Source organism: Rhinoraja longicauda, unplaced genomic scaffold (genome assembly GCF_053455715.1).
Source record: "Rhinoraja longicauda isolate Sanriku21f unplaced genomic scaffold, sRhiLon1.1 Scf000113, whole genome shotgun sequence".
Lineage (NCBI taxonomy): Eukaryota > Metazoa > Chordata > Chondrichthyes > Rajiformes > Arhynchobatidae > Rhinoraja > Rhinoraja longicauda.
In genome coordinates, this window is record NW_027601331.1 from 179,640 (window position 1) to 251,728 (window position 72,089).

The 72,089-nt window shown below is 46.0% G+C and overlaps 2 protein-coding genes across 2 annotated transcripts in view; both read right to left on the reverse strand.

The window, feature by feature from the left end:
* Nucleotides 1-3,770: 3,770 nt before the first annotated feature.
* Nucleotides 3,771-20,895, reverse strand: LOC144590062 (uncharacterized). The gene is made up of 4 exons (XM_078394926.1): nucleotides 20,808-20,895; nucleotides 9,322-12,554; nucleotides 7,299-7,343; nucleotides 3,771-3,902 (listed from the first exon to the last, which is right to left on the reverse strand). The coding sequence occupies exons 1-4, from the start codon at nucleotides 20,893-20,895 to the stop codon at nucleotides 3,771-3,773; spliced, it is 3,498 nt and encodes a 1,165-aa protein (XP_078251052.1).
* A 42,248-nt stretch (nucleotides 20,896-63,143) lies between these two features.
* The window catches only part of LOC144590064 (uncharacterized), a 17,694-nt gene continuing 8,748 nt past the window's right edge, over nucleotides 63,144-72,089 (reverse strand). The window contains exons 3-5 of the mRNA XM_078394927.1: nucleotides 69,470-72,089; nucleotides 68,609-68,703; nucleotides 63,144-63,222 (exon numbers count right to left, since the gene is read on the reverse strand). The exon at nucleotides 69,470-72,089 is cut by the window's right edge and continues 997 nt beyond it. Of these exons, the coding sequence (XP_078251053.1) occupies nucleotides 63,144-63,222; nucleotides 68,609-68,703; nucleotides 69,470-72,089 (2,794 nt within the window). The remainder of the gene's footprint in view (nucleotides 63,223-68,608; nucleotides 68,704-69,469) is intronic.

The window sequence follows — 72,089 nt, forward strand, 5'->3', positions numbered from 1 at the left end:
CACTTATAATGGCAGCTTACAACCCATGGATATGATTATTGATTTCTCTAACGTCAAGTAACCCTTGCATTCCATCTCTCTCTATCGTTCACCCACTCTCGTTGGCCTACTAGTGTTACTGTCATCCTTCTGAGTTTCACTGTTTGGATTCACTCGTTATCATCTTTTCCACAGACACCAATGTACCATTCTTAGCTTTGATTTGTCATTTTCCACAACTTTCATTCATTTGTTCATTTGTTCCTTTTCACATCGCTTGTTTCCCTCCCCCCTGACTCTCAGTCTGAAGGGTCTCGACCCGAAACATCACCTATTCGTTTTCTCCAGAGATTATTCCTGACCCGCTGAGTTCATAAGGTCATAAAGTCATACGTGAAAGGAACAGAATTAGGCCAGTTGGCCCATCAAGTCTACTCCACCATTCAATGATGGCTGCTCTATCTCTCCCTCCTAACCCCATTCATCTGCCTTCTCCCCAGAACCCCTCTTACCCGTACTAATCAAGAATCTATCTATCTCTGCTTTAGAAATATCAACTGACTTGGCCTCAACAGCTTTCTGTAGCAAAGAGTTCCACAGGTTCACCACCCTCTGACCAAAGAAATTCCTCCTTCCTAAGGGAACGTCCTTTAACTCTGACGTTATAACCTCTGGTCCTAGACTCTCCCACTAATGGAAACATCCTCTCCACATCCACTCTATCCAAACCTTTCAGTATTCGTTTCAATGAGACCCCCCGTCATTCTTCTAAACTCCACCGAGTTCAGGCCTAGTGTCTACAAATGCTTATCATATGTTAACCTACTCATTCCTGGGATCATTTTTTAACCTCCTCTGGACCCTCTCCAGAGCCAACACATTATTCCTCAGATATGGTGCCCAAAATTGCTCACAATATCCCAAATGTGGCCTGACCAGCGTCTTATAGAGCCTCAGCATTCCATCCCTGTTTTTGTATAATAGCCCTTGTGAAATAAACGCTAGCAATGCATTTGCCTTCTTTACAACCGATTCGACTTGCAGGTTAACTTTTTGAGAATCCCGCACCAGCCCTTTGCACCTCCCATTTCTGGATTCTCTCCGCATTGAGAAAACAGATTGCGCCTTTGTTCCCACTATCAAAATGCATGACTCCACACTTTGCTACACAATATTCCATCTGCCGCTTCCCTGCCCACTCTCCAAACCTGTCCAAGTCCTTCTGCAGAGTCCCTGCTTTCTCTGCACTACCTGCCCCTTCACCTATTTTGGTACCATCCGCATTTGTTCCTCCTTCATTTTGTGTCTATCTTATTCAGGCTGCAACGAATCGTTCGATCAGCTGAGAAGGTTGTTGGCTGCAACCTCCCCCCCCCCCCCCCCCCCCCCATTGACGAACTGTACACTGCAAGGTCCAGGAAGCGAGTGGGCAAGATCATCTCTGACGCCTCTCACCCTGGCAACAAACTCTTTGAAGCACTTCCCTCTGGAAGGCCGGACTGTCAAAGCAACAACAGCCAGACATAAAAACAGCTTCTTTCCGCAAGTAGTAGCTCCACTCAACAACCAAAGTCTGTCGTCTCTTTTTGCTCTGATTTATTTCACTCACATGTAATGTTTTAATGTTTTATGCTTTATTCTTAATTGTTTATTGTATGCTCGTGTTGTTACTTGCGAGCGGGACACCAAGGCACATTCCTTGTATATGCACATACGTGGCCAATAAACTTATTCATTAATTCATTCGTTCATTAATTCATTCATTCATTCATTCGTTCATTCATTCATTCATTCATTCATTCGTTCGTTCATTCATTCATTCATTCATTCATTGTGAAAGACATTTTTCAAAAACACACTGAATTAAAGAGCACAATAAAAATTTAAACCAAAGACGAACAGAGTTTATGACTGCACTGAAGGTCTGCAACAGGTCTGTTCTGTGTTCGTGGAACATCTGGTGGAGATATGTTTGTTAACACAACGGGAGAGGTTTACATTGATTTATTGATTCAAAGGGATAGGCATAGACTTGAAAATCTCAGATCCCCTTAGATACAGAAGAAAGCCTCCGACATAAAGAACAGACTTTAGGTGAATCTCAGTTCCTCCTGTTAATCCACAGCCCTGATGAGCTCCACAAATTCCCATAGTGAGACTATCTATCTGCCCTCATCAGAAAGCAGAAGAAACTTGAAAATCTGAAATGAGAACAAAATATGAGTGAGTTTGCTGGCGACAGGGAGTACGTTTGCTGACAACACCAAAATTGGAGGAGTTGTTTAGCTTTTTAATTTTAGAGATACAGAGCAGAAACAGGTCCTTTGGCCCACCGAGTCCGCACCAAACAACGATTCCCGCACATTCACACTACCACACACTTAACACTACCCAACACACACTAGGGACCATTTACACATACACCAAGCGAATTAACCTGCATACCTCTACGTCTTTGGAGTGTGTGAGGAAACCGAAGATCTTGGAGAAACTCCACATGGTCAATGGGAGAACATACAAACTCCGTACAGACAGCACCCGTAGTCGGGATCGAACCCGGGACTCCAGCGATGCAAGTGCTGTAAGGCAGCAACTCTACCACTGCCCGAGTTGCAGACAGTGTGGAAGGCTATCAGAAGATACAGCGGGATATAGACCAAATGCAGAAATGGGTGGAGAAATGGCAGATGGAGCCTAACTTGAGGACAGGGATGTAATGCTTAGGCTCTATAAGGCGCTGGTCAGGCCGCATTTGGAGTATTGTGAGCAATTTTGTGCACCATACCTGCGGAAAGATGTGCTGGCTCTGGGGAGAGCCCAGAGGAGGTTTACAAGAATCATCCCAGGAATGAGTGGGTTAACATATGATGAGCATTTTTCGGCACTGGGCCTGTACTCACTGGAGTTTAGAAGGATGAGGGGGGACCTCATTGAAACTGGAAGAATGAGAGGCGATCTTATTGAAACGTATAAGATCGTGAGGGGCCTTGATCGGGAGGATGCGCTAAAGATGTTTCCGATGATCGGGGAGACCAGAAATAGGTGGGCACAGTCTTAGAATAAGAGGGGGCTCTTTTAAAACTGAGATGAGGTGAAACTTCTTCACTCAGAGGGTGGTTAGTCTGTGGAATTCGCTGCCTCAGGGAGCTGTGGATGCAGGAACGTTAAATAAATTAAAAACAGAAATAGATTGTTTTTTAATAGACAAGGGAATTAGGGGTTACGGGGAGCGGGCAGGGAAGTGGACATGAGCTATGGTTAGTATAGTAAGACCCGAGTAATCTCCTGGACAAGTTTCGATCGCCTAGCTTGGGGTCGGAGAGGAATTTCCCGGATTTTTTCCCCAAATTGGCCTGGGTTTTTATCCGGTTTATCGCCTCTCCCAGAAGATCGCACGGTTCTTTTGGGTGGGAAGAAGGGCGATAGTGGGAAGGGAGTTGGGGTAGGATCAGCCATGATCGTATTGAAGGGCGGAGCGGGCTCGAGGGGCCGGTTGGCCTACTCCTGCTCCTATTTTCTTGTGTTCTTGTGTTCTTGTGTTATTGAACAGTGAAACGCTTGGATAGAGTGGATGTGGAGAGGATGTTTCCACAATGGGAGAGTCTAGGACCAGAGGTCACAGCCTCAGAATTAAAGGACAGTTCTTTAAGAAGGAGATGAGGAGGAATTTATGATCACATTGAATGGTGGTGTTGGCTTGAAGGGCCGAATGGCCTACTCCTGCACCTATTGTCTATTGTCCGTTGTCTATAAAACTTCTCCTGTGATCAGCATTTGACTCCACAAACTGTTCATGGGGGCGGCAGGTACCAGAAGGCCTTTCTGCGTTGGGGGCTCTCAATGACTGAGCGAGTGCCTCCGGTGAGATGGTGATTCTGTGTGATCACAAGACTGTCCCTCTCCTGACTCTGAGCTGCACACATCTGTCAACATTTTGAGATATTATGATCATGATTTTTTTTCATAGAGCATGTGAGAATTTAACACGCCAATGACTCCATTCCAGTCTCGTTCGGTTTAGTTTAGAGATACTGCGTGGAAACAGGCCCTTCTGCTCACCGAGTCCGGGACGACCAGCGATCCCCGCACACTAACACAATCCTACACACACTAGGGCCAATTTACATTTATACCAAGCCAATTAACGTACAACCCTGCACGTCTTTGGAGTCTGAGAGGAAACTGAAGATCTCGGAGAAAACCCACGCGGTTACGGGGAGAAAGTAACGATGATAACGGAAACAGGCCATTATTAGCTGTTTTTTGGGTGAAAATGAGAAGCTGGTGCGACTTGGGAGAGAGAGAGAGAGAGAGGGAGAGGGAGAGGGAGAGAGAGAGGGGGAGGGGGAGAGAGAGAGAGAGAGAGAGAGAGAGAGAGGGGGAGGGGGAGGGGGGGGAGGGGAGAGAGAGAGAGAGAGAGAGAGAGAGAGAGAGAGAGAGAGAGAGAGGGGGAGGGGGAGAGGGAGAGGGAGAGAGAGAGAGAGAGATGAGTAGTTTTTAATCCGTTTAACCCAACAGAATGCACAGTGGCGAATCAAGATAGGAAAAACTGTCCCACAAGGCGGTGTGGCAGCGCAGCGGTAGAGTTGCAGCCTTCCAGCCCTTACAGCGCCAGAGACCCAGGTTTTCTGCGAGACTCGGGTTGTCCACGTTTGGTTTAGTTTAGTTTAGTTAATTTAGTTTAGAGATACAGCGTGGAAACAGGCCCTTCGGCCCACCGAGTCCACACCGACCAACAATCCCCGCACACTAACACTATCCTACACACTAGGGTCAATTTACAATTATACCGAGGCCAATTAACCGACAGGCCTGCACGTCTATGGAGTGTGGGAGAAACCCCATGCAGGCCACAGGGCAAACTCCGTGCAGACAAGCACCCGTAGTCAGGACCGAACCCGGGGTCTCTGGCACTGTAAGGCACCAATTCTACCACTGCGCCATCATGCAGCCCAAGTTGCAAAGGTCTATTGCACAGATGCTGGCCATTTGACCCATGTTGATGTTTATGCTTCACAAGCCCCTCTCCACACTTGTTAAATTACCTTATCAGCGTATGATAGCATTCCGTTCGCTCCAGTGTACTTAATGTTTCTTATATGTTGGGTTAGTCCCTGCCTTAACTACCTCCTCTGGCAGCTTGTTCCATACACCCACCACCCTGTGTGTGAAAAAGTTACCCCTCAAATTCCTCTTAAATCTTTTCCCCTTCACTTTAAACCTATGTCCTCTGGTCCCCGATTCACTTTCTCTGGGCAAAAGAGACTCTATTCCTCTCATGATTTCAAACACCTGTACAAGATCACACTACATCCTGCTGCTCTACAAAGGATAGAGTCCCAACCTGCTCACCCTTTCCCTACAGCTCACACCCACTAACCCTGTCAATATCCTTGTAAATCTTCTCTGTGTCCTTTCCAGCTTGACATCTTTCCCACTGTTCACACGATCTCTCATTCTGGTTTCCTTGTGTGTATAAATATCTCTCCAGATGTGATGTAGGACATTTGAAAATTATAAGGAAGATGAGTAGTTTTTGATCCGTTTAACCAAAATAAAAATGCATAGTGGGGAAGCAAGATAGAAAAAACTGGTCAATAAAGCGTAATGGCAGCGCAGCGGCAGAGTTGCAGCCTTCCAGCGCTTACAGCGCCAGAGACCCAGGTTTTCTGTGAGACTCGGGTTGTCCACGTTTCGTTGTTGAGAGATACAGCGTGGAAGCAGGCCCTTCGGCCCACCAAGTCAGCGATCCCCGCACTTTAACACTACCCTACACACACTATGAACAATTTACACTTATACCAAGCCAATTAACCTACATACCTGTACGCCTTTGGAGTGTGGGGGGAAGCTGAAGATCTCGGAGAAAACCCACGTAGGTCAAGGGGGGAATGTACAAACTCCGAAACAGACAGCACCCGTGGTCAGGATCGAACCCGGGTCTCTGGCGCTGCAAGTGCTGTAAGGCAATGTTTTGTAATCAATCCAATACAAAGTATTCAGTGAACCATAAAGCATTTATTAAACCCATGCAGAGTGAGCAATACATACTGTTGAGTTCCTGGCTTAAGCTTACAGACTAACCAGCAAGGGAACAAGCAACAAGCTGAATATATCAGTGACTCCAGTCCTACCTAAACCCTGGACTGGATTACATAGTGGAATGTGTATCATGCATACGATATGTGGTGAAGGTTATATAGACAGGGATAAATATGGTTGATCTGCAGGCAGCGACTCTACCGCTGCGCCACTGTGCATTGTGATCCATGCACGTGCAACAACAGCCCTGGTTCGCCGCTGTGAGAAGTTCAGACAGCACGAAGAACTTCTGAAAGTTTGTCGAAGCCAGAAACATGCAGACTCTTTGTGTTTTGCCCAGCATTTCAAGATCAATTTATTGGTACATGTACCAATTAAGGTACAGTGAAATTACCATACAGCCATACTAAGTGAAAAGCAACAAGACACACAGCCACATAAAATAAAATTTTACATAAACATCCACCACAGCGGATTCCACATTCCTCACTGTGATGGAAGGTAATAAAGTTCAATCAGCTTCCTCTTTGTGTTCACCGGCGGTCGGGGGTGTTTAACCATCCGCAGTCGCCGCTGCCAACTGTCTGAAGCTTCGCGTCGGTATGATCGAAACTCCCTGCGTCGGGACGGTTGAAACATTCTCCGCAGCATGGAGCTCCCGAGTCGGCCTCTTCTTACCAGAGACTGCGGGCTTCACGGTGTTAAAGTCCACAGGCCCCGAGGTTGGAGCTCTCCACAGTCGATCCTCGGCAAAGGATCGCAGCTCCGTGATGTTAAAGTGCGCGCCGCACCCGCGGCATGAAGCGCCGGGCCGGTCTCCAGGATAGGCCGCCAACTCCTCGATGTTAGGCCGTAGTGGGGACTGAGATAGATTGAAAAACAGTCTCCCCCAACTCTCCGCCCCTCACCCCCACATTAAAAAACCCCCAAGAAACTTACTTTTAACACAGACTTAAAATAATAAAAACATTAGAAAGGACAAACGGACTGTTGGCGAGGCAGCCAGTGCCAGTACTGGTGGCGCCACCTGGTGGAATACAAAATATAAATGAGAAATCTGCTGTGTGATGACGGATTGTACACCAAAATCAAAGAACTTCATTGTACCAGATGCGTGACAATAAAATATCACTGAATCATTGAATTGAATCAAAAACATGATAGATGCAAAGGGAAGTCTTTTCTGCATCCTAGACATTTAAATTAAAATCTACAAGGGGTAAGCAAAGGTGATTTATTTTGTTGAACCCCATCCCAGAGCTCGGGTTAGATTGTACCTGGCCATATTCTTGGTGATCACACTGGTTCTCGTGTTTAACGCTCTGTTGGTACAAGGTGAGTATTCATTTTCTGGTAAAACTATGTCCTTGTATGTGGTGGTGTGGAGTCAGTCAGAGGGTGGTGAATCTGTTGGATTCATTGGCACAGAAGGCTGTGGAGGCCAAGTCAATGGATAATGCATGGGTCGGTGCCACGGAGATGTCCAGAGGGGACCCAGCGGCAAAAGAGCAGAGGTCCGCGCAGCCGTCGATGATGGCGCTGACCAACGGACGAGGATGGACCATGTGGAAGTGAGGACTTGCCGAGGAAAGGAACAAAGGAGGACCTGGCGTGGGGGGACCACCATGAGGGGGGGGGGAGAACAATGGAAGACCCGGCGTGGGGGGACTGCCATGAGGGGGAGGGGGGAGAACAATGGAAGACCCGGCGTGGGGACCGCCGTGAGGGGGAGATGGGGGAGAACAATGGAGGACCCGGCGTGCATGGGCTGCCATGAGGGGGAGAACAATGGAGGACCCGGCATGGGGACACCGCCGTGAGGGGGGTGGGGACAAGGGGGGACTTGCCGCAGGGGTAATTTGTAAGCGCCCTTTATAGGCAACTATTTGCATACCTTGGGTATGCAAGCAAAGAATTTGACTGTGACTTGTCACATGTGACAATCAAGTATTCATTCATAAAAGCTCATTCACAGGGAACCATCTGCAGATCAGGGAGATGTCAATTCTCAACCATCTGTCTCCCCATTGCTCAAATGTGCACCTTGCTCAATGTGCGAGTGCAGAAATCGGAGCCTCTCTTTTTGGAAGGCAGATGGAAAACAGTGTAGCAAACTGTGCAGTCATGCATTTTAAAGGTAAACAAAAAGACGTAGACTTTTTTTCTTAATGGGGATTGGATTCAGAAATCGGAGGTGCAAAGGGGCTTAGGAGTGCTGGTGCAGAATTCCCAAAATGTTAATTTGCAAGTTCAATCGCTAGCGCAATGTTAGCATTTATTTTGAGATGACTAAAATATAAAAACAAGGATGTAATGCTCACGCTTTGAAAGGTGCTTGTCAGATCGCACTTGGCGCATTGTGAGCAGTTTTGGGCCCTGGACAGTACAATGTTTCCCCCTCTACCCTCAAGCACTGTGCTGAACAACAAGCACCAGTCTAAACAAACATTTTCAATCGGTCCCTGCAAACCTGCACTCTGCCTGCCTGCTTCAAAGTCTCCACCATCATTCCTGTACCCAAAAAGCCACGGATTACTGGTCTTAATGACTACAGGCCTGTCGCACTGACCTCTGTAATCATGAAGACCTAAGAAAGAGTTGTGTTGGGCCACCTGAAAAATATCATAAACACCCCTGCAGTTTGCTTACCGGTCAAATAGTTCAGTGCCATTGTCCTGAGGCTAGAGGGGTTGAACAGTTTAATCGACGCTGTCTGTGACTACTTTACCCCCCACCAGCCCGTGACTCTGACTCTGGCGGTGACCAGGGAGAGACATAGAGCTGGCAGAAAGCTTCCCCTCCTCCGGCACTGGGTGGGAAATGTGCCGTCTGACCTCACGGACAGAGTGGGGGGTTGGGGAAGATGGTTAGGAACTGGTGCTGGGGATAGCCTGTCTCGTGAAGAAATGGGCGCTGTACTTGGATGAAAAGCCACTCCAGGTAGCGCCTGGTAGTGACAAGCCACGGACCAGGGGGGTGGCAGCTAGCGGGTGAGGGTGGGGCAGCATTGAGGAAGCAAGTTGTGGTGTGAGAGGCTGTGGGAAGGTGAAGCAGGAGAAGGAGGGGGAATTAGAACAATGGATTGTTTATGGGCTGAGTGAAACATTTGTACCCTCTATTGGGAACAGTTGGAATGGTTATCATCTACTTATTGGAAAAGAACTAATCTTTCACATTAGAAAATATTCCTTCTGGCATTTTTCCAGCACGTTTCCGACCCCTGCGACCTCCCTTCAACTCCCCTGGTATCAGTTCCTCATTATTTGCTACCATTTGTATTAACTCTGCCCGTTCCTTTACCTCCTTCAGTGTCTGAATTCGCTCCATGAACCCAGGCTTCCCCTCTTCTTTCTCAGACTGAATCATGAGGTCAATGTAAGCTGGGGTTGATAATGGGTTTGGTCTCAGAGCTATTTCTTCAAGACGTCTAATAATACCCGATAATTGTTCACTCAGCGATATAACAACTGTGTTCTCAGACTGACCAAAGTGCAGGTCAACTATTTCCAAAAAACCCAGACCACCTCGGATCTGCTTCTGCAATCCCACCACTGCAACTTCTAACTGCTTACGTTCCTTCAGAACCTCTCTCGTTAAACTCAAACTTCTGGTTTCCATTGTGTTCAGAGCTGTGAAGAATTTCTTCATACTGTTTGCCCCCATCTTCCAAAACATTGCATCAAAGTTATCATCGTTCTCTCCCCCTACTCCGCTGTCATTGGATCTGCACTCGGTGCCATAGTTTCCAGAGGTTGGACGCTGGGCAAAAATGGCTGAATTGTTAAACTTGAAGTGTACTGGGAGACCCGTGTTGTCTTTGGGACACGGTACCTCAGCTAATTTCAGGGCATCCAGAACGGGGGGAAGCCGTCCGTCTGCGAACGTCACCAGGATCTGAATGTTCTCTGCAATATCTTTGCCAAAAATAGAAAGAATTGAATCAAAGGCATATTTCTGTGTGTGAGTCAGGCGAGGCAGGGAGGCTTGAGCAACAATGCACACGGCGTCGATCTGATCAACACCCTGTGGGGAAGTGAAGAACTCACGGATTTGCTCAGTGATCTGTTGATCCCGGCTGATGCCCCTAGTGTCTCCGAATCCTGGCGTGTCAATGATGGTCAGAGAGTAATCAATGTTAAATCCTACCTGATGATGGAGCTGGTAGGCAGTGATGGAGATTGTCTGACTCTCAGCCTGGGACTTTCCTGTCTGTTCCTGTATTAACTTGTATCTGAAGTTGTCTCCCCATTCCACGCCCAAGATGTAATTGATCATCCCATTGATGAGGGATGTCTTTCCTGTGCCAGTTGCTCCCAGAACCATAATTGTCTTCATTGTGTGTTTTGTGGTGGGGTTTCCAAAGGAGTATTTCATAAGCTGTTTGGATTTATCAGCTACCTCCTTCTGTAGTTTGAGCTTGTAAATGGAAGGGTTTCCTTTGGATATTAATTGAGTGTCGTTGAGAAGTTTCTGGGCTATTCTGACTGATGTGGTTTCTATTTCTACTAAAACCTCCTCACTTGCTGCACTAGATCCTGTCTTTCCACACTCAGCAGACACTCGGACTCGGTAGACGGTCGTGGGTTTCAGTCCCTCTAAACGATAGTAGCATTGTGTGCCTGTTGTCTTAACTTCCTCCCATGATCCACCTTTCATGTTGAAATTAACTAACGGTTCTTCTCTATATTCAATGCTGTACCGAATGATGTTAACATCAGCTCCAATCTGACTTGGTCTGTCCCAGTGCAGTGTTGGATTGGGTGAACAATCCTGGAAGACCGGATTACCAGGTGGGTTTGCCGGCCGGGTGAAGCTCTTGTAGCTCTCACTAGCCCTGCTGACCCCCACCTTGGTCACTGCTCTGTATCGGATGTGATACTCCTGGTGTGGCTGTAACCCAGGTATTGTGAAGGAGTGGCATTGATCAGGTGTGTCCAGAATTGTCCATTCCTCCTGCTGGCTAACTTGGTACTCTACCTTGTAGCCCACAACCTCACCGGCACCACATCTTGGTGGCTGTAACTGCAGCGTCACACTGTCATGAGTTGTACCACTAACCGTTGGTATCTCTGGTCGTGACGGGGGTTCAAAGCACTGGTTCTCCAGAAACCCTCCCTCGTACAGGTAAATAGACGCTCCCACTTTGCTGTCATTCTGCACAGAACTAACAAGGAATATTACTTTCTCATCTGCTCTATTGGCTGTGGCAAAATCCAGGAATGATCGGAATAGCTCCTTCATTTTCTGCGAGACAGACCGTGAGTTAAACCAGTGCTCGCTGTGTCCTGTTGCACAGGATCCATCAGCAGGATTGGGTACCTGCATGTTCTGAGCTGTGAGAGATCGGAGGTGGTTGTTTGCCTCTGACAGGTAGAAGTCCTCCCGATGTAATGTTGTAAATGTGAAGCAGACAACATAATCTGTTGCTAGATCCATCAACTTGTCATCCAACTCGCCCATTGATTTCACAATTGGTACATCTTTAAATACGCTGAGGTAACGTCCCACTACCTTCATCTCTCGTTCCTTGTCATCCAGCCACGTGGTCAGTGCCTGGTGTTTGAATGGTGACTGTTCCCTGTTCTTCAGTATATTCACCAGTAATCCTTCCTCCTCCCCGCCGCCCCGAATGGATGGCAGAACCCTCGCCAAATTCCCCTGGAAAACTAGTGTGTACTCCAGACACATTGCTCGAAAGTGCAGTATCCTATTCCCGATCTCAGGAAACTGATCGGCGACACTTTCTTTCATCAAGTCATTGCACCTCATCACGGCCTCACTGAGCTGTTCCAGGACACTCTGACAGCGATTGACCAGTCCCACGCTGATTCCCCTCACCAGCTGGGCAGCTTTTGAGTCGAGTTTATTGAGAGGATAGAGCCAGACTGTGATGGGCACTGAATGCTCTCCACCTGGGCCGAGGAGGGTTGGGAGTGTTGCGTAGATATTGATGGCATCTTTGAAGGTGGTGGGATTGTTCTTCAGTGAGAAATCCCCATAAAAGGTGCAGCTAAATTTCTCAGAATGAGACTTTTGTTCTTTTGTCATTTTTACGGAGGCTTTGCCCTGAATCGCAATCAGAGGGAGAAATTTAACCATTGCCTCCATGTTACCCTGAATATCCTGTGTGTTCTCTGCTGATGAAGCCATTTGGTCAAACACAAAGAAGGCCTGGGCCCCATAGACCACTGCTGTAATGACATGGGTTGCTGAGCCCTCATCAAACACACCCGGGTAGGTAATATTCTGTCTCCCTAAGTGATTCATCGTCAGTTGATCAAACCTGGTTGTTGTTTTGTACTGAAGGGTAACTCGTGCTTGTTGCTTAGATTCCTTTGTGTCACTGAGATATTTTGCCGACCCTTTCACCTCCACTAACCCACCCAGGAGACTCGCCTTCAGTGACCCTGACACATTGAGGGCAGCGGCTTTCTTCTCCATGGAGTCTGATGCAATGATGTGAAACTCGGTGCTGGGCTTATCACGACCATCAAGGTTGCTCTGCAGTGTCTGTAAGTCCCACAAGGTGACACCTATAGAATAAAACAGCGATCAAAACTGTAAAATTGGATCAACCAGTAGAAATTAATCAAAGAAAACAATGTTTATTCAGTAGATTCATTCTCTGTGTTTTGTGGTTATAAACAGAAACATAGAAAATAGGTGCAGGAGGAGGGCATTCATTGTGATCATGGCTGATCATCCACAATCAGTGACCTGTGCCCAACTTCTCCCCATATCCATTGATTCCACTAGCCCCCAAAGCTCTATCTAACTCTCTCTTAAATTCATCCAGTGATTTGGCCTCCACCGCCCTCTGTGGCAGAGAATTCCGCAAATTCACAAATGTCTGGGTGAAAAAGTTCCTTCTCACCTCAGTTTTAAATGGCCTCCCCTTTATTCTAAGACTATGGCCCCTGGTTCTGGACTCCCCCAACATTGGGAACATTTTTCCTGCATCTAGCTTGTCCAGTCCTTTTATAATTTTATATGTCTCGATAAGATCCCCTCTCATCGTTATAAACTCCAGTGAATACAAGCCTAGTCTTTTCAATCTTTCCTCATATGACAGTCCCGCCAACCCAGGGATCAATCTCGTGAACCTACGCTGCACTGCCTCAATAACAACGATGTCCTACCTCAAATTAGGAGACCAAAACTGTACACAATACTCCAGATGGGTCTTACCAGGACCCTATACAACTGCAGAAGAACCTCTTTACTCCTATACTGAAATCCTCTTGTTATGAAGGCCAACATGCCATTAGCTTTCTTCACTGCCTGCTGTACCTGCACGCCAACATTCAGTGACTGGTGTACAAGGATACCCAGGTCTCGCTGCACTTCCCCCTGACCTAACCTGACTCCATTGAGATAATAATGAGCCTCCTTGTTTTTGCTGCCAAAGTGGATAACCTCACATTTATCTACATTACACTGCATCTGCCATGCATCTGCCCACTCACTCAACCTGTCCAGGTCACTCTGCTACCTCCTAACATCCTCTTCGAAGTTCACACTGCCACCCAGCTTTGTGTCATCTGCAAACTTGCTGGTGTTACTTCTAATTCCTTCATCCAAATCATTAATATATATGGTAAATAGTTGCGGCCCCAACACCGAGCCTTGCGGCACTCCACTCGCCACTGCTTGCCATTCTGAAAAGGACCTGTTTACTCCTACTCTTTGCTTCCTGTCTGCCAACCAATTCTCTGTCCATGTCAACACTCTACCCCCAATACCATTTGTTCTAATTTTGCTCACCATTCTCCCATGTGGGACCTTATCAAAGGCTTTCTGAAAGTCTAGATACATGACATCCACTGGCTCCCCTTCATCCATTTTACATCATATCCTCAAAAAATTCCAGAAGATTAGTCAAGCATAATTTCCCTTTCATAAATCCATGCTGACTTGGACTTATCCTTTTACTGCTATCCAAATGCACCATTATTACCTCTTTAATAATTCACTGCAGCATCTTAACCACCTCCGATGTCAGGCTAACAGGTCTGTAATTCCCCGTTTTCTCTCTCTCACTCCTTTCCTGAAAAGTGGGATAACATTAGCTATCCTCCAATCCACAGGAACTGATCCTGAATCTATTGAACATTGGAAAATGATCACCAATGCGTCCACTATTTCTCGAGCCACCTCCCTGAGTACCCTGGGATGCAGACCATCAGGTCCTGGGGATTTTAGCAACCTTCAGTCCCATCAGTCCACCCAATACTATTTCTCGCCTAATGCAAATTTCTTTCAGTTCCTCTACCCCCTAGATCCTCTGTCCTCTAGTACATCCCACATACATTCTTTGTCCCAACCCTATCAGATGCACAGAATCTCTTGCCTGGAGTGGGGGAATCAAGGACCAGAGGACCATAGGTTCAAGGTGAGGGGGAAAAGATTTCATAGGAAACTAAGGGGTAACTTTTTCACACAAAGAGTGGTGGGTATATGGAACAAGCAGCCAGAGGGGGTAGACGAGGCTGGGGCTACCCCAACATTTAAGAAACAGTTAGACAGGTACACGGATAGAACAAGTTTGAAGGGATATGGACCAAACGCAGGCAAGTGGGACTAGTGTAGCTGGGTCATATAACATATAACAACTACAGCATGGGAACAGGCCTGTCCGGCCCTACCAGTCCACGCCGACCATTCTCCCTGACCTAGTCTCATCTACCTGCACTCAGACCATAACCCTCCAATCCCCTCCTATCCATATACCTATCCAATTTACTCTTAAATAATAAAATCGAGCCAGCCTCCACCACTTCCACCGGAAGCCCATTCCATACAGCCACAACCCTCTGAGTAAAGAAGTTCCCCCTCATGTTACCCCTAAACCTTTGTCCCTCAATTCTGAAGCTATGTCCCCTTGTTGGAATCTTCCCCACTCTCAAAGGGAAAAGCCTACCCACGTCAACTCTGTCCGTCCCTCTCATAATTTTAAAAACCTCTATCAAGTCCCCCCTCAACCTTCTACGCTCCAAAGAATAAAGACCCAACCTGTTCAACCTCTCTCTGTAGCCTAAGTGCTGAAACCCAGGCAACATTCTAGTAAATCTCCTCTGTACCCTCTCCATTTTGTCGACATCCTTCCTATAATTTGGCGACCAGAACTGCACACCATACTCCAGATTCGGCCTCACCAATGCCCTGTACAATTTCAACATTACATCCCAACTTCTATACTCGATGCTCTGATTTATAAAGGCAAGCATACCAAACGCCTTCTTCACCACCCTATCCACATGAGATTCCACCTTCAGGGAACAATGCACAGTTATTCCCAGATCCCTCTGTTCCACTGCATTCCTCAATTCCCTACCATTTACCCTGTACGTCCTATTTTGATTTGTCTTACCAAAATGCAGCACCTCACACTTATCAGCATTAAACTCCATCTGCCATCTTTCAGCCCACCCTTCCAAAAGGCCCAAGTCTCTCTGTAGACTTTGAAAATCTACCTCACTATCAACTACTCCACCTATCTTAGTATCATCTGCATATTTACTAATCCAATTTGCCACACCATCATCCAGATCATTAATGTAAATGACAAACAACAGTGGACCCAACACAGATCCTTGGGGCACTCCACTAGACATTGGCCTCCAACCTGACATACAATTGTCAACCGTTACCCTCTGGTATCTCCCATTCAGCCATTGTTGAATCCATCTTGCAACCTCACTATTAATACCCAATGATTTAATAGACAATAGACAATAGACAATAGGTGCAGGAGTAGGCCATTCAGCCCTTCGAGCCAGCACCGCCATTCAATGCGATCATGGCTGATCACTCTCAATCAGTACCCCGTTCCTGCCTTCTCCCCATACCCCCTCACTCCGCTATCCTTAAGAGCTCTATCCAGCTCTCTCTTGAAAGCATCCAACGAACTGGCCTCCACTGCCTTCTGAGGCAGAGAATTCCACACCTTCACCACCCTCTGACTGAAAAAGTTCTTCCTCATCTCCGTTCTAAATGGTCTACCCCTTATTCTCAAACTGTGGCCCCTTGTTCTGGACTCCCCCAACATTGGGAACATGTTATCTGCCTCTAATGTGTCCAATCCCCTAATTATCTTATATGTTTCAATAAGATCCCCCCTCATCCTTCTAAATTCCAGTGTATACAAGCCCAATCGCTCCAGCCTTTCAACATACGACAGTCCCGCCAATCCGGGAATTAACCTAGTGAACCTACGCTGCACGCCCTCCATAGCAAGAATATCCTTCCTCAAATTTCGAGACCAAAACTGCACACAGTACTCCAGGTGCGGTCTCACCAGGGCCCGGTACAACTGTAGAAGGACCTCTTTGCTCCTATACTCAACTCCTCTTGTTACGAAGGCCAACATTCCATTGGCTTTCTTCACTGCCTGCTGAACCTGCATGCTTCCTTTCATTGACTGATGCACTAGGACACCCAGATCTCGTTGAACTCCCCCTCCTCCTAACCTTCTTAATCAACCTTCCATGTGGAACCTTGTCAAATGCCTTACTGAAGTCCATATAGACAACATCCACAGCCTTGCCCTTATCAATTTCCCTGGTAACCTCTTCAAAAAATTCAAGAAGATTAGTCAAACATGACCTTCCAGGCACAAATCCATGTTGACTATTTCTAATCAGGCCTTGATTATCCAAATAATTATATATATTGTCCCTAAGTATCTTTTCCATTAATTTTCCCACCACAGACGTCAAACTCATAGGTCTATAATTGCTAGGTTTACTTTTAGAACCTTTTTTAAACAAAGGCACAACATGCGCAATGCGCCAATCTTCCGGCACCATCCCTGTTTCTAATGACGTTTGAAATATTTCCGTCATAGCCCCTGCTATTTCTGCACTAACTTCCCTCAATGTCCTAGGGAATATCCTATCAGGACCTGGAGACTTATCCACTTTTATATTCTTCAAAAGTGTCCATACCTCCTCTTCTTTAATCCTCCTAATTTCCATCACTACTCTACTTGTTTCGCTTACCTCACATAATTCAATATCCTTCTCCTCGGTAAATACCGAAGAAAAGAAATTGTTTAATATCTCCCCCATTTCTTCCGGCTCAGCACATAGCTGTCCACTCTGACTCTCTAATGGACCAATTTTATCCCTCACTATCCTTTTGCTATTGACATATCTGTAGAACCCCTTGGGGTTTACTTTTACATTACTTGCCAAAGCAGCCTCATATCTTTTTTTCGCTTTTCTAATTTCCTTTTTAAGATTCCTTTTACATTCTTTATATTCCTCAAGAACCTCATTTACTCCCTGCCGCTTATATTTATTGTATATCTCCCTCTTTTTCCGAACCAAGTGTCCAATTTCCCTGGAAAACCACGGCTCTTTCAAATTATTATTCTTTCCTTTCCACCGAACAGGGACATAAAGACTCTGTACTCTCAAAATGTCACCTTTAAATATCCTCCATTTCTCTATTATATCCTTTTCATAAAACAACAATTTCCATTTCACTCCTTTTAAATCCTTTCTCATCTCCTCAAAATTAGCCTTTCTCCAATCCAAAATCTCAACCCTTGGTCCAGATTTGACCTTCTCCATAATGATATTGAAACTAATGGCATTATGATCACTAGACCCAAAGTGCTCCTCAACACATACCTCCGTCACCTGACCCAACTCATTTCCTAACAGGAGGTCCAACACTGCCCCTTCTCTGGTAGGCACCTCTACGTATTGCTGCAAAAAACTATCCTGCACACATTTTACAAACTCCAAACCATCCAGCCCTTTAACAGAATGTGATTCCCAGTCTATATACGGAAAATTGAAATCCCCACAATCACCACTCTGTGCTTACTACTAATATCTGCTATCTCCTTACATATTTGCTCTTCCAATTCTCGTTCCCTATTTGGTGGTCTATAATACACCCCTATAAGTGTTGCTAAACCTTTCTCATTTCTGAGTTCCACCCAAACAGCCTCCTTAATCGAGCCTTCTAGTCTGTCCTGCCAAAGCACTGCTGTGATATCCTCCCTGACAAGCAATGCAACACCCCCACCTCTTGCCCCTCCGATTCTATCACATCTGAAACAATGAAATCCTGGAATATTTAATTGCCAATCGCAACCCTCCTGCAACCATGTTTCACTGATCGCCACAACATCATACTTCCAGATGTCAATCCAGGCTCTAAGCTCATCTACCTTTCTTACAATGCTCCTAGCATTAAAATATACACATTTAAGGGACCCATCATTTCTTATTCTCAGTTTATTTCTTTTCCCTTCTTTCTCTCCTACATATTGGGTCTGAGTGTTTCCCTTTTCTGCCTCCTGCCTCACACACTGCCTATTAGCTATCTGTGTTTGAGTCCCTCCCCCCAACCGTACTAGTTTAAAGTCTCCGCAGTTATTTTAGCAAATCTCCCCACCAGGATATTGGTTCCCCTCGGGTTCAGATGCAACCCGTCCTTTTTGTACAGGTCATACTTCCCCCAGAAGAGGTCCCAATGATCCAGAAACTTGAAACCCTGCTCCCTGCACCAGTTCCTCAGCCACGTATTTATCCTCCACCTCACTCCATTCCTATTCTCACTATCGCGTGGCACAGGCAGTAAGCCTGAGATTATTTTGTTGGCCGGTGTGGGCAAGTTGGACCGAAGAGCCTGTTTCCACATTATGACTATGACTATATCAGAGATATTCTCTTTGTCATTTCAATCCCTCTCAAACCTTTAGATTAGTTTAGAGATACAACGCAGAAACAGCGAGTCTGCATCGACCAGCGATCCCCGCATATTAACACGACCAAACTGCACACACCCGGTACAATATTCACATTACACCAAGCCAATTATCCTACAAACCTCTACGTCTTTGGAGTGCAAAAGGAAACTGAAGATCTCGGAGAAACCCCACGCAGGTCACGGGAGAACGTACATACCCCGTACAGACAGCACCCGTAGACAGGATGGAACCCGGGTCGCTGGTGCTGTAAGGCAGTAGCTCTATGGCTATGTCACCATGCCATGTCTTTTCTGCATCTAGATTGTTTTCGCCCTGTCGCAGATCTGATGAGTAATCTCTGACCTGAAACATTAACGGCTTCTCTCTTGCAGATGCTGGCAGGTATGCGGAGGATGGCACCTTACCTGTGACCACACATTATACCATCTCCTCTCACTTTGCTCTCCCAATCACTTTTTCAAGTTTGTCCCCCCACGACACTTTGGACACCCCAGAGGGAAATCCTCCCTCACTATCTAAGCTGGTCTAACATTTTGTGTCCAATGTTCTATTCTCAGTAATCTGACTGCTGAAATCCAATGTACCAACAGATTCTTTGCCCCCCTATCTATATGTAATGCTTTTCCATTCATATGCTTTCTTATATCCAACCTCCATTACGCCTTAATAACTGGGGTACTTTTGAATTGCTGTCCTTACCTTTACCTGCCATGGGAACACATTGGCCCTGATTGACTCCCACTAACCAGATGTGGAATAACTTGCAAGTAGGTGATCCCAGTGTACTTTTTACCAGATGCTGTCTAATAATCATAGAGCAAAATTGTCCCTATTGACCAACATGCCCTATCTAAGCTAGTCCATTTGGCCCATTTTCTCATAACCTTGTGAAGGAAAGAATTGCAGATGCTGGTTTAAATCGAAGATAAACAGAAAATGCTGGAGTAACTCAGAGGGACAGGCAGCATCTCTGGAGAGAAGGAATGGCTTCTCTCTAGAGATGCTGCCTGTCCCGCTGAGTAACTCCAGCATTTTGTGTCTATCTTCCTCAAAACCTTTCCTATCCATGGACTTATCCAAGTGTGTTTAAAATGCTGTAAGAGTACCTGCCTCAACTACCTCCTCTGGCAGCACATTCCATATACCCATCACCATCCGGGTGTAAACATTGTCCCATAGCTTCGAATTAAATCGGGCTCCTCTCACCTTAAACCAAAGTTCTCTGGTTCTTGATTTCCCTACCCTGGGGAAATGTCTCTGTGCGTCCAATTTATCTATTCCCCTGATGATTTTAAACACATCTGTATGACCACCCTTCTGTGTCCTGCGCTCCAAGGAATAAAGTCCTAGCCTGGCCAATAGCCAAAGCCTTCAGGTTCTAGCAACATCTCGTAAATCTCTGCTTCTTTCCAGCTCAATGACATGCTTCCTCGAACAGAGTGACCAGTTCTCCTTCAGAGTACTCCAAATGTGGCCTCATGAATGTTTTGTACAATTGCAACATAACAGCCAATATTCTATGTGTCTGAAGGAACTGCGGATGCTGGTTTAAACAGAAGATAGACACAAACAAAGTTGTGAGTAACTCAACGGGTCAGACAGCATCTCCGGAGAAAATGAGCACCTACTCCTTTTCTCTATAGATGTTGGCTGACCTGCTGAATTACTCTAACATTTTGTGTCCAATGTTCTATTTTCAGTAACCTGACTGGTGAAATCCAATGTACCAACAGCATCCTTTGCCCCCTTATCTATGTGTAATGCTACTTTCAAGGAAATATGTACCTGTACTGCTGGATCCATCTGCTCTACCATGTTCTCATGTTGCTACTTTTCGCTCTGAGGTCCAGTCCTAGTTTGACTTCCCAAAATGCCACATCTGCCAATGATATTGTTAATCAGCCTTACCAGGGTTCAGCAACTTAATTTGCAAACCATCCTTATCCCATCAGGAAACTGCACTGAAACTCACAGAGTCAAAGTCACCATGGTAAGATTGGCAACCTGAACGTATGACACCGCATTGACCATACTGATTTGTGTGATGACATTGCAGTACCTGGGATCAGAGTGTCTGATCGGCAGTCGTACAGCATTCCCAATTGGAAAGGACGGCCCAGAGTGGACAGTTGCAAGATCTCGCTCATTGTTGAACTGGGAGCGGACACTCAGGAAACACCAGTGACCTGAAACAGAAAGCGGAATAAAATATAACAAGCTGAGTTCCAGATACATATTAGATTAGTTATTTATATGGCTTACTTAGATGTGGCCAAGTACCAAGAGGGGGAAGGTGTCGGAAGGAACTGCAGATGCTAGTTAAAACTGAAGATAGACAAAAAATGCTGGAGTAACAGCTGAACAAACAGCATCTCTGGATAGAAGGAGTGGGTGATATTTTGCATCCCCATTGCTTCTATCCAGAGGTGCTGCCTGTCCAGCAGTTACTCCAGTATTTTGTGTCTACCAAGAGGGGGAAATTTGACGTAGTAAATTATGCAAATTACAAAGAAGATGAGTTGTTTGCAATATTTTTGACCTAAGGTCTTACACGATGGAGAGGCCAACATACGAATTGAATTGAATTGAAACATTTATTGTCATTCAAAATAAATTTGAATGAAATGTCGCTGACGTACAGTCATGACAGTAAAGAGCACAAAGCACACAATTACATAAGTTTAACGTAAACAACCATCACAGTGACTCCTCCAGGCACCTCCTCACTGTGATGGAAGGCAAAAAAAGTCTTATCTCCTCCTGCATTGAAGGATCCTCAGAGAATGTGCATTTCACTGCACATCATGTATGTGTATGTGACAAATAAACTTGACTTGACTTGACTTGACATTCTGAATTTCCTCAGCTGTCTGAGGTGGTAAAGGCGCTGCCTTGCCTTACCCACCATTGCGGCAATGTGTGTTGTCCATGTCAGATCCTCTTTGATGTGGACTCCCAGGTATTTCAAGCTGCTCACCCTCTCCACAGTAGACCCATTTATTTCCAGTGGTGTGTATGTCCTTGGATGTTAAGCCCTTCTAAAGTCCACAATCAGCTCCTTAGTTTTTTTGACATTCAAGAGGAGGCTGTTGTCCTGACACCAGAGTGCCAGATCAGCCATCTCCTCCCAGTAGGCCTTCTCATCGTTGTTGGAGATCCGGCCCACCACCACAGTGTCATCAGCAAACTTGATGATTGAGTTGGAGCTGAACCTGGCCACACAATCATGTGTGTACAGGGAGTACAGTAGGGAGCTAAGGACGCAGCCCTGGGGGGATCCTGTGTTCAGGGTGGGGGGGGCTAGATGTGTGTTCCCCCATCCTGACCATTTGGGGCCTGGCGGTGAGAAAGACCAGGACCCAGGCACACAGAGGAGTGTTAAGCCCCAGTTCCAGCAGCTTCTCAGCAAGTCTGGTGGGGACTATAGTATTGAAGGCTGAACTAAAGTCAATGAACAGCATCCTCACATAGCCCGCCTTCTGGCTGTCTAGATGAGAGAGAGCGGTGTGCAGAACCTGGGAGACCGCATCATCCGTGGATCTGTTCGGACGGTATGCGAACTGCAGTGGTTCCATGTTGCGAGGAAGGAGGGCACAGATGTGGTTCTTGATTATACTCTCGAAGCATTTCATGACAACCAAGGTGAGGACCACTGGTTGGTAGTCATTCAGACAAGCTGGAGAGGTATTCTTTGTCACCGGTACAATAATGGATCTTTTGAAGCATGCAGGGACCACGGACTTGGCCAAGGAGAGGTTAAATATTGTGGTGAGCACTGGAGCATGCTGAGTATCAAAAGACTTCAGTACTCGCCCAGCTATACCATCTGGGCCTCCAGCTTTCCTCGTGTTCACATGCTTCAGAGCCCTCCTCACGTCGTGCTCAGACACCGAGAATGTGTGCACATCCCCGGCGGTGGATCCCTCTCCAGCCTCGCTAGCCAGCGCCCTGTCGGTGTTGCTTTTAGACGGCGAGCTAGGGTTGATGTTGCCAATCTCGAACGTGCGTAAAAAGAGTTCAGGTCATCAGCTAAGGAGGTGCCGGACACTTTAATGTTTTACCACTTTATGGACTATAGATTGGACTATAGATTGGAACAATTGGGGAATTATTTTAAACGTTGCTTTTGGGAACAAGAATATATTCCCGACGGTGTTAAAGATATTGCTCAAGAGTTATGGATTACTGCCTTTGCACTTTCAGCTCTTTTGGGTAAGCTGGCTTTGATGTACTGACAGTGTTTGTGGGACTCCCAAATTTGAATACACTCTTGCATTTGTACATTGATTACCGAAGAAGTAGGGGTTTGCAAATGAACCAAAATAGTTTGGAGGTACATGCAGGAGTTAGTACGATACGATAGAGCTTTATTTATCCCAAGAGGGAAATTGATCTACCAAGAGTCATAAAACACAAAATACATGAAACATGAAATTGAACTGACGAGTGGAAAAGATTGGGGATGTGCAAAGATTTGAGGGGGGAGGGGGAGGGGGAGGAGAGTCAGGAGAACTCAACCCAATTAGTTCGGTTTGGAGATACAGCGCAGAAACAGACCTTTTGGCTCACTGAGTCCGCACCGACCAGTGATCTCCGCATATTAACACTATCCAACAAACACTCGGGACAATTTACATTGAAACAAACCCAATTAACCGACAAACCTCTACGTCTTTAGAATATGAGCGGAAGCCGAAGATTTCAGAGAAAACCAACGTGGTCACGGGAGAACGTACCAACTCCGTGCTGGCAGCACCCGTAGTCGGGATCAAACCCGGGTTTCTGGCGCTGCAAGCTCTGTAAAGCAACAACTCTACCGCTGTACTGCCCCGACGTGATGATATTACGGTTGTAAATGGTCATAGGTTAGTGGTAACCCCGAATGAAGAAAAAGTCATCTTTGTTTTCCTTTATCGTCACTTTCAGGCGACGCTTAACCTTAAAGGGTTGGCCATTCAGAATAGTGCTCTGCACTTGCAAAGGAATTAATGCATTTTCGTTAAGGGAGCAGTTATTGGAGAAGGGATTAACAAGACTAGTAGTGATAAAGGGAACAGGATATGCAGCAGGGCAATCCACAGTTAATGTGATATTTGTTGCAGGGAAGAGTGAACAATTAGAACAGGTGAAAGAGAAGATAGAAAAGGTCACAGAGAATCACATCAAAGATATTTGAAGATACCGAGACATAGAAACATAGCAAATAGGTGCAGGAGTAGCAAAACATGGAAAATAGGTGCCGTCCCTCTACCCTGACCTAGTGTGAAGAAGGGTCTCGACCCTAAACCTCACCCATTCCTCCTCTCCAGAGATGCTGTTTGTCCCCGAGTTACGCCAGCATTTTGTGTCTATCTCCGACTATAATTTACACTGAATTGTGACCAGAAACAAAAATGCTGGGGTTACTCAGCGCCACAGGTCGCATCTCTGGAGAGCAATGGACAGTGCCTCCTTCCGTATGAGATCCTCCACCATTTTATTTTTGCTCAATGTTCCCGCGTGCTTAGTTTCTTGTGTTTCCCTGGGACATTAATCTGTTTCACTCACCGGTCGAGGAAATGTCCAGTAGCAACAGATAGCACACGTATTCGAACCTGGGTCTCTGGCGCTGTGAGGCGGCAGCTCTACCGCCCTAAGATGTGGTGACTTGTTCAAGCCGACCGTGGGTTCTTTTCTTCAGACGGTGATGGATTCCAAGAAGCACTTTCAGTTTCAGTGTAATTTCTCGGAAACACTGAGCAATCGCAAAAATAACAATCAAGGCGGTGCACGTGATATGCAGCAAGCAGCGAGGCTATCAGATCTCCCTGCAAACTCGGGCATTCCAGAGAAAACTATTCAAGTCTGTCCAACCTCTCCCAATGGCGAATATCCCCTAATCCAGTGTGAGAGACAGGATGATTAAACCACCAGGGACAGGACGATTAAACCACCAGGGACAGGATGATTAAACTACCACCGCGCTCGTTAAGGCACTGATAACGTGGTACAGGGACAGAGAGAGATAAGCTACACAAACAGCCGTAAATTTAAGAAAGTGTCTAAACGGCAGGAAAGGGTTAAAATGAGTCATGTGGATAACTACTGCGCTTGCTCAATGAGGTAAATGAATATTGCAAATACGCCCCTGATGGGGAAACTGCTAATTACCATGCACATGCGATGTATGATCTGGGAGGTACCCGAGGCGCTCCAGAAGATTGTGCACCTCAGCGCTCTGATTGGAAGGAGCCCGAAGGGGAGGGGGATTCAACAAAGGGGAGGGAGATTCAACGAAGTTGTATTGTATAAAGAGAAGGCGCTGTCTTTGTCTCAGTGTGTCTCGGTTTGGAGAGGCACCCGGCTCTGCAGACTCGTGAATAAACTTGTCTTGTTTCCACGACTTTGTCTCTGGCATCGTGATTGTGAGCACCGAGTTACATCTCACACTCATGCATCATTCTGCCAAACCTCTTCTGCACCCTTTCCAAATGTCCATGTTCTTACTGTAAGGGACGCGACCAGAACTGCACATGATACTCCAAATGTGGCCTAATCAAGTCCCAGAGTGACGTTGCAGAAAGACAGGCTCGACTTGCCCCACAGCGGACTGCGGAGAAGACAAGCGGCAAAGCCTGAATGGGCCGAAGGAGCCTCGGCAGCGGTGGGGCCTAAAGGGGGAGGGGAAGACAATGGATGACCCGGCATGTGTTCTGGTTCTGGTTGATTACTGCGCAAACACCTCATAAGTGTTTATCTCGTGCAGGTCGGAGTGAGTAGAGTAGTGATTAAATTTTGAAGTGGGCCTTTTTGACCAAGTTGAGGGGATCTAGTTGCTCAATCCCCTTTTTTAATTAATTAACATCGGGAGCAGCACGTGTGTTGGGTGGCAACATACTCCAATCCCTGATCGATCTTGGGTAAAGGGAATATCGGTAGCAAAGTTTATTGAAATTCAGCGAGTTGATGAAATAGGGACCAGTGTTTTGTCGTGTTTCATGGCAGTTGGTGTTCTGCGATGACGGGAGATTTGATGGCGTGATTTTGTGAATCTCCTTGTAAATTGCAATAAGTCTTAGCCTGATTCTGCGCAGCTCTAGGGTATTCCATCCGAGAGAAGTCAGCATATTATTCACGCTTGATTTGCGCTTGTCATTACATACAATGCGAACTGCTCGGCCTTGTACTTTCTCCAGGGTGATCTTGTTGTTGTTGTGGAAAGGATCCCGTACGGCTCCACAACACTCCAATTTGGGCCTGACCAAGGACTTGTAGGCGTTCTCTTTGACGGAGGACCGCCGTGAGGGACAGTGGGAGAACAAAGAGGAGCCCGGTGTGGGGCACTCTAGTTTTAGAATCCTCTGCCCTGGGGATAAGCCTGCATTAGTTTGTTCGTTCCAGTTAAGGCGCTGTGCAATAGACAATAGGTGCAGGAGTAGGCCATTCAGCCCTTCGAGCCAGCACCGCCATTCAATGCGATCATGGCTGATCACTCTCAATCAGTACCCCGTTCCTGCCTTCTCCCCATACCCCCTCACTCCACTATCCTTAAGAGCTCTATCCAGCTCTCTCTTGAAAGCATCCAACGAACTGGCCTCCACTGCCTTCTGAGGCAGAGAATTCCACACCTTCACCACTATCTGACTGAAAAAGTTCTTCCTCATCTCCGTTCTAAATGGCCTACCCCTTATTCTTAAACTGTGGCCCCTTGTTCTGGACTCCCCCAACATTGGGAACATGTTTCCTGCCTCTAATGTGTCCAATCCCCTAATTATCTTATATGTTTCAATAAGATCCCCCCTCATCCTTCTAAATTCCAGTGTATACAAGCCCAATCGCTCCAGCCTTTCAACATACGACAGTCCCGCCATTCCGGGAATTAACCTAATGAACCTACGCTGCACGCCCTCCATAGCAAGAATATCCTTCCTCAAATTTGGAGACCAAAACTGCACACAGTACTCCAGGTGCGGTCTCACCAGGGCCCGGTACAACTGTAGAAGGACCTCTTTGCTCCTATACTCAACTCCTCTTGTTATGAAGGCCAACATTCCATTGGCTTTCTTCACTGCCTGCTGTACCTGCATGCTTCCTTTCATTGACTGATGCACTAGGACACCCAGATCTCGTTGAACTCCCCCTCCTCCTAACTTGACACCATTCAGATAATAATCTGCCTTTCTATTCTTACTTCCAAAGTGAATAACCTCACACTTATCTACATTAAACTGCATCTGCCATGTATCCGCCCACTCACACAACCTGTCCAAGTCACCGTGCAGCCTTATTGCATCTTCCTCACAATTCACACTACCCCCCAGCTTAGTATCATCTGCAAATTTGCTAATGGTACTTTTAATCCCTTCGTCTAAGTCATTAATGTATATCGTAAATAGCTGGGGTCCCAGCACCGAACCTTGCGGTACCCCACTGGTCACTGCATGCCATTCCGAAAGGGACCCATTTATCCCCACTCTTTGCTTTTTGTCTGTCAACCAATTTTCTATCCATGTCAGTACCCTACCCCCAATACCATGTGCCCTAATTTTGCCCACTAATCTCCTATGTGGGACCTTGTCGAAGGCTTTCACGGCAGCCAACCAACAGTCGCTTGTGTTTTTCTTTTTTTTCTCATTTTTAATTTCAGGTTTTCGTGAACATTGTTGTGTGTTGTGATGGTTTGCAGACCAATATCCCTCTGAGGATGAATAAAGTTTTATCATATCTCAACTTTTTCTTGAGTACACCCAGTGAATTGGCAGATTCTCCTCTGTGGCAGATATTTCCACAGATTCACGACGTTTGAGTATTCCATGTATTTCTTCTCTTCCCGTTACAAGAATGTGGAGGCTTTGAAGAGAGTGTTTACAGAACGAATTAGGGGGTATTGTCTTTAAGAAAAGATTCAACAAACTCGGATTGTTTTCTCTGGGGCATCGGTGGCTTGGGAGAGGTTTATTAAATTACTCGACTAAATTGACCCGTTGGGCCCAAACCTCTCCTGCATTGGTACAGCACCCTTTCCTCCCCCCCCCCCCGCCCCCCACTCCATCCCCCTCAACCCCCTTTATCTTCCCTCCTCCCCCCCTCCCTCCCTAGGAGATAGATTTAAACTTTAAAATGTGAATAACTTTAAAAATATGACACCAATTTCAATGAAACTTCATCTATTAGCACCAAACGGACGACGGTGAGTAAGGTGGGCCTACAATTGTCGCGCTATCATGTACTGTTTTGGCTGTAGTCCAGGAACAAACAAACAAGAGTTTTAGTATATAGATAAGTCATCGAGTGGACAGCCGGAATCTTTTTCCCAGGGTGGAAATGTCAGAGACTAGAGGGCACAGCATTGAGGTAAAAGGGCAAAGTTTAAAAGAGGCGTGGAGGGCAAGAGGGTGGCACAGTGGTGCAGCATAAGGGTTGCTGCATTACAGCGCCAGAGACCCGGGTTCGATCCTGACCATGGGAGCTGTCTGTGCGGAGTTTGCACGTTCACCCCACGACCGCGGAGTTTTCTCCGGGTGCTCCGTGCCATCCTAAGTTACAAAGACGTAATCTTTGTAGGTTAATTGGCTTCGGTAAAATTGTAAATTGTACCATTCTCCCTCGTGTGTTGGATAGTGCTAGTGTATGGAGTGATCGTTGGAAAGCTTGGACTCTGTGGGCCGAAGGGCCTCTTTCTGTGCTACATCTCTAAGTGTGGTGGGTACTTATACTGCCCGGGTTGGTGATTGAGGCAGATACCATATTGGCATTTAACAGGCCTATAGATATGCATGTGGATGTGCAGGTATTGGAGGGAGATGGATTATGGCAGATGAGATCAGCTTAGTTCGCATCACGTTCAGCACAGACGTTATGGGCCAAATACCGCCCGCGGTCAGAGCTCAAGATTACCATTAAAATCTGTCGGTTGAGAGGTGGTTTGAGCAATGGTTCAAATTGTATAGCCATCCTAGTGGTGCTGCCCAGAAACTATGGAATGTTTAAAGTTATCACCAATGTGCTCATATAATAACCATATAACCATATAACAACTACAGCACGGAAACAGGCCCGTTCGGCCCTACCAGTCCACGCCGACCACTCTCCCTGACCTAGTCTCATCTACCTGCACTCAGACCATAGCCCTCTAATCCCCTCTTATCCATATACCTATCCAATTTACTCTTAAATAATAAAATCGAGCCTGCCTCCACCACTTCCACCGGAAGCCCATTCCATACAGCCACCACCCTCTGAGTAAAGAAGTTACCCCTCATGTTACCCCTAAACTTTTGTCCCTCAATTCTGAAGCTATGTCCCCTTGTTGGAATCTTCCCCACTCTCAAAGGGAAAAGCCTACCCACGTCAACTCTGTCCTTCCCTCTCAAAATTTTAAAAACCTTGTTAGCCATTAACCACCAGAGGATTTTAGATTGCAGGCCGTCGCTCCCAGGGAATTAGAACACGCTTTTCCCCCCCAATCATCTGTCCATGACCTAAGTTTATTTGATTGAAAGGAAGCATGAAAACAGGCTCTTCAACCAAACCCAACCCAAGTCGATCACCCTGTAGTTATTCTACTTTCTCTTCCACTCCTTACACACCAGGGGCAATTTAGAGGCCAATTAACCTACAGACACATCTTTGGATGCGGAGCATCGATGAAACCCACAGAAAGATGGTACAAACATCACACTGACAGCACCAGTTATTTAGTCATGGCGGCATATAGCATGGAGAAAAGCCAATCGGCCCACCATGTAAAATATCCATGCTGACCTCTGGGATCAATTAACAGGGGACAAGACTCAATAACAGTCAGGCATTAGGTAATGCTGATGCTCATGATATTCTAAGATCTATGGAGATTGTGTATGAGGCATCTATGTCTGATCATGTTCCTTTTGTTATGGCACTCGATTGGGGCAGTCTCCCGGAGATGTCTCAGGAGGTTAATAGTGCCTGTAAGGCTAAACTGGATTGGTCTAAGCTCTCAGATGAGGATGTGATGTTATACTATGGGAGAACTGATGTCCTTCTAAGTAATGTATATCTACCCAGAGATGCGATTATGTGTACTGATGTGAATTGTAATAACAGCGCTCACTGTAAGGACCTCTGTGCTATGTATAATTGTATTGTGGGTGCTGTGTATGAAGCTAGTAGGCCATGCTTTACTCACTCTGAAAAAAGACACAGCATTAAGCCAGGGTGGAATAAACATGTGGCTGCTCATCATGCTGAAGCTAAGGATGCCTTTAAGGCTTGGGTCCTGGCAGGTAGGCTCAGAGAGGGGCCTGTCCTGGATCACAAAAAGCTTAGTAATGCTCGGTATAAATATGCAGTTCGTTATATCAGCAAACACGAACAATTAATGAGAGCAGACTCTATGGCTGATAAGCTCCTTGGTAACAATGTTACTGGCTTCTGGAAGGAGGTGAGAGCTCTGAACAGAGACAGTACATCGTTACCATGTACCATAGAAGGAGTCTCAGGAGCCAACAACATAGCTGATTTGTGGAGGCAACATTACTCTGAGCTATTTAATTGTATTAAAAGTGATCCCTACAAAGTGGGCAACATTGCCAACAGTGACAAAGTGGGAATCACAGCCAATAAGGTCTATCAAGCAATCACACAGCTAGCTGATAACAAAGCTAGCGGCTTAGATCAGATCACTGCAGAGCACCTCAAACTTGCAAGCCCGAGGGTTGCAGCCCTTCTTGCAATCTGTTTTACTGGCCTTATGAATCATGGTCTGTTACCGGACTCCATGTTGTCCGTTACTCTGGTGCCTGTCATCAAGGACAAAGCGAGCAAGATGGGGAGCTTGGATAATTACAGACCGATTGCTCTAGCCAGTGTGTTATCCAAAGTCCTGGAAAGAATTTTATTAGATAGATTATGTTTTTATTTGGGTACTACAGACAACCAGTTTGGCTTCAAGGCTAAGCATGGTACTGATTTATGTATCTATGCCCTGAAGGAAATGGTTGAAATGTATAGAAGGCAGAATTCCTCTGTGTTAATTGGTTTTATTGATGCCTCTAAAGCTTTTGATCGAGTCAACCATCATAAGCTGTTCCACAAACTGAGTCAAAGAGGAGTGCCTAACAGTATAATTAGGGTCCTGGCATACTGGTACGCCAACCAGAGCATGCAGGTCAAATGGGGTAACGCAGTCTCTGTACCATTTGGTGTTGGTAATGGGGTTCGCCAGGGGGGGCTACTCTCACCAGCCCTCTTTAATGTGTACATGAATGATTTATCTGAACAGCTTAGAGGCTGTAAAACAGGATGTATGATTGGTAACACCCTGGTAAACCATCTTATGTATGCCGATGATCTGGCAGTTTTTTATCCTAGCAGTGCTGGGTTTCAGCAGATGTTGAATATATGCTCTGAGTATGGTGTCCAATTTGACGTGAAATACAATGCTAAAAAGAGCGTTGTCATGATTTGTAAAGTAAAAGGGGACAAAGATCTAGTCTTCCCATCATTTTACCTGTCAGGGCAGGTTCTATCTGTCTGCTGTAAAGCTAAGTATCTGGGACATGTCATCACAGATCAAATGTCTGATGATGAGGACATGTATAGATAGCGCCGCATGTTGTATGCACAAGCTAACATGTTGGTTAGGAAATTCCACTGGTGCTCAGGAAATGTCAAGATAAACCTGTTTAGAGCGTACTGTACTCCTCTTTACACTGCTCCTTTGTGGATAAAGTTTAATAAGTCAAGCATCCATAAACTTAAGGTTGCCTATAATGACTGCATGCGCATATTGCTTAGAAAGCCAAGGTGGTGCAGTGCAAGTGAACTGTTTTGTAGTGCAGGAGTCAATACGTTTCATGCCCTGTTGAGGAATCTCATGTTTAAATTTATATGCCGATTGAATGGTTCTCAGAATTCCATCATTGTGCTGCTGGTAAATCCTGGTTTCAGTGCCGTGAGATACCTGTCACCTATGTGGAAACATTGGTATTGTTGCCTTTTCTAATTTAATTTAACTTTATATGTATATACTGTGTACTGTATGTGTATTCTAATGGACCATGAGTCTGCTTAATAAAATTTTATTATTATTATTATTATAATGTGTGCATCAAATATGCAAAATCTCAGCCACTCCAAGCAACCTCTCCCCTGGGATAAATCCCTTCTGGCTCTGAGGATTTCATCACCTTTAACATCAGTTATACTTTTCATTTATGAATGCGTGCACCAGACTTTCACCCACCTCTCCAATGAATTCACCAGCTACAAAGTCTGCTTCCTTTGTAAATACTGATGAGTTATTCATTTAGTACCTTCGCTTATACCTTCTTACTCCACAGAGATTGCCCCAAACTTTAATATCCAATTATTCATCTTGAGGATATCAGATTTGCCTTGATCCTGTTATCAGTGGCCTTTCATTAGACTTGGCCTTCCTAATTTCCTTGAGCGGCTCCTTAGTTTTGTACACTCTTGCCAGACCTCTCCACTAGTTCCCCTTATCTATTTCATACTTTTACTGCTTAAACAACCCTTACACCTCTGCACATCCTTGCTTTTACGCTTACAGGAGCATGTTAGTCTTCAAATTGTTATTTCTTCACTGAAGCCTTAATACAACATACTTACCTGCAAGTAGATTCTCGTAATCTTTGCAAGATCATCCCATTGTGGTGAAATTTACCTTATATCTTATTACATCGTTATCTCCAAAAATGATAGGATCTCTAATTGAGAATCCATCCACTTGACCAGCTACATTTCCATGGTCCAGTAAGGCTCCTTCCCTTATTTGTAACATTCAGTTGCTCTCCTGTACACCTCCGGAATTATATACACTCCATCTGCGCTGAATAGGCAGGCACAGCTGGTAGCCTCCTGCCTCATTGCACCTCCTGGCCTCAGGTATTGTGTGTGGAGATTGCACGTTCTCCCTGCGACCACATGGGTTCCTCCCTGGTGCTCCAGTTTATTCCCACATCCGAAGTTTAGTTGGTCTCTATAAAATTGCCCCTATTACGGAGCAAGTGGATACATAAGTGGGATAACTGAACTAGTGTAAACAGGTGATCGATGGTCAGTCTGGAGGGGGACTGGATTTCACGTGCTACATCTAAACTAAAGATAACCACAATTAATACGTGGGAAATTAACCCCCCCCCCTCCACCAGCTTTACAAAGCCTGCGTTATTCTGATTAAGCCCCTTTATATCTCTTCTCACTTACCAACTCCTTACACGTTTAATAGTTCATCTATGCAAGCAATACCATCTTAATTATCAGGTTTCATCTTTCACCCCTACAATAGGCAACTAATCCAACAATTTAATAAACTTGTAACGGCAGTTTCTATACCATCTCAAAGTCCTACTTCGATAGCCGTTACTACTCGGGGATGAAATGTAGTTATACCTTACGCACACATCGCACCCTGATATGACAAAACGAATCATGAAACGTCCTTTCTTCATTAATTGGTTTTATTAAAGTAGCACAAATCAACAAGTAATTCATCACTTTCCGTACTTTATCAACTGTTTCTTCTTCAAACAATATCTCAGAATTCTTGCAGTTATTACCGTGTGATTCTTACAAATATAGCTGATACAAGCACATGGTACGAGCGCGTGGTAAAGAACTGTATGCTCACCATCCTCCAAGTCTAAACTGACCCACAACCTCTGTTGACACGTTAGCCTCCTCCCATCTAGACACTCCCCATCACTCATTAAGTCACACCCACAAGCAGGCAAAAAAGACATAAACTAGAAATATTAAAACATAGCCATAACTCAATGACAATAACTGAATTAAGCATAAATTAAGCACCTGTTCAGTACTGCCTTCAACCACTGAAGGTCACCTCACCTTCTGTCTCCTTTCTCTGTTTATTTATTTATTTACTTATTTATCTATTTATTCATTTCCCTATGTTCTCAAAATCTCTGTAAAGCGTCTTTGAGTATAAGAAAAGCGCTATATAAATAAAATGCATTATTATTATTATTATTATAAATGGCTCCTACAATGCTGATGCGGCTTTAAAGAACATTTTTACTCTACAGCGTTGAGAACTCAAGGTTTAACAAATACATTGTCACATACAAGTTGTTAACTGCTACATGAGGTCCAATTCTGCAAATACAAAAAAAAAAACCAAGAACGGACTGTAGAAAAAAAACTTTACGGATTAAGATAAAACATAAAAATCACCTTTACATTAAGAAACATGCTTCTCAATTGTGCATCTTTACATATATATACAATACTTGTTAAAATCTCACTCTACATTTTTGTGACCTGTGACCTGGTTCAGTCTTTACAATATAAAACATAATTATTTTGTAACAAATTAAATAAGACACCACATAACTGGAACAAAATTCTAGCATCTGCAGTCCCTTGTGCTGGTTTGTGTTGTATGGTCTCAAGAGACACATTGCTGCTGCAGTCCCAGCGGCTTCCAGTAGATGGCAGGGGTTAACTACTGACCATCAACTCCCGGAACGCGGGGCTCCAGCCCAGATACCCCCGGGAAACAGCGTTTCTAATGTCGCCGCTCTGCCACAGACCAGCTCACTGGCGAAACCTGGGGCTTCATGATGAAACCCACAGGTAACACCAAGGACAAAAAAAAACCGTATTTGCACACACACACACACACACACAAATGGGTAACATTGGAATAGCTGGTGAGCCGCTGCCTCAACGCCAGAGACCCGGGTTCGATCCTCACCTCCGATGCCGTCTGTGTGGAGTGTGCAGGTTCTCCCTGTGACCACGCAGATATCCTCCGGGTGCTCCCGTTCCCTCCCACGTCCCAAAAACCGTGTGGCTTTGCGGCTTAATTCTCCGCCGTAAAATTGCCGCCCCCCCCCCAACGAAAAAAAAGTATGGACGACCCTCTTTAGACAATCGGAAAAAAGACTGAGCATTCACTTTATCCATGGCACTCATGATCTTGTACACCCCAACAACGTGGGTTCTCAGCCTCCTATTCAAGAAAAAAGCTCGCAGCCGATCCATCCTCAGCGATTCAAATATACTTTATTGTCACATGCACCAAGGTAGTGAAATTCTTTGTCCCTGCATACAATGCACAAACTAGAGTCGCCACATTTCTGGCGCCGACAAAGTTACAAAAGTGCTCATCAGTCATGTTGTTTCCTCTCGTTCTCGGCGCCCCCGCTCCCCCTTCTCCATGCAGATCAAGATGTCCCATTTTCTTTCATTTGACCCACATCCCTCAAACTTTCGCATCTATGCGCCTGTCTAAATGTATTTTACATGTTGCCGCACCTGCCTCAACTACCTCCTCCGGCAATTTGTTCCATATACCCACCGCTCAAGGTTCCTATTAACTGTTTCCCCTCTAACTTTAAACCCACATCCCCAACTTCTTGATTCCCCAAGTTCTTGATTCCCCTCCCCTGGGTAAAAGATTGAATTCCGCTCATAATTTTATACACAATTTTATAAGTTCACCCACCAAGGCACAAAGTCCTGGACCTGCCAACCTCTCCCTGTGGCTCAACCCCTGCCCCTGCCCTGTAACAAAGAGATTGGAACCATTGACTCTGTTGCCCAAGGACATGCTCACTCTTCTCCACAGACCTTCAGGTAACACAGGAGCCTGCAGGTGCTGGTCACAGGGAAAAGGCGCTGGAAGAACTAAGCAGGTAGGACAGCATCTGTGGAGGGAAACGGGCAGACAGCACTTCAGACCTTCCTCAGCATTTGCCTTACCCACTATTTTGTCCCACGTGGCTTACAGCGTTTCTCGACTTCCCATTTTGGGTGCAGCCTGGATCTCGGGAAACTGCATTCCTTCCATCGCTTCTCCTAACAGTTCTCTCTTGGTTCCCGTGCTCTACACTCTCTGCCATGGTCTGGTACTTTCTGGTCCTCACTCATTCACTCCTCGAGCATTTGACATGATGGGAAAATGAGAATGTTGCAATATTGGTTGCAGTAGGCAGGACGGTGTTAGACCAAGGCCAAATGATTGAAAGTAGCTGGAAGTATCCTTCTTGAAAAAGGGTCCCAACCTGAAATGTCACCTATCCATGTTCTCCAGGGATGCTGACTGACCCGTTGAGTTACTCCAGCACTTGGTGTCTTATTAAGGGAGCAACACCACTTGGACAAAGGAACCAGCACACATTTCTGTAAAGCCTAAACAAAAAGCATTGGCATTTAAAGATTTCAACCATGACACAGCAGAGATTGGATTCTGACATTGGGCTGTCTGTGTGGAGTTCACACGTTTTCCGTGCCCTCATGCGTTTTCTCCGGGTGCTCTGGCTGCTGGGAGTGGATGCAAAAGTGTGAGTGGGTGATCGACGGTCAATGTGGACTGACGGGCCCATTTCTATGCTATATCCTTCAACTCACTGGTAGCAAAGGAGTTATTGGTAAAAGGAGCAGGACTTAATGAGCAAAACACAAACTGCTGGTGCAACTGTGGGACTGGCAGCATCTGTGGAAGGAATGGACAGGTGAAATCGAGTCAGGATTCATGAAATGCATTGAGAATGAAACCAACCCAAACAAGGAGTTATATCATAGACACAAAAGCTGGAGTAACTCGGTGGGCAGGCAACATCTCTGGAGAAGGAAAGGGTGGCGTTTCTGGTCGAGAAAACGGGGTCTCGATCCAAAATGTTACCCATTCCTTCTCTCCAGAGATGCTGCCTGTCCTGCTGAGTTACTCAAGCTTTTTGTGTCTATCTTTAGTTTAAACCAGCATCTGCAGTTCCATCTTACACATGGGGTTATATCACATGGTTTAAAGAAAAAACCCAATATGCTTCCAATCCTCTTTATTGCAATGCACAACAGGACATTTCTTGCACTCTAATTTCTGGAGACCTGCCCCCAGAGCACACAACCGCCCAAAACTGCACGTGGCCAGAGCTCGAACCTTCTCCAGTGAGGCGAGGTTCTAGCCTCTATGCTATACAATTTGAACCATTGCTCAAACCACCTCTCAGCCGACAGATTTTCATGGTAAACTTCATCATTATTCACAGGGCACCAGCAGCAGTTTTGGCCGAGGGAAAAGACAATTGAAAATCATGAACTTAAACCTGGCTCAAAAATTACCTGCCAGGCATGATCCATGCCCTCATTCTGGTTGAGCTTGCCATAGAACGATGAGAGGGGATCTTATCGAAACATAAGATTATTAAGGGGTTGGACACGTTAGAGGCAGGAAACATGTTCCCAATGTTGGGGGAGTCCAGAACCAGGGGCCACAGTTTAAAAATAAGAGGTAGGACATTTAGAATGGAGATGAGGAAAAACGTTTTCAGTCAGAGAGTTGTAAATCTGTGGAATTCACTGCCTCAGAAGGCAGTGGATGCCAATTCTCTGAATGCATTCAAGAGAGCTTGATAGCGCTGTTAAGGATTGCAGAGTCAGGGGGTGTGGGGAGAAGGCAGGAACGGGGTGCTGATTGAGAATGATCAGCCATGATCACATTGAATGGTGGTGCTGGCTCGAAGGGCCGAATGGCCTACTCCGGCACCTATTGTCTATTGTCTTAACGCCAGCATGGTCGCATCTTCCGGTCACACCAAGGATGTGGGCATTAATGTTAGTTGTATCTCCCAGGCCATTATTTCCAGAATTCAGCCCCTTAGTCCACCCAGGGTTGGGCAGGCTAATAATCACATGCCCAATACCAATCCCAAAACACTCAACAAGATTTATTCTGCGGAGATTACTTAAACATGGAGGTAATGGCCTCAAAATTAAGGGACCTTCTTTTCGGAAGGTGAGGAGAAATTTATTTAATCTGAGAGATCTGTGGAATTTGTTGCCACAGGAGGCTGTGGAGGCCAAGGTAGTGGATATTTTAAAGGCAGAGATAGATTCTGGATTAGTGCAGGTGTCAGAGGTTATGGGGAGAAGGCAGGAGAATGGGGTTAGGAGGGAGAGATAGATCAATCATAATTGGATGGTGGAGTAGACTTGATGGGCTGAATGGCCAAATTCTACTTCTATTCCTTATGACCTTATTTTCAGGTATGTGGAATGATTCAAGAAGGCAATTGAATTATACTTAATATTTTGAAAGGAAAATACAGCATCCCCACCTCTGAATACATATTTGGCCAGCCATTTTATTTTAAAAACAAAAGGCATCAATACCAACGGATCTAGCAGCTTTAAATGTGGATGAACCTAGACCACAATGACATACATCCCAGGTTTTGAGAGGGGAAAGAACAAAGGATGCACAGCAAGAATGTTGCAGCTTCAAATGCAATCTCTAAAGGGAAGGTGCATGCAAACTGCAAGTCAAACATCTGAACAATGATCCCCAATCACTGTAAAATAAATTTGAAAGGCAACATATATCAATAGATTACAAGGATTAAAAGGAAATTTATTAGCCAAGTATGAAAGAACATGTATGAGGGACACAGGCTAAGCAAGTCGAACTATCCTTTGAATAATTCCCTATTCATATTCTATCTAAGTTTTGTGCAGTAACTTTCACAAATCCCAGTTGCAATAAAACTCTGATAACCCTCCATGCTTTGAAATTTGGAACCACGTGAACAGAGTTTTAGTATTGTTACACTTTCTTTTTAGCAAAGTTTATAATACCGTGCAACATCTACAATGAACACATTAAATCAAAAGGTAGCACAGGGGCCAGGTGAGATGGAAAAGATCGTAGTGTAGCGACCATAGAGAATGGTCCAGGTCGTCGAACCCTCGGATTGGCCAGCGAGGTCACGTGTGAACGCGACCATGGGGATTGGTCCAGGGAGCGACATCGCTGATTGGCCAGCGATGTCATGTGCGCGTTTGGCGCCCGAAATAGTAGTTCGGCGAAGTCTTCGAAGAAGACAGTAAGTTTTTGATGGTTGTCCTTTACCTTGTTGTTTAACTCTGTATTCGAATATTGCGGCTGCAATAAACTTCTTCTACAACCAACAAGTTTCCGGACTCGCCATAGTAGTAAACTTTACCTGGAGGCCTGGCTTTCGAGCCATTGCTGTTCCAGTGTTGCAATTTGCATCAGTTTCATGTTTTAGTTCTCTTGTTCTTTGCATTATAATCAGTTGCCATCCTAGTGGTGCTGCCCAGAAACTAGGGAATGTTTAAAGTTATCACCAATGTGCTCATCTTGCTAGCCATTACCCACCAGAGGATTTTAGATTGCAGGCCGTCACTCCCAGGGAATTAGAACACGCTTTCTCCCCCCAATCATCTGTCCATGACCCAAGTTTATTTGATTGAAAGGAAGCATGAAAACAGGCCCTTCAACCAAACCCAACCCAAGTCAATCATCCAGTAGTTGTTCTACTTTCTCTTCCACTCCTTATACACTAGGGGCAATTTAGAGGCCAATTAACCTACAGACACATCTTTGGATGCAGAGCATCGATGAAACCCATGCAGTCACAGAAAGATGGTGCAAACTTCACAGACAGCACCAGTTATTTAGTCATGGCGGCATATAGCATGGAAAAAATCCAATCAGCCCACCATGTCCATGCTGACCTCTGGGATCAATTACCAGGGCACAAGACTCAATAACAGTCAGGCATTAGGTAAAGTGTGCATCAAATATGCAAAATCTCAGCCACTCCAAGCAACCTCTCCCCTGGGATAAATCCCTTCTGGCTCTGAGGATTTCATCACCTTTAACATGAGTTATACTTTTCATTTATGAATGTGTGCACCAGACTTTCACCTACCTCTCCAGTGAATTCACCAGCTACAAAGTCTGTTTCCTTTGTAAATACTGATGAGTTATTAATTTAATACCCACGCTTATACCTCTTACTCCAGAGATTGCTCCAAACGGACCTACTTTATTATCCAATTATTCTTTTTCAGAGGATCTCAGATTTGCCTGATCCTGCTATCAGTGTCCTTTCGTTAGACTTGGCCTTCCTAATTTCCTTGAGCGGCTCCTTATTTTTGTACACTCTTGCCAGACCTCTCCACTAGTTCCCCTTATCTATTTCATACTTTTACTGCTTAAACAACCCTTACACCTCTGCACATCCTTGCTTTTACGCTTACAGGAGCATATTAATCTTCAAATTGTTATTTCTTCACTGAAACCTTAATACAACATACTTACCTGCAAGTAGATGCTCCTAATCTTTGCAAGATCATCCAATTGTGGTGAAATTTACCTTGCATCTTATTACATCGTAATCTCCAAAAATGATAGGATCTCGAATTGAGACTCCATCCACTTGACCAGCTACATTTCCATGGTCCAGTAAGGATCCTTCCCTTATTTGTAACATTCAGTTACTCTCCTGTACACCTCCGGAATTAAATACACTCCATCTGCGCTGAATAGGCAGGCACAGCAGGTAGCCTCCTGCCTCATTGCACCTCCTGGCCTCAGGAACTATGTGTGGAGATTACACGTTCTCCCTGCGACCACATGGGTTCCTCCCTGGTGCCCCAGTTTACTCCCACATCCAAAGTTTAGTTGGTCTCTATAAAATTGCCCCTAGAATGTAGCAAGTGGATACATAAGTGGGATAACTGAACTAGTGTAAACAGGTGATCGATGATCAGTCTGGAGGGGGGCTGGATTTCATATGACAATAGACAATAGGTGCAGGAGGAGGCCATTCGGCCCTTCGAGCCAGCACCACCATTCAATGTGATCATGGCTGATCATTCTCAATCAGGTATAACAGGTATAACAGGTATAACAGAGCTTTATTTGTCGTTCGGTACCGAAGTACCGAACGAAACTACATAGCAGTCATAGAAAAAAAAAGAACACAAGACACATAACCCCAACACAAACGTCCATCACAGTGACACCAAACACCCCCCTCACTGTGATGGAGGCAACAAAACTTCCCCTCTCTTCCCCACGCCCACGGACAGACAGCTCGTCCCCGACCGACCCGCACAGTCCCCGCACCGGGCGCTGAAACGTCTCGCGGCCGAACCGGGCGATGAAAGGCCCGCGACCAAGCCTTGCGCAGCTAAGTCCCGCAGCCGAGCCGCACCGGGCGGTGTTAAGTCCCGCAGCCGAGCCGCACCGGGCGGTGTTAAGTCCCGCAGCCGAGCCGCACCAGCGGTGAAAAGTCCCGCAGCCGAGCCGCACCGGGCGGTGTTAAGTTCCGCAGCCGAGCCGCACCAGCGGTGAAAAGTCCCGCAGCCGAGCCGCACCGGGCGGTGTTAAGTCCCGCAGCCGAGTTGCACCGGGCGGTGTTAAGCCCCGCAGCCGAGCTGCACCGGGCGGTGTTAAGCCCCGCAGCCGAGCTGCACCGGGCGATGTAAAGTCCCGCAGCCGAGTTGCACCGGGCGGTGTTAAGCCCCGCAGCCGAGCTGCACCGGGTGATGTAAGTCCAGCGGCCAAGCCGCACCGGGATGTAAAGTCCAGCGGCCGAGCCGCACCGGGATGTAAAGTCCAGCGGCCGAGCCGCACCGGGGGATGTTAGGCCCCGCAGCCGAGCCGCACCCCGCGCCGTGAGGAAGAGAAAAGTTCCCCACACCCACACCCACACCCACCCCCCACACACCACCACCCCCTCCCACACATACACAACCAAAAAAAAATATATAAAAATCATCCCAACACCGACACTCAACAAAAAAAAGACGGACAGACTGCTAGTCAGCCGCTGCCGTTAGGCGCCGCCACGTGTACCCCGTTCCTGCCTTATCATATCATATCATATATATACAGCGCGGAAACAGGCCTTTTCGGCCCACCAAGTCCGCGCTGCCCAGCGATCCCCGTACATTAACACTATCCTACACCCACTAGGGACAATATTTTACATTTACCCAGCCAATTAACCTACAAACCTGTACGTCTTTGGAGTGTGGGAGGAAACCGAAGATCTCGGAGAAAACCCACGCAGGTCACGGGGAGAACGTACAAACTCCTTACAGTGCAGCACCCGTAGTCAGGATCGAACCTGAGTCTCCGGCGCTGCATTCGCTGTAAAGCAGCACCTCTACCGCTGCACTACCGTGCCGCCCCATACCCCCCTGACTCCGCTATCCTTAAGAGCTCTATCTAGCTCTCTTGAATGCATCTTTAGTTTACATGTGCTACATGTAAACTAAAGATAACCACAATTAATAGGAGGGAAATTACCCCCCACCCCCATCAGCTTTACAAAGCCTGCATTATTATGATTAAGCCCCTTTATATCTCTTCTCACTTACCAACTCCTTACACGTTTAATAGTTCATCTATGCAAGCAATACCATCTTAATTATCAGGTTTCATCTTTCACCCCTACAATAGGCAACACATCCAACAATTGAATAAACCGATGTGGCTTTAAAGAACATTTTTACTTTACAGCGTTGAGAACTCAAGGTTTAACAAATACATTGTCACATACAAGTTGTTAACTGAGGTCCAATTCTGCAAATAACAAAAAAAAACAAGAACGGACTGCAGAAAAAAACTTTACAGATTAAGATAAAAAAATAAAAATCACCTTTACATTAAGAAACATGCTTCTCAGTTGTGCATCTTTATATATACCATACTTGTTAAAATCTCACTCTACACTCTTGTGACCTGCATCAACAGGCACGTTGGTTCAGTATTTACAATATAAAACATAATTATTTTGTAACAAAATAAATAAAACACCACATAACTGGATGAAAAAAGATTAAATTTAGCTGTCAGCTTTTCCTGTAACCTTTGCAGAAATGAAGACAACTAAACCGTACACATTAAAAACAAATTTGCCCCTCCAAACTAAGTCGTGCAACTCAGTAAGACAGCACCAAGTAGGATAACCAGCAAGACTATCCAAACAGCCTAGTCCAAACCAAAAGAGGGGAAATAAGATAGGCACAAAGTAATTGCTTACAAACTGTGCACTGACCAACACCACCTTGGTACAGCGTTACTGCTCTGCATTCAAGTACTGAACCGAGTTTTAGTAGTATATATAGATGGGGCAAACGCAGGCAGGTGGCACTAGTACGGATAGAACCATGTTGGCCAGTGTAGGCAAGTTGGGCCAAAAGGCCTGTTTCCACACTGCAACACTCTATGGCGTTAAAAGTGCCACGTAATTGCTTCCCGCAACACCCAGCCCCCCAACAGCAAACTCAACTTTGGGCAGTCAACCTGGCTCGCGAGTTTCAGGGAAGGAACTGCTAAAACAATATTTCAAGGTCACGCTCGGATTAATTGCTTGTTTTTTGGCTGGAATATCAATGAATGCAACTGTTGAATGCAACGACCAGATATAGACTAACTAAATTCACAGAACACAAGACAGCTTGCAAGAAAAACACACACTGCACTTAACGGTGGTGACAAACCACATCCTCTGACTTTGCAGTCCTACACAACTATGGGTAACGAGTTCCATAATTCTGACATTGGGAAGTTAATATAAGTGAGAAAATACATGACTGATTTTGGGGGGGGGAGAGAGGGGGAAGGGATAACATTACAGGTAGCAGCATTCTCATTCACACAGGTTGACCAGTTTTGTCCCAGGCAGTGAAGAAAGCCAATGGAATGTTGGCCTTCGTAACAAGAGGAGTTGAGTATAGGAGCAAAGAGGTCCTTCTACAGTTGTACCGAGCCCTGGTGAGACCGCACCTGGAGTACTGTGTGCAGTTTTGGTCTCCAAATTTGAGGAAGGATATTCTTGCTATGGAGGGCGTGCAGCGTAGGTTCACCAGGTTAATTCCCGGAATGGCGGGGCTGTCGTATGTTGAAAGGCTGGAGCGATTGGGCTTGTATACACTGGAATTTAGAAGGATGAGGGGGGATCTTATTGAAACATATAAGATAATTAGGGGATTGGACACATTAGAGGCAGATAACATGTTCCCAATGTTGGGGGAGTCCAGAACAAGGGGCCACAGTTTAAGAATAAGGGGTAGGCCATTTAGAACGGAGATGAGGAAGAACTTTTTCAGTCAGAGGGTGGTGAAGGTGTGGAATTCTCTGCCTCAGAAGGCAGTGGAGGCCAGTTCGTTGGATGCTTTCAAGAGAGAGCTGGATAGAGCTCTTAAGGATAGCGGAGTGAGGGGGTATGGGGAGAAGGCAGGAACGGGGTACTGATTGAGAGTGATCAGCCATGATCGCATTGAATGGCGGTGCTGGCTCGAAGGGCTGAATGGCCTACTCCTGCACCTATTGTCTATTGTCTATTGTCTATCATGTGGGGAAAAAAATAATTAAAATGGTTAGAGCTCAAGCTCTTCTACTTATTCAGTTGGATTAAAGTTGTTCTTTCCCCGAAAATAGTTTTCAACCAAACCAGTAAACTCAGTGAAAGCTAAGTGGCCTCTGGACAGTGGCCAAGTCCAATCCTCTCGAACCATCTTAAAAGATGCAACGAACTATAACTTAAGTCTCTAAAACACCTCCACCGACGATCATCACAGTTTCAGGGTGACAGCTCACAGATCAGCTTAAAGTGTTTTGAAAATGGAAAAATTCCTTTCAAAACAAAATAAAACTGCGTACAGCGACTCGACAGGCGAGTTCAAAACAGCGTGCCCCTCATATTGGATTCTCCACATGATTTTAAGCAAGGAGCACTCTAGGTTTAGAGGCTGCAGTCACTTTTGACCCGGCCTAGTTGCCTCCACTGGAGAGGAGGAACCAAGCAACAGCCTCAAGCACCCTTTAGTACCCTCCCACCCACCCAGTCCCAACTTGGCCCCAAATACAGCACACATTTGAGACAGACAGATTATGAGATCTAGCTGATGTGTTACAGAGTGGATAATCTTCTACCAGGTCCATCCTCGTGATGCAGTGCTTGTAGTTTTTTCCTTTTTTTTGTAAAATTAAAATCACATCAAACCATGTACACTGCAGTCAGTAACGACGGGCACGTGGGAACAGGATACCTCCCAGCAGTCTGGTTCATACTTCTTCCGACCCTGCAGATTAGTTCGAACCAATCCAAAACCAAATTTCCTCAACAAGAAACCAAAGAATCTGCCAACTCTAACCAGAGTCAGAATCACTAGTGTCTGATGAACTTGATCCGCTTGAAGTGCTACTAGTGTCAGATCCCGACGAACTGCTGCTGCTGGCACTGAGGCGTGAAGGACCAGCTGGCTGAATCGGATCTGGCTTCTGAGTCGCTGCAAAGAGAAAGCCTCAATTAAAGCAACATTTCCTCACTCAATCGTATTTGATACAAAGCAACTAAAATACACAACTCCTCACCGAGAATCTGGAGGGGGTTCTTGCAGGTGTAATTTTAAAAATGGAATTAACTGAAGTTAATGGAATGAGAGGTTGATGTTTGGCACCAACTCAATGGAAGGAAAGGCACGTTTCCATGCTGCACAAGAGGAATAGATCAGGAACACACAGATCCTCTTGCCCAGAGTAGGGGAATCAAGAACCAGACATAGGTGAAAGGGGAAAGATTTGACGGGAACCCGAGTGGTAACTTTTTCCAGAGTGGTGGGTTTATGGAACAAGCCGCCAGAGGAAATAGTCGAAGAAGGCACTATCGTAATGATTAAGAAACATTTGGGCAGATACATGGATAGGCCAGATTTAGAGAGATACTAGACCAAGTGGCTCCAAAGCTCACCTGCATTGGTGCAGCACCCCCTCCTCCCCTCCCCCATCCTCTTCACCCCTTCCCTCCCCTCCCCCTGCACTCAACCCCTCCCTCCCCCCAACCCCCCCTCGGCCCCACTGACTTCAGCCCCTGCGGGGAGGGCGGCCATCTTGTTGGACCCTCTGCGCCGCACTGCAGCGTGGGAGGAAGGTCAGGCACGGGGCACACCGGGACGGGCGCCGGTCCTCCGGGGGGGACGGGTTGGCCACTCACATCTTGCAAGCGTTTTTCCAACTCTTCTTCTCCATAGTAAGTTCCTCCTTGGTCTTCCCTGCTAGTTTTTTGGTTGGAATATCAAGGAATGCAACTGTTGAATGCAACGACCAGATATAGACTTACTCAATTCACAGAACGCAAGACAGCTTGCAAGAAAAACACACACTGCACACTGAAGAAGAAAGAGTTGGGAAAACGCTTGCAGGACGTGAGTGGCAAAGCACATCCTCTAACTTTGCAGTCCTACACAACTATGGGTAACGAGTTCCATAATTCTGACATTGGGAAATTAATATAAGTGAGAAAATACATGACTGATTTGGGGGGGTGGGGGGGTGGAGAGAGGGGAAAGGGATAACATTACAGGTAGCAGCATTCTCATTCACACAGGTTGACCAGTTTTGTCCCAGATCATGTGGGGAAAAAAATAATTAAAATGGTTAGAGCTGAAGCTGAATCAGTAGGAGGGGGGTTCATTCAGTTGGATTAAAGTTGTTCTTTCCCTGAAAATAGTTCTCAACCAAACCAGTAAACTCAGTGAAAGCTAAGTGGCCTCTGGACAGTGGCCAAGTCCAATCCCCTCGAACCATCTTAAAAGATGCAAAGAACTATAACTTAAGTTTCTAAAACACCTCAACACCTCCACCGACGATCATCACAGTTTCGGGGTGACAGCTGAGAGCTTAGTGTTTTCAAAATGGAAAAATACCTTTCAAAACAAAATAAAACTGCGTACATGTTCAAAAATGTCCATGTTCTTCCTGTAAGGGAGGCGACCAGAACTGCACGATACTCCAAATGTGGCCGAATCAAAGTCCCAGAGCGACGTTGCAGAAAGACAGGCTCGACTTGCCCCACAGCGGACTGCGGAGAAGCCGAGCGGCAAAGCCTGAATGGGCCGAAGGAGCCTCGGCAGCGGTGGGGCCTAAAGGGGGGAGGGGAAGACAATGGATGACCCGGCATGGGGGGGACTGTCGCGAAGAACAATGGATGACCCGGCATGGGTTCTGGTTCTGGTTGATTACTGCGCAAACACCTCATAAGTGGTTATCGCGCCCAGGTCGGAGTGAGTAGAGTAGTGATTACATTTTGAAGTGGGCCTTTTTGACCAAGTTGAGGGGATCCAGTTGCTCAATCCCCTTTTAGAATTAATTAACATCGGGAGCAGCACGTGTGTTGGGTGGCAACATATTCCAATCCCTGATCGATCTTGGGTAAAGGGAATATTGGTAGCAAAGTTTATTGAAATTCAGCTAGTTGATGATGTAGGTATTTGTCTTGTTTCATGGCAGTTGGTGTTCTGGGATGACGGAAGATTTGATGGCGTGATTTTGTGAATCTCCTTGTAAATTGCAAAAAGTCTTAGCCTGATTATGCGGAGCTCTCGTGTATTCCATCCGAGAGAAGTCAGCATATTATTCACGCTTGATTTGCGCTTGTAGTCATTACATACAAAGCGAACTGCTCGGCCTTGTACTTTCTCCAGGTTGATCTTGTTGCTGTTGAAAGGATCCCAAACGGCTCCATGATACTCCAATTTGGGCCTGACCAAGGACCTGTAGGCGTTCTCTTTGACGGAGGACCGCCATGAGGGATGGTGGGAGAACAAAGAGGGGCCTGGTGTGGGGCACTCTAGTTTTAGAATCAGTGATGGAAATGGTGGGGTACGCAGGGGGACGGTGTTCCCCTAGTTTTCAATTTCCAGCTCGGGTTTAATGAGTACTGCAGAAAGATTCAAGTCGTTTATCATTTTATTCAACTCAGACGAAAACGATTTGTTAACTGCCACCGTTAGCACTTGTTAACAGCCAGTAGTTAACAGGTAGTAGTTATATAATGTGTCATCAATACATCGATCCACATTCCTCAGTAAATGTAATTGTGTTTTGACCATGTACTAATGACACCACGTTCCTTTGAATAAAATTCAAGGGAGAATTTCTTAAACTCACTGTGAGGGCAACCGGACCACGAGCACGGGCTCAGGTAAAGTCACGTTATTTTATTATTCCACGTTATTTTGTTTACCGCTCTGCCACTGTGCCTCTGTGCCTCTCTGCCGCTGTGCCTCAGTTGTTTCAGTTAAATTAGAATGGATGGGGAGAAAATTAAATAAGTAGTACCAATAGTTTTTTCTAGCCTAAATCGTGAGTGGTGAATATTGTATTGTGGGTGGTTTTATTTAGCAAACCAATAGTGCAAGCGGAAATATTTTATTATATATCACTATCAAATTTTATTATATATCACTATCAAATATCTATAAATTTCAGACTTGTGTACCCCTGTGAAAATGAGCATACTGATATACTTTAAAAGACAGCGTCTTCAGATCGATGAAGAAATAAATGATAATGAAAACACTCAGCCAGAAAAGGCACTTGAAAATTATAATGTAACTGATGCAGCTGTTTCGCCTGATGCTGCATGTGAAGACATTTCAAAAGATATTGAAAAATGTGACCTTCCAGACCGTTGGACACAAGAAATATACTTAAACAAAAAGAAAGAATATCCCTGGCTAATTGTTAAAAATAGAAAACTAGGATGTAGTGTATGCAGCAAGTGTCATCTTGGACTTGAACAAACACAAGGAATTCATTTTGTCGTGAGTGGTGCAGTGTCAATGTAGTAGGAGTGAGTGATGACAAAGCAAAACAGTTAATGAGTTTAAGAAAAAAGATTATTAAGCACAAAAATAGTGAAGCTCATATCAGATGCCAGAAAAATCAATGAAATTGTTGAAAAAAAAGCAATCGAAAATGTAGTGTATATGTCACTGAAAAAGGACGAAGCAAAAACAGGTTGAGTTTTTAGAACGGTATATAATATTGTACACAAAGGTAGGCCCTACACAGATATGTCTTCCGATATTGAACTGCAAGAAAGAAACGGCATCAACTTAGGGTACATTCTACACTCTCGTAAGTCATGTGCAGATGTTTCTCACCACATAGGGAACCAGATGCGATAGACAGTGGTGGAAAATATAATTTCAAAACAATCTAAAATGACTATTATGATTGATGAATCTACAACTATTAATGGGAAAACTGTTCTAGTAGTCTGCTTGAGAGCAGCAGTTGGTGAATCTTTCATGTTGGTAAAGCACATGAGGAAATTAAACGAACTATCAAGGGTCTTGAATGTCAAATAGAGAAGCCAGGAACATTTTATACTCAAGTGGAGAAAGCAACAAGCCAGATGATATTTAATGGAATAAATTTGAGAGCTGGTAAAGTACCTACTATACATAGACAACAGTTTTTGAGGAGTTTGGTCAATAATATGAAATCCAGGCTGCTTGACTCTACAACAGCTTCCAATGATAAATGTAAAAAGTTAATTAACAAATCGAAATATTTAGATATTAACAATATTTCAGAAGATTCACTTTTTACCTTTGGGGATAATGATGGGGAGAAGAAATGGCAGAACAATTTGGCTTAAATGGTTGGCTTTGTGTCAGAGCCTTCAGAGAATTCAAGGATTCTAAAGGGAAGATAGTTTCTGCAGATTTTCAGCAGCTGGTAATTTCTGCATGTCACCACAACGTGCAAGACTTCAAACTGATCATCTCTCAACTCTTCTATTTATTAAATTGGTGGGACCTCCTCTGTCAAAATTCAACCCTAAAGAATATGTGAGGACATGGCTTCTTAGTGGCAGAAGGTGTGCTGAAGAAACGGCATGCAGAAAGAAAGAGCAGGTAACAGAAAGAAATGGAGATTATATACCATTATGGAACATTTTGTAATGTAAACAGAGAGAGAGAGATGCCAGAAAGCAGGTATGACATTTAATACACAATATACTATATTATAAATACACAATAAACAAGTTATGCATTCTTGTACTCTTACATGGGTATGATCGCACATAACCCCCCACCCACCCCCCTTCCTTCCCAACCTCAGCCTCACGGACCTGAGTGTATCCCGAGTTCCTAAAACCCATATCCATCACTGACAGAGATATATAAAACATGTGGATGTGAATGCTGGAGGCACGGATTGTCCGTTGGCCAAATTGCAACACTTGTCAGTGTTGTTCAGGGTGGCAGGCACTGCCAAAGGTCGCCATTGATAGGGTTAGTAAGATAGGTCGAGCAATGGCGGATAGAACTTCATACTGAAGACTTAATTCTTTTTGTGAACACAGATAAGTCGAAGATAAGCACAATGCTTCGTAGCAGCTACTGGGGAGTAGAGGGACGTCTGCGTTCACGTCCATGGACCCCTGAAGCCAGCAACACCGGTAAATAAGTTAGTAAATACCTTTACAAACATTTCCCCTTCATTAAAGGACACTGAGTGCTGGAGTAACTCAGCGGATCGGGCAGCATTCCTGGAGAACATGGACAGAGGACGTTTCGGGTTGGAACCCTTCCTCAGATTGATTGTTGGGGGAAGGGAAGTGAGGGAAAACTGTGAAGAGAGGCAGGACATGGCATGGCTGGTCAGGGAACTTTTTGATAGGCGGAATGTAGGAATTTTCCATCATTCACCTGTGATTAGAAATTTAGAAATGTAATGTAAAAAAACACGTAAGATGTCAGCAACTGCGATACTATGTGTAATTGAGATCGCCACCTGAGGAAAGGACGTGATTTCATTTGAGGGCCTGCAAGTAGATTTACCAGACTTAGCCCGGAATGGAGCGTGTCAGGTTAAAGGGGGAGAATGGAAGTGCTGAGTTTGTTTACATTGCAGCAGGGAAGGCTGAGTGAACTGGGAATGGGATGTACAATATTATAAGGGCTATATGTCGGGCCGATAATGAGATGCGTTGCTCATAAGGGAGCAATCTACAGCATGAGATATCTATTGGGGAAATGGGATTTCAGGTTGGTATTTATTCACTGGACCACGTGGCCTGCAGGGTTGTTAGTCGCAGATACTCTCAAGATCTTTTAGATTTTTTTGGATGAGACTTGAAACGTCTCGGGACAGAAGGCCGAAAAATGGGAGTAAAGTGGATAGGTGCTTGCCTTGCAGCGGACAAACTGGCCCTTCGGCCCACCGAGTCCGCACCGACCAGTGCTACTCGCACATTAACACTATCCTACACACGCTCGTAACAATTTACATTTATACGAAGCCAATCAACCTACAAACCGGTAAGTCTGTGGAGTGTGGTAGGAAACCGGAGCTCACGGAGAAAATCCACGCAGGTCACGAGGAGAACGGACAAACTCCTTGTGGAAGAAAACATGAATATCCTTTCTTACTTAGTTTTGATTGGAATTCAACAACGTAACGAAAGGCTGTTTGGATGTGACAATTGGCATCTCTCGTTGACCAAGCGCAGAGGAAGTTCGTGGGAATCGGCAAAGGAAGATTAGACGTATGTCTAATCCCTTGTCTAGGAATGTGTTGAAGGGTGGATGGTAAATGTAAACATGAAATAGTAGACGGAGAAAAGGAAGCTAGTTTCTCTCAGCAGTGTTACAGTAGACCACCCGCGCCCCCTGCCGTTGGCAGCTAGTTACGTTGCAGTAAATAGGGGCTTATGATTGACTCGGAGAGGGGATGGTAGCGCGGGCCGGCTAAAAGGTGAGATAGAATAATGTCGAGATACCCTTGTATGGTGTTTGACTTGTATCAACCATCTGTCGTTGAATAAGATAGACATAAACAAAAAGAATGTTATGGCTAATGAAATAATTGGTACTCATGTAGTAGATTGTGTATTTTCGTAAAGTTGTATCTAACAAAAAACAAAAGTTGTTTACTGCACAGTATAACTGTCGGCTAATTTCGCTGTGAGGTCAGAGAACTCGTGAACAGTATACTGCCGCCATCTCCATGATATCATGCAATAAATAGACAATAGACAACAGACAATAGGTGCAGGAGGAGGCCATTCGGCCCTTCGAGCCAGCACCGCCATTCAATGTGATCATGGCTGATCATTCTAAATCAGTACCCCGTTCCTGCCTTCTCCCCATACCCCCTGACTCCGCTATCCTTAAGAGCTCTATCTAGCTCTCTCTTGAATAAACAATCTTGAAAGGAACCTGCGAATTCCTTTGCTTTTCATTTTCCTTTAATTTCCCTCTAAATTAATTTCTTCCCCACTCCGTACAGACAGCACCCGTAGTCAGGTTTAAACGCGGGTCTCGGGCTCTATAAGGCAGCAACTCTACTGCTACACCATTGTGCCACCCACGGTTGCTCACTAACGTTGCCAGCTAATTAAAACACATTGACGAGAAATACAACAGTCATGTTCCCTTCTCATCAGCTTGCCTGTCACCAACTGGTGGAAGCTGTTTGACACCAACAGGCCTCCAGCCATCAAATAACAGTATAACAGTATAACAGAGCTGTATTTGTCATTCGGTACCAAGGTACCGAACGAAACTACATAGCAGTCATACAAAAAACAACACAAGACACATAACCCCAACACAAATGTCCATCACAGTGACTCCAAACACCCCCTCACTGTGATGGAGGCAACAAAACTTCCACTCTCTTCCCCACGCCCACGGACAGACAGCTCGTCCCGACCGACCCGCACAGTCCCCGCAAGGGGATGGAAGTCCCCGCGGCCGAGTCGCACCGGGCCCTGAAACGTCTCGCGGCCGAGCCGGGCGATGGAAGGCCCCGCGACCAAGCCTTGCGCAGCTAAGTCCCGTGGCCGAGCCGCACCGGGCCATGTTAAATCCCGCGGCCAAGCCGCACCAGCAATGAAAAGTCCCGCGGCCGAGCCGCACCAGCGATGTAAAGCCCCGCGGCCGAGCCGCACCGGGCGATGTTAAGTCCCGCGGTACTCATATCCTGTCGTTCCAAGATAATAAATCACTGGCATTGAACAACTGCCGTTACCACGGTCTCTACTGTAATGGCGGCTGAAGCTCTAACGCTGCTGGAGATGAGGGTGGACGGCGATGGAGAGGGGGAGTATATAGTTGGTGATGAACTCGTCAGAGCCAACCTGAAAGACCAACAGAACAGCCCAACAAACATATCTGCATTTTGCAAAAACAACTACAAGAAAGATCCATCACAGCACCTTGCATGAACACCCGCAAAAATAAAATGCCAGGCAGCATTTCCACAAATAAAGGAAACAACCCCACGAAGCGCAATACGTTCCCATCAACTGCCAGCTTCCCCACACAACTACATCGCGTTGGGAATCTATTGGGTGCAAATTAGTCTCTGTTTATCAGACAAAATAATAGTACAGCATTTAAAAAGTATATTAGATGTATAATGCGCAGTGCAAGACCATGTGCAGGCAAGTTGTCTTCACTCAATTCTCAATTTTCCTGTGTGCTGTAGATTGCCAAATCGGGGTGGCAAGGTTCTGGTGAAACACGGACATGAGGGACCAATGGTGAAATAACCAGCTGGTCTCTGTTCTCGTTCACGGCTTGACGAACAGAGCGAGAACCCAGCAGATTTTGGCGGCTGTTCGCGTGGGCAACAGGGACAATAACGTCGATACATATTCCCATTCTAAATGGACATACCAAGGACCTGATTTAAACGTGCCGACCGAGAGCTGATGGATTCACAGCGAAATTGTTAATGTTGGCATTAAGAAGGGCTTTATTCGCCAACGCTAACAATTTTCATGCTCATGAGCACGATTGTCAAATATTAACTTCCATGTGTGCCATAATTTCTCAAACAAATGAAATCATAACTGTCTCCATAATAATTGACGACGATGATAATACTGTACCTAAGTACAGTGAACTTCTTTGTTTTTGCATACGAAGTACAGCAAAGTACTGTGTAGGAAGGAACTGCAAATGCCGGTTTAAACCGAAGACAGGCACGAAATGCTGGAGTTACTCAGCGGGGCAGGCAGCTTCTCTGGAGAGAAGGAATGGGTGACGTTTCGGATCAAGACCCGTCTTCAGCCGAGTCAGGGGAAAGGGAAACGAGCGATATGCACAGTGGTGTAGAGAGATCAAAACAAATGAATGAAAAATATGCAGAAAATTAGTGATAGAGGAAACAGGCCATTGTTAGCTGTTTGCTATGTGAGAACGGGAACCTGGTGCGACTTGTTGGGGAGGGGTGGAGAGAGAGGAAGTACACGGGTTACTTGAAGATAAAGGAATCAATATCCATACCACTGGGTTGTAAGCTGCCCAAGCGAAATATGAGATGCTGTTCCTCCAAATTGCGTTGGGCCTCACTCTGACAATGGAGGAGACGAAGGACAGCAAGGTCAGTGTGGGAATTGGAAGTACATAAAGTACTCACACCTTCTTCGTCCTTTAAAAAAAATTGAGTTTTACTGAGTTACTTTCATTCCAGTTGATACGAAGTACTGTGAAAGCGCCTCCATGATTGTGGCATCCAATGTATCAAATGTGTCTCCAGCCACGTTTAATGAGAGTTGTTCCATCTCCTTGTCCAAGGATAAACTAACCGTTCCACGATATGTAGATGATTCCAACTTTCAATGCAACTGCTCCCAATAAAATGTCACTCGGCCTCCACTGATGTTTTGGGGGCATTTTTATGAATCGACGGTTAAGTCGATTTTTGGTTCAATCTTGGATTTTACACAGGGTGCACGATCTCGTTACAGGCCTGAGTACAAACCTACTGTGAGGCAGTACGTCACCCCATATGTACACAGGTCTTCATGGAGAGTAGCAACCCATTCATCGATTGACAGATACCTGTCATTTGACCCACTGAGTCCACGCTCACCATAGATAACATTTTTCACAGCAGTTCTATGTTCCTTACACCCACTTCCGACATGGTAGGGGGATTTACAGAGTACAATTGACCTAGATCCGCAGATCTTGGGGATGAGGGTGGAAACCAGAGCACCCGAAGGAATCCACGGCGGTCATATGAAGAACGTGTGAACTCCACACAGACAGCACCCGCAGTCAGGATCGAATGTGGGTCTCTGGCGCTGGGAGCCAGAAGGTCTACCAGTTGCGCCACTGTGCAGCCCAAATCCATACCGAAGATTTACTTGAAAGTGAATATTCCGTTGTGATTTTTTTTCGTTTGCGATAGACCAATTATGCACATCAACTTCTCGCTGGCCTAGATTGTCTATGAGTGTAACGAAACAAGCCACTGGACGGTTGGGCAGCATTTCTGGGGGAAAACAATTACTGACATTTCAGGTCAGGGTCCTGGATCAAGGCTACTTCTTTGGTCCAGTGAATCTGTGCCCCTTGCTTGCCTGGATAGTATATTGCAACAGTTCCTTTTCCTTATAAAGCTGGCGTTTGCATTAATACGATTCTTCGGCTGCTAACCTGTTCAACTAGCCGTTTTAACTTGGCACGATAAGCACCAGGTATTGATCTTTTTCTCCCTCGTTGGAGATGTCAAGCTTGTGTGAAATACCATGCCAGTTGTTATTTGTTGAGGATTGCAAGCAATGACCGACTGTTCTCCACGTTATCAACGGGAATTTTAACGTAAAAGAATATAGGTGTCCGTCTCCCCGGAAGATACACACAGTAGAAATACTTTCGAACATTCTGAAAGATATTTCAGAGGCTTTATAAGGTGCTGGCGCGGCAACATTTGGAATATGGTGAACAGTTGTGGGCCTTATATCTGATGAAGCATGCGCTGGTTTTGGAGCCAGTGATGATTAACTTAACGTACCAGGAGCCTTTGATGGCTCTGGGCCTGTATTCACTGAAGATAAGAAGGATGGGCGAGGATCTCATTGAAACTAACCGAATACTCAAAAGCCTAGAGTGGATGTTGAGAGGATGTTTCCAGTATTAGGAAAGTCTAGGACGAGAGGGCTCGACCTCAGAAAAAAAGGACGTGCCTTTAAAATGGAGATGAGGAGGAATTTATTTAGCCAGACGGTGGTGCATCTGTGCAATTCATTGTGACAGACGGCGGTGGAGGCCAAGTCATTGGGTATTTTGAAAGCGGAGATTGACAGGTTCTTGATTAGTATGGGTGCGAAGGCAGGAGAAGGGGGTTGAGAGGGCAAAATAAATCAGCCATTAACAAATGGCGGAGCAGACTCAATAGGCCTAATGGCCTAATCCTGCACATATGTCTTTCGGTCTTATGGTCTTACATTTAACAACGATGGGCAATGGGAGAGTACAGGGAGGAGATCACACTTATGTTTCAAAGGTTTTTAAGGATTCAAAGGTCTTTTATTGTCACTTGTACCAATTAAGGTATAGTGAAACTCGATTTACCATAGAGCCACACCAGAAAAAGCAGCAAGACACACAAGTACAAACAAGTTAACAAAAACATCCACCAAAGTGGATTCCCCACATTGATGGAAGGTAATAAAGTCCAAGCCTCTTCCCTGTTCATACTCCTGCGGTCAGGGCAGTCGAACCATCTGCAGTCGAAGCTTCTGGAGCAAGAGTCAAGAGTCAAGACGGTTTTATTGTCATATGGCCCAGATAGAACAATGAAATTCTTACTTGCTGCAGCATAACAGAATATGTAAACAAAGTACACTGCAAATAATAATAACAATAATAATAATAATAATAATAATAATAATAATAATCATAATAATAATAATAATCATAATCATAATCATAATAATAATAATAATAATAATAATAATAATAAAAATTAAAATAATAATAAAAATAGCAATCTCTTATAGTTCAGAGCTTATTTGAGGTTGTTGTGTTTAATAGCCTGATGGCTGTAGGGAAGAAGCTGTTCCTGAACCTGGGTGTTACCGTTTTCAGGCTCCAGTACCTTCTTCCCGATGGCAGTGATGACATTAGTGTGTGGCCAGCATGGTGTGTGTCTCTGATGATTCTGGCTGCCTCTTTGAGGCAATGAGCACCTGTTCAGAATCCAGCTTCTTCAGGTCTTAATCCGAAACTTCACCTATTCCTTTTCTCCAGAGATGCTGCCTGACGCCGGTGAGTTACTCCAGCACTTTCTGTCTATCTTCTATGTAACCCGGCATCTGCAGTTGCTTCCCACACACCAGAGTCGAACTGTGGTTTGCCAGTATTCAGCAAGGAATACGGCGTTGTGAAGTGGGTGAAGGTTTACAAGTAGAAGAGGGAACGTGCGAGATTGCGTGACCCATAAAACATTGATACATTAAACCCAGCCTGAAAAAATTGGACAAGAACAACAACCTGTAAGAACCACTGTGTATCTGATGAATGTAATGGGAAATGGTTTCTGAAATCAACGTGTTATTTTGACATCCCCATTCAATTCCATGTGCGACCAACTCAGCAACACAAAAGAGACAGAGAAAGGTGAGGCAGATGTTCACCTGCACCTCCTCCAACCTCATCTGTTTAAAGTTAGTGGAGAGTTCGATTGATGAAAATAAAGTTTCATTACATTAACAACAATTGCCTCGTCTGTTTGTTTAAAGTACCATGACTAATGTTAGTAATTGGACAAAGTAATTGTATCACTGACGATTTAGCTCAGGTACATATATAGGATTGGATTCACATTGCTTGATCTGACTGTAGATCGGAGTACCTGCCTCCAGCACCACCGAGTCCCTGGGCGAGAGAGGTATCACAAAATGCTAGAGTAACTCAGCGGGTCAGGCAGCATCTCACAAGAGAAGGGTGAAGCTTCGGGTCGAGACCCTTCTTCAGACTGATGTCAGGGAAGGGGGCCGGACAAAGAAAGGATGTAGTTGGGGACAGGAAGACAGTGGGAGAACTGGGAAGGGGAGGGGAAAGATGGGGACAGGGGAGCTATATAAAGTTAGAGAAATCAATGTTCATACCGCTGGGGTGTAAGCTGCCCAAGCGAAATATGAGGTGCTGTTCTTCCAATTTGCGGTGGGCCTCACAATAACAATGGAGGAGGCCCATGACAGAAAGGTCACACTGGGAGTGGGAAGGGGAGTTGAAGTGCTGAACCACCAGGAGATCAGGTTGGTTAAGGCAGACTGAGCGAAGGTGTTGAGCGAAAGAATCGCCGAACCTGCGTTTGGTCTCGCCGATGTAGAGAAGTTGACATCTGGAACAGCGGATACAATAGATGAGGTTGGAGTAAGTGCTGGTGAACCTCTGCCTCACCTGGAAAGACTGTTTGGGTCCTTGGATGGAGTCGAGGGGGGAGGTAAAGGGACAGGTGTTGCATCTCCTGCGGTTGCAGGGGAAAGTACCTGGGGAGGGGGTGGTTTGGGTGGGAAGGGCCGAGTGGACCAGGGAGTTACAGAAGGAATGGTCTCTGCGGAAAACAGAAAGGGGAGATGGGAAGATGTGGCCAGTAGTGGGGTCCCGTTGGAGGTGACAGAAATTTGGAGGATAATTTGATGTATATGCTGGCTGATGGGGTGAAAGGTGGGAAACAAGGGGGACTCTATCCTTGTTACAAATCGGGAGAGGGGGAGCAAGGGCAGAGCTGCAAGATATAGAGGAGCCCCTAGTGAGAGGCTCATCTATAATGGAAGAGGGGAAGCCCCGTTTCCTAAAGAATGAGGACATCTCAGATGCCCTAGTGTGAAACACCTCATTCTGGGCGCAGATGCGGCATAGACAGAGGAATTGGGAGTAGGGGACAGACTTTTTACAGGAGACAGGGTGGGAAGAGGTGTAGTCAAGATAGCTGTGTGAGTCAGTAGGGTTGTAGTAGATTCGATCATAAGTCTGTCACCTGTGATAGAGATGGTGAGATCCAGAAACGGTAGGGAGATGTTGGAGATGGTCCAAGTATATTTAAGAGCAGGATGGAAATCAGTGGTGAAATGTGTGAAGTCCGTGAGTTCTGCATGGGTACAAGAGGTAGCACCAATGCAGTCGTCAATGTAGAGGAGGTAGAGTTCAGGGACGGGACAGTGTACGCCTGCAACAGGAATTGTTCGATGTACCCGACAAAGAGGCAGGCTTAGCTAGGGGCCATGCGAATGCCCATAGCTACTCCTCGGTTTTGGAGGAAGTGGGAGGAGTCAAAGGAGAAGTTGTTCATGGTAAGAACCAGCTCTGCTAGGAGGAGGAGAGTGTTAGTAGATGGCGATTGGCTGGTTCTACAGTTGAGGAAGAAACGGAGGGCTTCAAGACCATCCTTGTGGGGGATGGAGGTGTAGAGTGACTGGACATCCATGGTAAAGATGAGGGAGTGGGGGCCTGGGAACCGGAAGTTATTGAGGAGACAGTGAACATGCGAGGTGCCTTGGACATGGGGGGGGGGGGGGGGTGGTAAGGGATTTGACCAGGGGAATAGGATGGCGTCGAGGTATGTGGAAATTAATTTGGGAGAGAGAGATGATTGGACTAAGAAAATAACTGCAGATGCTGGTACAAATCGAAGGTATTTATTCACAAAATGCTGGAGTAACTCAACAAGTCAGGCAGCATATTCACAAAATGCTGGAGTAACTCAGCAGGTCAGGCAGCATATTCACAAATTGCTGGAGTAACTCAGCATGTCAGGCAGCTATCTTCAGACAGTCAGTCTGAAGAAGGGTCTCGACCCGAAACATCACCCATTCCTTCTCTCCCGAGATGCTGCCTGACCTGCTGAGTTACTCCAGCATTTTGTGAATAAATACCTTCGAGATGAGTAGACTGATCCTTGTCCAAGTTAAGGCCGTTTTCTATCCTGTTCTCGTGGAGTTCGGGGTTCCAGGTGAGTCGCGTTAACGCTTGTCAATGTGACTTCGTCCTTTGACATTTCACCGCTTTTGTTCATTCGCAGTCTGTTTGTTTTAACAAGGTGCTTTAACAGTCCCTGTAGCTATGAGTTACTGAGCTGAGGGGAGGGTTCCTCTCATTGGTCAGAGTAAGAAAACGAGAACCGGGGTTAGAAACCAAATGTAATGAAGTGGTTGTCGCGCTGTACTATCCCCGCCGTCCGCTGCTCCCAGGCTCACTGGGTTTTGCTTTCTGTCAAGTATGGGAATGTGCTATGGCGGAAAATGCGCCGCCCACTCCCAGTCTCCCGCATTTCCATTGACAGTCAATGGTAAACAAAATAGAGAATAATGAGCTGGATGTTGGGAGGGTGAATGCAGTGGCAAACTCTGTTTTGACAGCTCCCGTTGTCAGGATCGAACCTGGGTCTCTGGTGCTGTCAGGCAGCAACTCTACCGTTGCGACACTGTGTCACAGAGCTTGAAGTACTTGCTTGCACCGTGCCCTCATGACCTAATGGTCTCGTGTCTTGTCTCTTACAGATCTTACAAATAATGCGCTACATTTGGTCGCGACATCTAAGGGTATGTTGCACATACAACACACCCAGGGCTGTCCGGCATGTCATGAACCCTTGGTTCCCTCTGATATCGAACACTGAGCGAGTATGGATGATGGCTCCTTTGTCCTTCACCCTCAGCTTCATCTTCACCTGCCACTTACTGGTCCAGATCCAAAACATATCGTTCGCATCGACACAGATTCCTGCCCCCTTGACGTAATGAACCAGGAAGGCAAGGACATCCATGACCAGCAAGTGGGGGTTGAACATGTGCACCGTGAACTGTCTGTTCCTTTTGAGTGGGGAGGCTCAAGAGACGCTTCATCTTCAGGAGCGACAGCAGTGTTTTATTCCCCTTCTAGCGGATGTCCTGAAGCAGCTTCTGGCATCCGCCGGGTGCATGAAGTTCAAAAAGTCAAAGTATCTGTTGCTCGAGTATTCCTGGTGGCAGAAGATGTCCTTGGCCTTAAACCTGCAGGCCTCCAGCAGCACCTTCTTGATGAAGAGATCACTTGAGAAGGGGCTCCCCCTGATGGGGTTCTTCATCGTCATTCATAGGGTATTCCGAAAACCATGTCCTCCTGCCGAACTCCACACCGCAGCCATCTTGGTCAAAGTGAACTGTTGAGCTGCACAGAAGTGTTAGGTGGTCCCTGGTGATAACGGAAATCATAGAGTGGACATGGAAATGATGTTTCCACTGGTGGGAGAGTCTAGGGCCAGAGGCCAGACCGTCAGAATTTAAAGGCGCTCTTTTAAAAAGGAGATGAGGAAGAACATCTTGAGTCAGAGGGCAGTTAATCTGTGGAACTTATTGCCACAGAAGGCAGTGGAGGCCAAGTCAGCGGATATTTTTACGGCAGAGATAGATAAATGTTAAATAGAACGGGTGTCAAGGGTTATGAGGAAGGGGCAGGGAAAATGGGATAAGGAGGAAGAGATAAATCAGCCACGATTGAATGGAGCAGTAGACTCGATGGGCCGAATGTCCTATTTCTCCTCCTACAACTTGTGAACTTGTGTCCCAGCCATCATGAATCCACCTCGGACTCAGAAAACTGACACGAACGCATCCTACGCTTGATGTTTGCCAAAGGCTGAGAAGCGCTGTCCACCAGATGTTTGTTGCTGAGCGCCGGGTAGACAACGGATCCCAAACCGACGAGCAACGGACCCGCGTTTGAAAGGGCACGTGACAGGCGAGGCGAACCGCCGCTCCCGCGCGCGTCACGCGGCCGCTCACGTGACCGCGGGGCCCCCAACACCCCGCGCGCGTATCACCTGGGCAGGCGGGCACCAATCGCTGTTCCGTCTGCGGGCGCGGCACGTGACAAACCGACCCCTCCCTCCCCACGCGCGTCAAGCGACCAACGGACCCGCATGCGCGACCAACTGTCAACGCTGGCCGCGCCTCGCGTGAGAAGGGCACCAACGGTCGCTCCGAGCGCGCCACGTGACCCAGCCGGACGCCCACGACTAGAGGAGCAAGATGAACCACTCACTCGCACAACTATCTGGACTATACTTCTTCCCTCCCTGTCTCCTGCAAAAAGTCAATCCCCTACTCCAAATTCCTCCGTCTACTCCGCATCTGCGCCCGGGATGAGGTGTTTTACACTAGGGCATCAGAGATGTCCTCATTCTTCAGGAAACGGGGCTTCCCCTCTTCCATTATAGATGAGGCTCTCACTAGGGCCTCTTCTACATCCCGCAGCTCCGCTCTTGCTCCCCTACCCCCCCCTCCCCATTCGTAACAAGGACAGAATCCCCCTCGTTCTCACCTTCCACCCCATCAGCCAGCGTTTCCAACAAATCATCCTCCAACATTTCCGTCACCTATAACGGGACCCCACTACTGGCCGCATTTTCCCATCCCCTCCCCTTTCTGCGTTCCGCAGAGACCGTTCCCTCCATAACTCCCTGGTCCACTCGTCCAATCCTACCCAAACCACCGCATCCCCGGGCACTTTCCCCTGCAACCGCAGGAGATGCAATGCCTGTCCCTTTACCTCCCCCCTCAACTCCATCCAAGGACCCAAACAGTCTTTCCAGGTGAGACAGAGGTTCACCTCACTTCCTCCAACCTCATCTATTGTATCCGCTGCTCTACATGTCAACTTATTTACATCGGCGAAACCAAACGCAGGCTCGGCGATCGTTTCGCTCAACACCTTCGCTCAGTCCGCCTTAACCAACCTGATCTTCCGGTGGCTGAGCACTTCAACTCCCCCTCCCACTCCCAATCTGACATTTCTGTCATGGGCCTCCTCCAGTGCCATAGTGAGGCCCACCGGAAATTGGAGGAACAGCACCTCATATTTCGCTTGGGCAGCTTGCAGCCCAGCGGTATGAACATTGACTTCTCCAACTTTAGATAGTTCCTCTGTTCCTCTCTTCCCCTCCCATTTCCCAGATCTCCCTCTATCTTCCTGTCTCCACCTATATCCTTCCTTTGTCCCGCCCCCCTGACATCAGTCTGAAGAAGGGTCTCGACCCGAAACGTCACCCATTCCTTCTCTCCTGAGATGCTGCCTGACCTGCTGAGTTACTCCAGCATTTTGTGAAACAAATACCTTCGATTTGTACCAGCATCTGCAGTTATTTTCTTACACTATCAATGTTTGCACACATATTGATTAGTAGGACTAGATGTTACAATCCCTAAGGTTTGCACTATAATTGACTGGTGTTGTCCTTGGGGGTGACCACTAGGTAATGTTGCTACCATTCAGACACATCTTCAGTTGTGTACCTCAATGTCACTGGGTGTTTCGGCCTTTTATCACAAGACACCCTCAGTCGAGGCAGGCCCACCGCAGGGTGATTAGACCTGGGTGTGTGTCTTACGGTTAGACTCCCTGTGGCAGCCCAGACAGCATCTCTAGATGTCAACTTCTGTACATCGACGAAACCAAATGCAGGCTCGGCGATTGTTTCGCTCAACACCTTCGCTCAGTCCGCCTTAACCAACCTGAACCACACAGTTCATTAATCAAACCTAGCGCACTTATAATTTTTTATTTAAAAAGCTTACTTGGATTACGCCATATTCATTACAATGAAATGTCTACCAGATATACACACTTTAATATTCAGTAGCAACAACGTAATGTAATAAAATCAATGGCCCATTGGAAATGTACACACTACCTTTGAAAGGATAATGAGACAAACAATAACTGCTGCAGTAACTCAGCTGGTCAAGCAGCATCTCAGTGGGACATGGAGAGGCGATGCTTTAAAATGGGGGCAGGAAGCCGATGAAGATATGGGGCGGGACAAATCCTGTCAAGTGTCCCTCTCTACTTTCTCTCCAGATTTTTCTACCCTACTACATTACTTTGAAGAAGGGAGCCAACCTGAAACGTCGTCTAGCCATGTCTTCCAGAGATGCTGTCTGACCCACTGAATTACGCCAGCACTTTGTTCTTTAAAAAAATTCAGCATCTGTAATTCTTTGTGTTCTAATGTGAAAGGCTAAAGTTTGGATCAGGTGGTTTTTCACTCTTTTCATGCAATCGATGTTGAATATTTATCATATTGCTTTTGGAAGACAAAGGTTATCAAGGAATGAAGAGCAGGGAGATATCTGGAATAAGAAGTGAGTATTAGACGTTTAGAGCAATAAGTAAAACATTCTTACAAAGAAAAGGGGGACACAAAATATCACTGACAGACATGATTAAGGATGAGACCAAAGCATTTTATTTGTACCCAGTGAAAGGATAGGATCAATTGGGGACCCATCTCTATGTGGAACCAGAGCGTGTGGATGAAGTCTCAAACTAATACTTTTCCTCTGTATTCACTAAAGGGAAGGACATTGCAATTGGTGAACCTTAAAACATGTTTAAAAAAAGGAAATATTAGATATCATCGAGGCCTTTAAGATGGATATACCCAGGGCTGCTATGAGGGGAAGGGGAGGAGATTGCTTTGAGCCTTGCAGAGATTCCTGCTGTTCATTCTCTATCAGTAAAGTGCAAGAAGGCTGGAGGACGGCGGCACGGTGGTGCAGCGGTAGAGTTGCTGCCTTACGGCGAATGCAGCGCCGGAGACTCGGGTTCGATCCTGACTACAGGAGCCGTCTGTACGGAGTTTGTAAGTTCTCCCCATGACCTGTGTGGGTTTTCTCTGAGATCTTCGGTTTCCTCCCACACTCCAAAGATGTACAGGTATGTAGGTTAATTGGCTGGGAAAATGTAAAAAAAATTGTCCCTAGTGTGTGTAGGATAGTGTTAATGTGTGGGGATCGCTGGGCGGCGCAGACCTGGTGGGCTGAAGGGCCTGTTTCCGCGCTGTATCTCTAAATCTATATCTAAAAAATCAAATGTGGTCTCTTTATTTCAGAGGTGCAGCGGGCATAAAAAAGGCTCAATCTACTGTCAGTCATGGAGGAGAAGAAAAGCTGCACAGACACAAGAGATTTGTTGGGAAGAGATCTTATTTGATCAATCTGATTACATTTTTTTAAAGAGTCAATAAAATGTATTGATGAGGGCATTGAGGGTGCTGTGGTCTTTGACAGGGCATATAAGGGAAACTCATAGAGGTTCGAGCTCATGTGATCTTGAGGAAATTGGATCAACATTGGGCTTGGTAATAGGTGTCAGAGAGTGATATGGAGGATTGTTTTATGATCAGACGACCACGACCAATGTTGTGCCTCAGAGGCTGGTGATGTGGCCAGACGATTGAAAAGAAGCAATTCAGAATTGGGATCTAAATACAGAAATCTGATTAGTAAGTTTAAGATGACATGAAAAATCATTCGTGAGCAGTCTAGTGTTGCTAGACTACTTGATATATTATTCATTTGTTGAGATGAACAAAGGGATGGCAGGTGGGAGTCACTGCCGATATGAGTAAGGTGCTGTGATTTGGGAGGACAAATAAGGCCGATACTTGCAAAATGTATGAAGTGTCATAGGGACTACGTTGGGACTCCATTCCGATAGGCAGGATCTGTAGGCGAGGCAGGTGAAAAGGAGAGCTGGTGTGACTTGGATGGGGAGAGGGGGATAGAGTCATAGAGTGATACAGTGTGGAAACAGGCCCTTCGGCCCAACTCATCCACACTGGCCAACAATGTCCCAGCGACACTAGTCCCACTTATCTGCTCTTAGTCCATATCCGTCCAAACCTGTCCTATCCATGCACCCATCTAACTGTTTCTTAAACGATGGGATAGTCCCAGCCTCATTTAACTCCTCCTCTGGCAGCTTGTTCCATACACCCGCCACCCTAGTGTGGAAAAGTTACCCCTCGGATGCCTACTCAATCTTTTCCCCTTCACCTTAAATCTATGTCCACTGGTCCTCGATTCCCCTACTCTGGACAAGAGACTCTGTGCATCTACCTGATCTATGTCTCTCATGATTTTGTATACCTCTATAACATCTCCCTTCATCCTCTTGCGCTCCATGGAAGAGAGACCCAGCCCACTCAACCTCTCCCTATAGCTCACACACTCTAGACCTGTCAACATCCTCGTAAATCTTTTCTGAACCCTTTCAAGCTTGACAATATCTTTCCTATAACATGGTGCCCAGAACTGAACACAATATTCTTAATGTGGTCTCACCAACGTCTTATACAATTGCAACATGATCTCCCAACCTCTATACTCAATGCCACAACTGCTAACAATGGCCTGTTTCCTGTATCATCGTAACTTTTTTGCATGTCTTTCATTTGTTGTTCTTTGTCTCTCCACATCATCGTCCATATCTCTCGTTTCCCTTTCCCGTGACTTTCAGTCTGAAGATAGTTCTCGACCCGAAACGTCACCCATTCCTTCTCTCCAGAGTTGCTGCCTGCTCCAGCATTTTGTGTCCAGTGACTGTGATGCACTGAGAGGAACTCCTCCAACTCACGGACACATATTCTCAGGCACGTTGAGCTCACGAATAGCCCGAGAAAGACCATTGAAATGGAGCTCCCTCCTTCACGTTCCATCTATCCACCCTCCATGTCCTGGGCACCATCATCAAATGGACGATGGACCGTCTCCATGAAGAACTAGCCTCATGAAACGCAAACCAGATGCCCATACCAGCAACCAAAACCATCTACTAGAAGGACCATAATGGACCAGACATCAGTATAGAGTTGGGAGGTAGTTGCTCAGTATCGCCATCATTGGAATGAGATTCAGAGCAATTCTATTGTGGTGTTAACAGGCAGCTGGGGAACTGGTTAATGGCAAATATTTGTTGGGTGAGCTGGACTGCCTTCCACAGGCACGATTGACTGAATAGCCTTTTCCCGTGCTGAGGGTATCCCGGATTGCACCAGGCCCTGAGATTTGAGTCAGGAACAGGTAAGAGCTTAGTTTCTGCGTTGCCTGATGTACATCCTGCCCGTCGATTCACCAGCAACTCAAGTAGAGTTTCTTTAAGTGAATCACTTTACCGAATCCTTCCTGCCCGGCTGTGAGTGAGCGATAAGTACTGTTGAGTTCCTTGCTTCAGCTTACAGACTAACCACCAAGGGAACAAGCAACAAGATGACTATATCAATGACTCCTGTCCTACCTAAATCCTGGACTGGATTACATAGTGGAATGTGTATCATGCATAGGATATGTGGTGAAGGTTATATAGATAGAGGTAAATATGGTTGATCTGCAGGCAGCGACTCGACCGCTGCGCCACTGTGCATTGTGCTCCATGCACGTGCAACAACAGCCCTGGTTCGCCGCTGTGAGAAGATCAGACAGCACGAAGAACTTCTGCAAGTTTGTCGGCGACAGAAACGTGCAGACTCTTTGTGTGTTGTCCAGGATTTCAACATCAATTTATTGGCACATGTACCAATTAAGGTACAGTGAAATTACCATACAGCCATACTAAGTGAAAAGCAACAAGACACACAAGCCACATAAAATACAATTTAACATAAACATCCACCACAGCGGATTCCACATTCCACACTGTGATGGAAGGTAATAAAGTTCAATCAGTTTCCTCTTTGTGTTCACCGGCGGTCGGGGGTGTTTAACCATCCGCAGTCGCCGCTGCCAACTGTCTGAAGCCTCGTGTCGGTATGATCGAAAGTCCCTGCGTCGGGACAGTTGAAACACTCTCCGCAGCATGGAGCTCCCGAATCGGCCTCTTCTTACCAGAGACCGCGGTCTTCACGGTGTTAAAGTCCACAGGCCCCGAGGTTGGAGCGCTCCACAGTCGATCCTCGGCAAAGGATCGCAGCTCCGTGATGTTAAAGTCCACGCCGCGCCCGCGGCATGAAGCGCCGGCCCGGTCTCCAGGATAGGCCGCCAACTCCTCGATGTTAGGCCGTAGTGGGGACTGAGATAGATTGAAAAAAAGTTTCCCCCAACTCCCCACCCCCACATAAAACAAACCAAGAAACACTAAAACTTACTTTGAACACATACTTAAAATAATAAAAATATTAGAAAGGACAAACGGACTGTTGGCGAAACAGCCAGTGCCAGTACTGGTGGCGCCACCTGGTGGAATACAAAATATAAATGAGAAATCTGCTGTGTGATGACAGATTGTACACCAAAATCAAAGAACTTCATTGTACCTAGATGCGTGACAATAAAATATCACTGAATCATTGAATTGAATCAAAAACATGATAGATGCAAAGGGAAGTATTTTCTGCATCGTAGACATTTAAATTAAAATCTACAAGGGGTAAGCAAAGGTGATTTATTTTGTTGAACCCCATCCCAGAGCTCGGGTTAGATTGTACCTGCCCATATTCTTGGTGATCACACTGGTTCTCGTGTTTAACGCTCTGTTGGTACAAGGTGAGTATTCATTCTCTGGTAAAACTGTGTCCTTGTATGTGGTGGTGTGGAGTCAGTCAGAGGGTGGTGAATCTGTTGGATTCATTGGCACAGAAGGCTGTGGAGGCCAAGTCAATGGATAATGCATGGGTCGGTGCCACGGAGATGTCCAGAGGGGACCCAGCGGCAAAAGAGCAGAGGTCCGTGCAGCCGTCGATGATGGCGCTGACCAACGGACGAGGATGGACCATGTGGAAGTGAGGACTTGCCGAGGAAAGGAACAAAGGAGGACCCGGCGTGGGGGGACCGCCATGAGGGGGGGGAGAACAATGGAAGACCCGGCGTGGGGGGACTGCCATGAGGGGGAGAGGGGAGAACAATGGAAGACCCGGCGTGGGGACCGCCGTGAGGGGGAGGTGGGGGAGAACAATGGAGGACCCGGCGTGCATGGACTGCCATGAGGGGGAGGGGGGGGGAACAATGGAGGACCCGGCGTGGGGGGACCGCCATGAGGGGGGTGGGGACATGGGGGGACCTGCCGCAGGGGTACTTTGTAACTTTGTAAGCGCCCTTTATAGGCAACTATTTGCATACCTTGGGTATGCAAGCACAGAATTTCACTGTGACTTGTCACATGTGACAATAAAGTATTCATTCATAAAAGCTCATTCACAGGGAACCATTTGCAGATCAGGGGGATGTCAATTCTCAACCATCTGTCTCTCCATTGCTCAAATGTGCATCTTGCTCAATGTGCGAGTGCAGAAATCGGAGCCTCTCTTTTTGGAAGGCAGATGGAAAACAGTGTAGCAAACTGTGCAGTCATGCATTTTAAAGGTAGACAAAAAGGCGTAGACTTTTTTTCTTAATGGGGATTGGATTCAGAAATCGGAGGTGCAAAAGGGCTTAAGAGTGCTGGTGCCGTATTCCCAAAAGGTTAATTTGCAAGTTCAATCGGTAGTGCAATGTTAGCATTTATTTTGAGATGACTAAAATATAAAAACAAGGATGTAATGCTCACACTTTGAAAGGTGCTGGTCAGATCGCATTTGGCGCATTGTGAGCAGTTTTGGGCCCTGGACAGGACAATGTTTCCCTCTCTACCCTCAAGCTCTGTGCCGAACAATAAGCACCAGTCTAAACAAACATTTTCAATCGGTCCCTGCAAACCAGACTCTGCCTGCCTGCTTCAAAGTCTCCACCATCATTCCTGTACCCAAAAAGCCACGGATTACTGGTCTTGATGACTACAGGCCTGTCGCACTGACCTCTGTAATCATGAAGACCTAAGAAAGAGTTGTGTTGGGCCACCTGAAATATATCATAAACACCCCTGCAGTTTGCTTACCGGTCAAATAGTTCAGTGCCATTGTCCTGAGGCTAGAGGGGTTGAACAGTTTCACTGACACTGTGACTACTTTACCCCCACAAGCCCGTGACTCGGACTCTGGCGGTGACCAGGGAGAGACATAGAGCTGGCAGAAAGCTTCCCCTCCTCCGGCACCGGGTGGGAAATGTGCCGTCTGACCTCACGGACAGAGTGGGGGTTGGGGAAGATGGTTAGGAACTGGTGCTGGGGATAGCCTGTCTCGTGAAGAAATGGGCGCTGTGATTTAGGTGAGCTTTCCGCGCGGGGACGTGGAACGGGCAGGGTTGTGGATAGATTCTTCAGGCTCTCCTGAAGTACTGACGTTGTACTTGGATGAGAAGCCACTCCAGGTAGCACCTGGTAGTGACAAGCCACGGACCAGGGGGGTGGCAGCTAGCAAGTGAGGGTGGGGCAGCATTGAGGAAGCAAGGTGTGGTGTGAGAGGCTGTGGGAAGGTGAAGCAGGAGAAGGAGGGGGAATTAGAACAATGGATTGTTTATGGGCTGAGTGAAACATTTGCACCCTCTATTGGGAACAGTTGGCATGTTTATCTTCTACATTGGGAATGAACCAATGTATCATTTTAGAAAATATTCCTCCTGGCTTTTTTCCAGCACGTTTCCCAACCATTGGACCTCCCTTAGACTCCCCTGGTAGCAGTTTCTCATTATTTGCTACCTTTTGTATTAACTCTGCCTGTTCCTTTACTTCCATCAGTGTCTGAATTCGCTCCATGAACCCAGGCTTCGCCTCTTCTTTCTCAGACTGAATCATGAGGTCAATGTAAGCTGGGGTGGATATTGGGTTTGGCCTCAGAGCTATTTCTTCAAGTCGTCTAATGCTGCCCGATAATTGTTCAATCAGCACCAGAACTGTGTTCTCAACCTCATCAAACTCCTGCTCAAGTGATTCCATAATATTCTGCTGTGTCATCTTCGCACCATAGGCCTTCTCGTACTTTTCTTTGAGCTCGCTGTATGTCCTCTTCTCCGTTTTCCTTTCATATTCAAACTTGTACTTTTGGTTGAAGTGAACATTCCAGATGCACTTGTTCGGGCAGACCTTACAGTTCCCTTCATCGTCCATTGCAGAACATTTACGTTTACCATCGTCGTTAGGAATGTAGCAGGGATAATGGCAGGTAAAGAAACATTTCTGACAGTTGGTTATATAATTACCAGTCCCGCTGATATCCGACTGTACTGGAATTGTAACATCAATCACATATTCAAAATTTTTATTTGCATCCAGCTCGGTCTGGTGTTGGTTCAGAGCTTGTTGCGTTTTCCTGAGTTCTTCCAGTTTGGCGAGACCAACTCGGATCTGAATCTGCAATCCCACCACTGCAACTTCTAACTGCTTACGTTCCTTCAGAACCTCTCTCGTTAAACTCAAACTTCTGGTTTCCATTGTGTTCAGAGCTGTGAAGAATTTCTTCATACTGTTTGCTCCCATCTTCCAAACGATTGCATCAAAGTTATCATCGTTCTCTCCCCCTACTCTGCTGTCATTGGATCTGCACTCGTTGCCACAGTTTCCAGAGGTTGGACGTTGGGCAAAAATGGCTGAATTGTTAAACTTGAAGTGTACTGGCAGACCCGTTTTGTCTTTCGGACAAGGTACCTCAGCTAATTTCAGGGCATCCAGAACGGGGGGAGGCTGTCCGTCTGCAAACGTCACCAGGATCTGAATGTTCTCTGCAATATCTTTGCCAAAAATAGAAAGAATCGAATCAAAGACATATTTCTGTGTGTGAGTCAGGCGAGGCAGGGAGGCTTGAGTAACAAAGCACACGGCGTCGATCTGATCAACACCCTGTGGGGAAGTGAAGAACTCGTGGATTTGCTCAGTGATCTGTTGATCCTGCCTGATGCCCCTGGTGTCTCCGAATCCTGGCGTGTCAATGATGGTCAGAGAGTAATTGATGTTAAATCCTACCTGATGGTGGAGCTGGTAGGCAGTGATGGAGGATGTCTGACTCTCAGCCTGGGACTTTCCTGTCTCTTCCTGTATTAACTTGTATCTGAAGTTGTCTCCCCATTCCACGCCCAAGATGTAATTGATCATCCCATTGATGAGGGTTGTCTTTCCTGACCCAGTTGCTCCCAGAACCATAATTGTCTTCATTGTGTGTTTTGTGGTGGGTTTTCCAAAGGAGCATTTCATAAGCTGTTTGAATTTATCAGCTACCTCCTTCTGTAGATTGAGCTTGTAAATGCAAGGGTTTCCTTTGGATATTAATTGAGCTTTTCTGCGAAGTTTCAGGGCTATTCTGACTGATGTGGTTTCTATTTCTATTAAAACCTCCTCACTTGCTGCACTAGATCCTGTCTTTCCGCACTCAGCAGTCACTCGGACTCGGTAGTCAGTCATGGGTTTCAGTCCCTCTAAACGATAGTAGCATTGTGTGCCTGTTGTCTTAACTTCCTCCCATGATCCACCTTTCTTGTTGAAATTAACTAACGGTTCTTCTCTATATTCAATGCTGTATCGAATTATATTAACATCAGCTCCAATCTGACTTGGTCTGTTCCAGTGCAGTGTTGGAATGGGTGAACAATCCTGGAAGACCGGATTACCAGGTGGGCTTGCCGGCCGGGTGAAGCTCTTGTAGCTCTCACTAGCCTTGCTGACCCCTACCTTGGTCACTGCTCTGTATCGAATGTGATACTCCTGGTTTGGCTGTAACCCAGGTATTGTGAAGGAGTGGCATTGATCAGGTGTGTCCAGAATTGTCCATTCCTCCTGCTGGCTAACTTGGTACTCTACCTTGTAGCCCACAATCTCACCGGCACCACATCTTGGTGGCTGTAACTGCAGCGTCACACTGTCATGAGTTGTACCACTAACTGTCGGTATCTCTGGCTGTGACGGGGGTTCAAAGCACTGGTTCTCCAGAAACCCTCCCTCGTACAGGTAAATGGATGCTCCCACTTTGCTGTCATTCTGCACAGAACTAACAAGGAATTTTACTTTCTCATCTGCTCTATTGGCTGTGGCAAAATCCAGGAATGATCGGAATAGCTCCTTCATTTTCTGCGAGACAGACCGTGAGTTAAACCAGTGCTCGCTGTGTCCTGTTGCACAGGCTCCGTCAGCAGGATTGGGTACCTGCATGTTCTGAGCTGTGAGAGATCGGAGGTGGTTGTTTGCCTTTGACAGGTAGAAGTCCTCCCGATGTAATGTTGTAAATGTGAAGCAGACAACATAATCTGTTGCTGGATCCATCAACTTGTCATCCAACTCGCCCTTTGATTTCACAATTGGTACATCTTTAAATACGCTGAGGTAACGTCTCACTACCTTCATCTCTCGTTCCTTGTCATCC

What these genes read in the sequence shown, in the direction of transcription:
- LOC144590062 (XM_078394926.1), bottom strand. Translation starts at nt 20,895, where the DNA reads ATGAGCGAGATCTTGCAACTGTCCACTCTGGGCCGTCCTTTCCAATTG. An exon ending in ATCAGACACTCTGATCCCAG is followed by an intron (nt 12,555 to 20,807) that starts GTACTGCAATGT and finishes TTTATTCTATAG; the next exon opens with GTGTCACCTTGTGGGACTTA. An exon ending in GAATTCAGACACTGAAGGAG is followed by an intron (nt 7,344 to 9,321) that starts GTAAAGGAACGG and finishes TTGTACCAACAG; the next exon opens with AGCGTTAAACACGAGAACCA.